We start from the raw sequence: 63,969 nt of genomic DNA on the forward strand, positions 1-63,969 counted from the left end.
ATCAGTAACTGATCTATATCCTGCTACAGCCTTCTTCACCGTCCCCGTCTCCACCAATTTTTGTGTCACCTGCAAATTAACTAACCAGCCCATCTCCATTTTCATCCAGCATAAAACAAAGTGCAGGAGGATCTCAGTGGGTTAGGCTGCATCTGTGTAGGGAAATGGACAGGCGATGCTTCAGGATGGGAATCAGTCTAAAGAACGGTCCTGACCTGGACCATTTTCTATCCATTTTGCCCCATAAATGCTGCTGGACCCACTTTCCTGCAGCACTTTGTATTTTGCTCAAGGTACCTGTATATTCAGTTCCATGTGTCTACATTTTCATCCAAGTCATTTATATATATCAGAACCATAGAACTTGCAGAGATCCGAGACACAGGGGGATCTGGCGTCCTCAACAAAGCTAGCATGCAGATGAAGTAAGCCATTAGGGAAGAATGTTACTTATTACTGAGAGAAATTAATACATGGCCTCCTAAGTGGCAGAGCAGATTTGAGGGGCTGAGTTCTACTATTCCTAACTCATGTCTATGATTGTACTTATGTTTTTCATTTATTTATTATTCGCTGGAAAGATACAGTGAACCATCTCCAAGCTGATTGGCAATTCAAAGGAAACTGGCAATGTGAGCTGTGAAGTGATGCAGAGATATGAAATTCGGTGTTTTGGCCTTTATTGCAAATGCTGCAACAGTGAAGGAGTTTGATGAGACTTTATTTAGAGCATTTAATGCAGTTTTGATTTTCATGGTAAAGAACTGGCCTGGAGGTACTGGAACTGGGTTTATTTCCAGGATGAGGAACGTTGCCTAATGAGGCAAGATTGAGCAAAGTCATTCAATGTCCCTATGAGTTTAGATCAGTAAAAATATAATATTGTGAGAGGAAATGTCAATGTCAATGCTGAGAGACCCTAACAACCTAGAAAATCTAAAACTGGAGGCATTTTCATGATCATGGGTTGGCCATTTAGGACTGAGATAAGGAAAGGTTTCACTGCTTAGAAGGTTGTACATTTTTTCACTAAGGGGTGTGGATATTCAAAACCAAGATGGGAAAAAATTGTAGATGTTAATGAAACCAGGGGCGATGTGGGCTGCACAGAGAACATGATCTACTGCAAACAAATGGTTTAGCAGGTTAGTGGGGGTAATATGGTCCACCCAGGCTTCTGTATAATCTATTGTTCTTATCATGATCTGACAGGAAGATTGAGTTTGAAAATATTTTGTGATACACCGATGATGTAAGAGGTGTTATTCAGGTGGAACAGGGGGAGTTTTGCTCTGTAGCTGCTGTTCAATATCTGTTCAAAGTGTTTAACACTGACACAGTAATGTGAAGCTCCAATTTCAATTAATGCCCCAAAAAATTAGCAGAAACATCTTCTGAAAGAACTCCTCAGGAATGTAGGCAGGTGTTAAAGACAGATATGCAGCCCGATTGTTTAACTGATATGTACAAGCTGTGCTTATAGTTTAGCTGATGTGTACAAGCTGTGGATTTATTCTTAAGCTGTGCCATGATTTGAACTCCTCGGAATGTGCTATTTGCCAAGTTTACTTCTAGATTCTAGTTTTATTTCACCTCTGCTTAATTTCTAAATAATTGAAATAGTTGCATTGAGGAATTTCTAATCATGCTGTAAATTTCATAGGCTTCAACTAACAGCATCTTCAGGTTTAGTATCACAGCACCTCTTCACAACACATATTTTGGAAGTTGCCATAGACAGGAGATTCCTAGGTAAGTACAATAGGAGACAATACCTCATCCAATAGTCCAGCCCCTCAGGAAATGAAAGCAGCAAAGCTCCTGACATTTCAATAATAGTGTCTGAACTAGACATAGGAGATAAAAAGTTTCCATGTTTGAAACCAGTTTTAGTTTCAGAGATACAGTGTGGAAACAGGCCCTCCGGCCCACCGACCATTAAACTAGCTCTAAGTTATCCCACATTCACATCCACTCCCTACACACTAAGAGCAATTTACAATTAACCAATAAACCTGCACGAATTTTGGGACGTTTTGGGATTTTGGAAGGAAAGTGGAGCACTCAGAGGAAACCCACATGGTTACGGGAGAACGTGCAAACTCCACACAGAGGGCACCTGAAGTCAGGATTGAACCCGGTTCTCTGGCACTGTGAGAAAGTAGTTTTACCAACTGTGCCACTGTGCCGCCTTCACATGCAGGCTTAGCGTTTGCATTTGGGTGCAGCCTCCTATCTGCGAGTAGAAACAATCTTCCCTGCAGTAACCTATCGCTACAACTACCCATCCCACAGATGGATGCGAGTTGGACCTTATTAACCATCTAGTGTTAATGTACTGCCAATCCTTATTGCTGACATTTAATTTCCCACCAACTTCTACACTGGTTCTATTTTCACTGCTCTGCTCCATTTTCATTTGCCGACTTTTGTTTGCCATTTGCTTTTATCCTTAGTCTGCCGGGGCTGTAAATCCTTTCCAATATTGCCGTACGGAGTTATAAATTGCAGGATGAAGGAAGTTTTAGACTCTTCCTCCGCGGTGTGTTCAGACGTCTCGCTGCTTGCACCAGAAATTGCGGATGTAATAATGGGGAATGATTTATCTGTTTATTTGAATGCACTCTCTCCGTTCAGGAAGTGTCATGCTGCAATAGAGCAGATTAGGAAACTGTGAGAAGAAAGATTGGAGCGTGGTGCACGGCTCCAGTAACTGAATGACGCCGGCGGAATCGGGGTTGGCATGAGTCACAGGGGTAAAGGTCCACTCACACCCAGAGAAGCACACACCCAGCTGACTGCAGGCTCAACAGTTGACTTCCTTTCCTTGCGTTAACATTTGACCTCCATTTGATTGTATTTCCTTCCTTTCTCCTTGGCACCCGTCGCATTAGTGTGCAATCTTGCAATCTTTTCTAATATCCTGTTTTGATCGCGACTCCTGTTTAAATCGCTTCATAAAAATCCAGACTTCAGTGGCCAGTGATTTTTAAGAGGAGTTTACTCTTTTTGCATGATCATCAACACCACTTAAAATAGGATCCTGTCCTGTTTAGCAGTAACCCCAAATACCAACACATTAAGCCTCTGTATCACTTCATTGGTTAAAATTTTACTTTCTCCCATAAAATAGGCACAATTTCTTTTTAAATCCACACATTTAACACAACTGAGTTCTCTAATAGATAAGTCATAGAAATGAGTGAATACTGTTTAAAAATATACTGAATAGATATGCAAATATAGTTACATATATTTTATATTATATCATATTATTAAATGAGTTTTTAGCCAAATGCTATTGCAGCAAAAAAATTGTAAAACATACACAAACTTTTCAATATAATGCACATTGCATTCTGGAACTGATCGTAGCAAAGTTTGGTTTATGATTTTACAAACTTCACTAAATTTTAATTCATTATTTTACATGAGTGTGTCTGCAACATTAACTATGTTAACTTAATATTATCTACAAGATGGTGATGTTGGTCTGAATAATTGAGCCAACTCAAAATCCCATTTCATTGTGCACAGTGTGTGCGTGTCTTGAGATAGTATTATTCACCTTCGCCAACATGATGACTTGCTTTTGCTTTTCTGTAAATTCAGATTGATTCTGAATGGAAATCTCTCTTGTGTCCAGCTGATTACCGCCTTCTGTCAAATGTTAAACAGGTCAGGGGCGAGGTAACATGGTTAAATAGACCAAATCCAATACAGGTGGCAGCTCTGCCATGTTAGTACACAGAAGTCAGATTAGGCCAAACGAGGTCAAGAAACAACAGCAGTACACACCTCTTTGTGCACTTTATATTATGTTAAACCATTCTGGTTAGGTCAGTTTCCATTTCATGCCAGTTTCAATTTTGACATAGATTACGAGTTCTTTGCGATGTGCACTGCATCCCATCTTCTCAGCCCCTTCCTTGCATATTGCTGCTAATATGTTGATTAAAAACCTTTTGCAAACTATTTCATGTAGCATGCATCAATGCATCAGGGAACAAAATAACTTGTTCCAGAAGCCTAGGTGATCCAGTGTATCCCAAAAGACTTCAGAGACAATGAGATACCTGCCCTACCGTGTGAGAATGGCACAGTCAGGTTTTGCACAGCAAAGTCCTAAATATCATGAATAAAGACCCGGTTAGTCTATTTTGGTCAGGTTGTAAAATTGTTAAATAGTAACCGTGACCTGCGTGGGTTTTCTCCGAGATCTTCGGTTTCCTCCCACACTCCAAAGACGTACAGGTATGTAGGTTAATTGGCTTGGTAAATGTAAAAAAAATTGTCCCTAGTGGGTGTAGGATAGTGTTAATGTATGGGGATCGCTGGGCAGCACGGAAAAGGCCTGTTTCCGGCTGTATATATATGATATGATATGATATGATAACCAGCAAGAACACAGCCTAAACACAGCCTAAACAAAAGCTTTTCACTGTATCTCGCTACACGTGACAATAATAAACAAAACTAAACCAAACTAAATTTTAAAAAGTGCTGGTGGAACTCAGCTAGTCAGGGAGCAACCCTGGAGAACATGGATAGATAACAATTCATAAGTTTATAAGTTCTAGGAGCAGATCTGGGTGTCCTAGTGCATCAGTCAATGAAAGGAAGCATGCAGGTACAGCAGGCAGTGAAGAAAGCCAATGGAATGTTGGCCTTCATAACAAGAGGAGTTGAGTATAGGAGCAAAGAGGTCCTTCTACAGTTGTACCGGGCCCTGGTGAGACCGCACCTGGAGTACTGTGTGCAGTTTTGGCCTCCAAATTTGAGGAAGGATATTCTTGCTATGGAGGGCGTGCAGCGTAGGTTCACTAGGTTAATTCCCGGAATGGCGGGACTGTCGTATGTTGAAAGGCTGGAGCGATTGGGCTTGTATACACTGGAATTTAGAAGGATGAGGGGAGATCTTATTGAAACATATAAGATAATTAGGGGATTGGACACATTAGAGGCAGGAAACATGTTCCCAATGTTGGGGGAGTCCAGAACAAGGGGCCACAGTTTAAGAATAAGGGGTAGGCCATTTAGAACGGAGATGAGGAAGAACTTTTTCAGTCAGAGAGTGGTGAAGGTGTGGAATTCTCTGCCTCAGAAGGCAGTGGAGGCCAGTTCGTTGGATGCTTTCAAGAGAGAGCTGGATAGAGCTCTTAAGGATAGCGGAGTGAGGGGGTATGGGGAGAAGGCAGGAACGGGGTACTGATTGAGAGTGATCAGCCATGATCGCATTGAATGGCGGTGCTGGCTCGAAGGGCTGAATGGCCTACTCCTGCACCTATTGTCTATTGTCTATTGTCTATTTGGCCCATCAAGTCTATGCTATTCAAACATGGCTGATCTATCATTCCCTCTCAACCCCATTCTCCTACCTTCTCACCATAAATCCTGGCACCCTTACTAATCAAGAAACTGCCCTGAAGAATTCAGATTGGGATCCTTCTTCAGACCCTGAAGAAGTGTCGAAGGAAGGGTCAGGACCCGAAACATCACTTAACCATGTTCTCCAGGCTGCTGAGTTACTCCAGCACTATGACTTTTTTTTTGTAAACCATCTGCAGTTCCTTGTATCTAAACTGCAGAAATTGCTCATCTCAGGTAGCTGGAGCACCAGCTGCATTAAAATGGGGGCGGCAGGAACCTCAGAACTACATCCCGTAACAATGGAGGCACTAGCTCATTCAGTACATAGCTAATTCAATGCAGAATTGCAATGTTTGATTACTACCAATATAATTCTGGCAGATTTGTATTCTTACGCTTTTACTGGAATAAAGACTGACTGTCACTGCTCTAAGTGATGAAGCAAAACTCTCCAAATCAACCATTCAATTTAGCCCCTGTTTGCTTCTTACCCAGCATTCAATCGTGCAGAGCCAGTGCATTATCAGGACTTAAATCAAACCACCATCCCTTGGGGTGAAAGGTTAACCACTTTAAACAAACATTGCAATCCTCCGCACTGATTGCTACGATAGGTGCTCATTTTCTTTATTTTACCAAAATATTTATTTTTCTTCAACTATTAACTTTAACTAATTGTATGTGAATCGATTGCTTATTACTCAGTAATCCAGCCCTATCCTGAAAACTATATCTGATCCTGCAAGCTGCTCCCAGACACTTAATGCAAAATAAACACAGATACTATGTTTAGTGTTTAACCCATGAAAGCATTCCCATGGTACTTGTTACTGAAAGATAGGTGTATCTCTGGAAACACTATCAAATGTCGGTGCATGGTTTCATCATTGGACATCTATGTCACAGCATGAAATGTACAAAGGGTTCTGCTGTAATGGACTAAGCTGAGTCACCATCTTGACGAACACTTTTCATTTTTGTTTTATGATGTTGTCCTTCAAGAATAAAAGATAAATACAATAAAAATAAAGAGGTTCACCCTCTTATGATGACAATTTCCATTATTGTCTATAGAAGATGCATATTTGTTACTGCAGTCTTTCTGCAGCTGGAGAGATGTGGTGGTCTAATAATATTTTCATGAAAGAGTAAAAGTTGGTGCTCAAAGAAAGCAATGCAATTTAGACTGAAAGCAATGCAATTTAGACTAAAATGCTTTGAAAGTCTAGGATTTTAAGTATAAATTTATATATCCCTAATGGCATTCTAACACAATTTGAACTTACCCGCCCCTGCTAAAACAGGGTATGAAGAAGGGCCCCAAACAGAAATGTCACTTATCCATGTTCTCCAGAGATGCCACCTGACCAGCAGTCCAATCCAGCACTTTGTGCCTTGTTTTATGCAAAAACAGAGATTCCTGCAACTTAACACTCAGGTGTTGATTAGATCATTTTTACGGAGCAATCTGTGGAACCTAATTTGCCCACTTCCATTGAATGTGTGGAGTGCACTGGATGGCAGACTGGTGGCATGCTCTAGTGTGGATTGGGAGCTATAGGAGAGGCTCTCTGAGCCAGCACTGGGTGTCCCAATAGAGGAGATCCAGATGAAGGTAGATGTGCCATGGTGGAGAAGGAGTCCGCCTTATCCTCTCATCTCTCCTGTTCCTTTAGAATCGTAAAGACAACATGGAAACAGGCCCTTTGGCCCAATCGTGCATGCCAACCAAGATACATTTCTTCTGCAGCAGTTGGGGTAGTTGCCAAATACTTGATTCCACCACAAGCCTCAACTGCTCTGTTAATTTGGTGTTCTGTGTTAAACATTGGGTAAAGTCAAGCACCTCACAACCTCTAAACGCTAAAACCTAAAGCACACAGTGAGAATCTCTCTCAGGATGTATTGTGACACAAATAGTCTTCCTGCCATTATCAACGCTGCACTCCCATTTTTTTCGAAGGTAGGTTAGACATTGCTAAATTCCTTCTAAAGTGAAGAGTACCATTCCAACACCACCATTTGAAGGCAAATGTGAAGCTGATAAAGATTGTTACCTCTGAAGTAAGATTTGTTTCTTTAGCAGGAATAAATCAATGGATTAAGTAAGCCTGCTGCTATCTAGGTTGCATTCATGGTGCATTCACATTCATGTATTTCAAGATATCTAAATCAGATAAATTCTGATCTTTTATTAGCATGCTGTAGTTCCAAGTCAGTGGGTTGCAAAAAACTATTGTGACAAACTTCTTCAGATGCTCCCGTGACAACTCACGATCAGAGTTAACCAACTTCCAACATATCTGCAATGAGCTACTTGCACTCTCATCTGCAGTCTGAATATTTTTCATTCCAGTGGCGTTTCCACTGAGGTAGAAACAAATGTAAAAAAGCATCAGGAAATAGCTGGTCGGTAACTCTCCTGTTTACTGTGCTACCCCCAGATTGGAGCAGGTTATCACTAACTACTTGGCACCAGCCATTCAGACAAGAAATTAATCAATGCAGAGGAGCAAGAGATTAATTTCTCTGATGGTTCATGTTTCATAACACAGCAATTACTTTAAAAGCCTGGTGAAACATGTCTAAAATGATTTTTTTTTAAAGTTTTGCCAATTTCCAAATTAGGACCATATCAAAGCCTATATAAGGGTTGAATTGTGTAAAATTAATGCAGGAACTTAATTATTTTATATGTGTGTGTGTGTGTGTATATCCTATTAGCATGCGCCAGTTACCAGGTCTGATCCCAGCATTCCCAGGAGCTAATTGACAAGAAGGAATCTCAGCAACTGCACAAACAAGAAGAGAGGGAGGGGCGTTAATCAAACGAGAGATAAATATTAACTCTTCCAAAACTCATTCCCTTGGGTTTGCTTATTCCATCATTAAAACTGTTGCAAACTCCGTGTACATTCGTGACATAAACAACACTGTTAAGCAATCATCGATTAGTTTCACAGAGTTCAGCAATACTGATATTAAAGTCACTAATCACCTGATGTGTTTGTATTATATATCAGTCAAGTGGAGAATCAGCACACTGGCACCTCCACTGCCAGCAAAAAAAGGAATGAAAGCTGAGAACTTCCCACATGAAGTTAAAGTTACAGCAAATGTAATGCAATGTTACAATCATGGGAAGATAAATATTTTATATATTTTAATTGTTTTATTTTCTTGACTCCACGTCTCCAACAGCTAGATTGCAAATCTACTTTCCTTAATTGTCTCAGCACAATATTATGTAATATATTTTCTGAAGATAGACACAAAATGCTGGAGTAACTGTTGGAAGAGTTGCAGATTGGGAAGTCAGGGGAGAAATGTAACAGACAATAGACAATAGACAATAGGTGCAGGAGGAGGCCATTCGGCCCTTCAAGCCAGCAGCGCCATTCAATGCAATCATGGCTGATCATTCTCAATCAGTACCCCGTTCCTGCCTTCTCCCCATACCACAAGGGGGGAGGTGGAGTGGAGGGGAGGAATAGGTGGGAGTCCAGGTGGAGCATAGGGGAGGGGGGTGGGAGGAGGAAGAGAGGAAGGGTGTGAAGGAAAAGAGGTCAATTAGAGGTTACATAAAATTGGAGAATTCAACGTTCATACGCAAGGTTGTAAGCTATCCTAACAGAATATGAGGAGCTGTTCCTCCAGTTTGCGTGTGGCCTCATTCTGGAAATGGATGAGGCTCAAGACAGGAAGATTAGCGTAGGAATAGGAAGGGGAGTTAAAATCGTTAGCAACCGGGAGATCCAGTAGGCTTTATGGCGGACCGAGTGCAAATGTTGAGCAAAACGGTTGGCGAGTCTACGCTTGGCCTCGCCAGTGTACGGACGTCCACAGCAGGAGCACTGGATGCAGTAGATTAGATTAGAGGAGGTGCATGAGAATGTCTGTCTCACCCGGAAGTAATGCTGGAGTCACTGGATGGAGGCGAGGGAGGGTGGGTGACAGAGATAGTACACGAGAATGGGTTATTATTCTACCATGCTCCAGACTCATCTTTAATTCTGGACATAAACTTTGAACCCATCATTCTGTGTTCTATCCACTCATTTACCTTCACATTATTGCACAAATTGTGTTTGCACATTTTTGATGTGACTCATGCTGTGCTGTGTGTTGGGAAGAGCAGCAGGACGAACCTAGTTGTGCTGACAACAATGACACAGAAGGGAACTTGTGATAATGACACTGGACCTCACGCAACACTGATCAAACTTCAGTGACCACCGCCCATCTGTGTCGGAAGGAACTGCAGATGCTGGTTTATACCGAAGATAGTCACAAAATGCGGAATAACTCAGCCGGTCAGGCAGATTGTCAGTCTGAAGAAGGGTTCTGACCCGAAGCATCATCCATTCATTTTCTATAGAGGTGCCTTCTGACCCACTTAGTTACTCCAGCACTTTATGTCCATCCACTGACCGACTGCTCCCTGTAGTCCTAAAGTTGTATTCCTTTCTAAATGCATTTGAAATGATTCATGAATACATCTCCTCACAACCTTCTCAATGGTGACTACAGGAAACATAAATTGCAATGCATACATCCCACAAACAAATATCACCGGGTGGCGCCACCAGCAGTGGCTGCCTCGCCAACAGTCTGTCTGTCCTTTTTTGTTATTTTTTGTATGTGTTAAAAAGTATGTTTTAGTGTTCCTTGTTTGTTTTATGTGGGGGGGGGGATCTTTTTATCAATCTCTTACCTCGACAGAGATGCGATGTTTTCCGTATCGTATCTCCATCCCCACTGCGGCCTAACATCGTGGAGTTGGCGGCCTATCCTGGAGACCGACCCGGCGCTCCAAGCCGCGGGAGTCTGCGGGACTTTAACGTCGCGGAGCTTGCGATCCCTTTGCCGGGGATCGAAGCTCCAAACGCGGGGCCTGTGGACTTTAACATCGTGAAGCCCGCGGTCTCTGGTAAGAAGAGGCCGACTTGGGAGCTCCATGCTGCAGTTTCAACTGCCCTCATCGGCTGCGGAGGCTTTGATCGCCCCGACTGCGGATGGTTTGACCGCCCCGACCACGGGAGAACATAGAGGAAGAAGCTTGAACTAGCTTCCATCACAGTGAGGAATGTGGAATCCACTGTGGTGGATGTTTATGTTAACCTTTATGTGGTTGTGTGTCTTGTTGCTTTTCACTTAGTATGGCTGTATGGTAACAAATTTCACTGTGCCTTAATTGGTGTATGTGATAATAAACTGACCTTGAAACCTTGACCCAAAGTATCAACTATACCTTTTCTCCAGAGATGCTGTCTGACCCGCTGAGTTACTCCAGCTTTTTGTGTCTATCTTCAATAAATGTAAAATGTCTCAATGTTCCTATCTTACCTTCCTTCTGTTGCCACCCAGGCAAAAATAGGATGACCACACCAAGTCAACATCCCAAATACTACTTGTTCATTCAATCAAGATTAAACAAAAAGTTATGGCTAATTAGCCTTGAGTAAACCCTTGGTTCTGACTTCCCATAAGCCTTTACCTGTCGCACTATTGTTACACAGTCCTATCCCAGTGCAATTGAGCCCATTGAATCTCCAAACCCAACATCCTGGGATCAGCATTGACTAGAAACATAACTGGACCCAACTACATGATTAGTTAGAAGTAGATCAACGGCTCGGGACTCTGCAGCAAGTGTCACCAAAGCCTCTCCACCAAGGCGGCATGGTAGCGCAGCGGTATAATTGCTGCCTTGCAGTGCCAGAGACCCAGGTTCGATCCCAACTATGGGTGCTTGTCTGTATGGAGTTTGTACGTTCTCCCTGTGACTTTGGAGGTTTTCTCCGAGTGCTCCGTTTCCTCACACACTCCAAAGACGTGCAGGTTTGTAGTGTAATTGGCTTCAGTAGAATAGTAAATTTTTCACTAGTGTGTCGAATAGTGTTAGTGTGCGGGGTGATTGCAGGACAAAGAGCCTGTTTCCACATTGTATCTCTAAATGAATAAAGTCTAAAAGCTATCAGGAGTGAGTGGAGGAGAATAACCTTCATTTGGATGACCAAGGGTGCCGTCTGTACGGATTTTGTACGTTCTCCCCAGACCGCGTGAGTTTTCTCCGGGCGGTCTGGTTTCCTCCAAAATCCTAAAGACCTACTGGATGGAGGATAATTGGCTTAGGTAAAGATTGTAAATTGTCCCTGGTGTGTAGAATAGCGATAGTGTACGGGGTGATCGACGATCGCATGGGAATTCAATTACTGAATAAGGCAAGGTCAACAAAGGTAATATAAGTATCTCCTATGTAAAGCTGATAAGAGGCTGTAATAAGAACCAGCAAAGAAAATAGAAGAGCAAATGTAAGCTTTCTCTTCATATGCTAAAAGCAAATAAAAGACAAAATTGTCCATTAAACATGAAAGGTGTTTGTGTGTGCGTGCAATGCAGTTGGTGAATTGTCTAATTACAAGCACAGGTTAATGAAGTGAGAGGAGAAATGTTATAAAAGAAGGGACGTTGTTGTCAAATGTGCACTTGCTAACTTTTGAACTCACACGGGGATAAGTGCCAATAGATTGGGTACTGGTGGTTGATAAACACCAGCACTGGTGATCTCCAGCACTGTCTAGGTGACTATGGACTCATTCACAGATACTTTCCAGAGATCACAGCAATGAGAGCTGATCACAGGGGACTGGGAAATAACAAACCTAACTCCTGCCTTCAGAAGGTTACGGTAGAGCCATCTAATTTTAGACGTCTGAGTAACAATGTGAGAAACTTGTTTAAAACAATTCTTAGGGAGTGCAGCAGAGACCACCTGGCAAGTACAGATTAATGCAATGAGAGATGGAGTTGGTGACTGTTCTGGATTTTGTATTGAATCTGTCAGTCTTGTGACCAAGTGTAAGTCATTAAATATTAGTTATCGTTAAAAAATATCACTGTTTAAAGTTCCATTCGATATGATATATAGACATCTATTAATATTTCCAAGTAGAAGAAAATTAATGACTTATTGAATTAATAAAAATTAAAGTGAGAATGGGAAACCATTCACTTAGTGCTACTCTTCAGGATGTGATCATAGCTATTCATTACACTGTCACAAATGGAAACAGTTCAAAGTTGTTTGAATAAGTTGCAGACAACACCAAAATGGGTGCACAGGAGAGACAATGAACTGCAGATGCTGGTTGACAAAAAAACACACAAAATGCTGGAGTAACTCAGTGGGCCAGGCGGTTCTCTGAAGAAGGAATGGGTGACGTTTTGGGTCGAGACCCTTCTTTTCCGAAGAAGTGTCTCGACCCGAAACGTCATCCATTCCTCCATCTCTCCAGAAATGCTGCCTGTCCCACTGAGTTACTCCAGCATTTTGTGTCCATCTTCGGTTTTAACCAGCATCTGCAGTTCCTTCCTACACAGTTCTCTGGAGAACATGGATAGGTGACATGTTGGAACAGGACCCTTCTTCAGACTGGTTGTGGTGGGGGAGGTGGGGAATGGAATCTGGAAGAGAAATGGGGGGTAGATTTGCTGGGTCCAGGACAGATCTTCAGAGATTTGCTCGACCAAGTTGTTTATTCTCTCCACCCCTGACCCGTCGATGAAGACAGTTTTGTGGATCCTCGCCCTTCTTCATCTAAAGTCAACAATTAGCTCCTTGGTCTTACTGACATTGAGAGCAAGGTTGTTGTTGTGGCACCATTCAATCAGATAATCAATCTTCCTCCTTTACTCTGACTCGTCATCACCCGTAATTCAGCCAACAAACAATGGTATCGTCGGCAAATTTAAAAATGGAGATGGAACTGTGTCCTGCTACACCGTCGTGGGTGCAGAGTGAGCAGAGAACGGAGCTCAGCACACAGCCTTCAGATGCCTCTGCTGATGGACGATCGAGGAGGGAGTGTTGTTGTCAGTTACATTGTGTATTGAAGCTAATATTGGTCATTTCATCCTCATTACCACATGGCAATCAGAACAGAGAACGTGGGTCTGTGGGCAGGTTCCCATCCTGGTGCTAAACAAAAAAGTAGCGTGCATTGATGACTACTGCTAAGTGGTTCTGACAAACACGATCATGAAGTGCTTCAAGGAATTGGTCAGGACACACATCAACACCAGCCTCCAATGCAACCTTGATCCACTGCAATTTGCCTACCACCGCAGCAATGACGTGACAATGTACAGGAAGGAGATTGAGACTCAACATGGTGTCAAGATAATGACTATTTCTCAAAGTCAACAAATCGAAAGACCTGATTATTAACTTCAAGCGCAGAATGGAATGCCTGCCCCAGTCAGTTTCATTGGTGTGAAGTGAAGATGTTTGAATGCTTAAAGTTTCCAAGGTGGAAATATAACCATAAATATAAGGTATGTCGAGGTCCAACCAAATTGACGCTAAGGCCAAGAAAGCACACCTAGATGCATAACAGCTTGGTCTAGAAACTGCTCTGCCCCAGACTGCAATACATTGCAGAGTTGTGATTGTAGCCCAACTCTAACACTAACAATAGACAATAGACAATAGACAATAGGTGCAGGAGTAGGCCATTCAGCCCTTCGAGCCAGCACCGCCATTCAATGCGATCATGGCTGATCACTCTCAATCAGTACCCCGTTCCTGCCTTCTCCCCATACCCCCTCACTCCGCTATCCTTAAGAGCTCTATCCAGCTCTCTCTTGAAAGCATCCAACGAACTGGCCTCCACTGCCTTCTGAGGCAGAGAATTCCACACCTTCACCACCCTCTGACTGAAAAAGTTCTTCCTCATCTCCGTTCTAAATGGCCTACCCCTTATTCTTAAACTGTGGCCCCTTGTTCTGGACTCCCCCAACATTGGGAACATGTTATCTGCCTCTAATGTGTCCAATCCCCTAATTATCTTATATGTTTCAATAAGATCCCCCCTCATCCTTCTAAATTCCAGTGTAACCTAATTTCTCCCCATTGATTTCATCTACACTTTACTTTGCCTCAGAATGCAGCCAACATTATCAAAAACAGCTTAAAGGGATGAAAATAAATTGAAAATCAAAAAAATGCAGATGCTGGAAATCTGAAATAAAAGCAGAAATTGACAAAAATATATGAAACTCAGACATCTTTCCGATACAATATTGTATTTCAGATACAATACTGGTTGTCGGAGCTGTTAAGTGTTTCCAGTATTTTCTGTTTTTATATTGATGTAAAGTGATTGTCCAGTTTATGTTTTCTTTCTAGTTAAAACAGATCAGAACTTATTTAAGATTATAAAAGCAGAGGTAACTGATAAGCAAGGAAATAAAAGGTGATTGGGGACAGATAGGGATACAGATGTGAAGCTACGATCAAGTCGAGATACCAGGTGCTTACTCCAGATCCTAATTTTAACGTTCTTTTAATACAGTAACCTGGAAAAATAAATGTTTTATAATGATTAATCAGAGTTCGAAGATAGTCAAAATTAAAATAAATTAACATATCAGCTAAAGAGCAATCAAAATAAGTTTATTTTGCAAAAAGATGACCAGTGTGTTAAACTAACCACAGTGCACACAACTGCATGGGAAGCTTTAACTGGATAATCTCAATCTTTGAAAGAATTAACAGTTACTGAATTTGTAAATAGCATTTCACACGAATGAAAATCAAAAATTGAATGAACAAAATAATTGGATCAAAGTGAAAATCAAAAGAAATCCGCCGTGCTGAAAATCAAAAAGAAACAGGAAATGCTGGAATTACTCAGGCTGCATCAGTGGGAAGGGAAAAAAACTGCTAACGTTGTCTCTGCTTCTCCTCTCACAGATGCTGCCTGACCAGCTAAGTGTTTCAATGATTTTCAGTTTTTGTTTAAAATTGGAGCTGAGGATTTCTGCTGCCTGAAGTATGATACAATGATACTTTATTGTCACATGTACCTAGCTAGGTACAGTGAAATGTTTTTTGTTTTGTATACATCTTGGTAAAATAATATAGCAGACCTCACCTCGGCAGCACACAAGCGTCTCCACGTTTTGGCACCGATGAAGTAGCAAACGTTCACCGAACAGTCCGGGTTACTGCTTACTGCTGCACCTAACAGCAGCCCCCTAACCAACCAACCCCCCCGGGTCTCCCTTCATTCTCGGAGGCTTCGTGCCGGGTCTCCCTGCTTCGTTTATTTTCTTGGCATGAGGATGGAATTATTCATGTATTTAAAAATATCAGCACATTGCCGTGACATGGGTCTGCCTGCTAATATAACATACGTGAGTAAGGAGGTGAATACATCAAACTACCTCCTGATCCTTACTTTCTGTGAGTGTCACAGAAAGTAACTTCTAGGCTTATAACACCATTGTTATACGGGTGGGTGACTATATTTGTATTTATATTTTGTATGTAAATGGTCGGGTATATGTGTATATATATGATTGGCCTAATGTATGTATATATATCAGATGTAGTTAATATAGACATTATTGTGTAAATATGTATATTCATATGATTGTAGGGATGAGTGAGTATATATGTAGTTATATATGTATTTTAGGTATTAGTTATTATAGACAATACTTGATAAATATTGATTAGGGAATGGGGGTAGGATTAAATAAGTTCACACTTCTTCCTACTCCTTTTCGCACATGTTAAGTAATGGATGAAATTCTTTGTATTTCTTCTGTTTTTTTTGTTTATTTTGTTTTTTTAATTGATGTCTTTTAACATGTTCGAAATAAAATAAAATAAAATAAAATAAAAATGTTTTAAATTGTTCCGATGCCTGAATTGGCAATCATTTTTTTCTAATTGCAGCTTTCTGGAAGTTGCCCAATGACTGGTGTGATTTAGCGCGATTTATTAAGGTAGATTTATGACTCATAATCTAAGTATTAGGCTACAAATAATTTGAAATAGGTTTCAAAGTAAAAACACAGGAACCAGAAACAATCAGAATGATTTATTGACTTCCACTGGCATTGAAAATGCTCGCAGCTGCGTACAAGGTTGCCTATGTTTCTCGCATACCATAATCATTTTACGCAAAGATAACAGATACGCACTCGATAGTACAATTCTCAGAAAACCTTGACGTCTGAAATGGTTTTGCTTAAACTCAATATTAATTGGGTAAGTTTTACAAATTCCAATGTGGCAAGACACTTAGGGAGGTTGTTGCTAAATCATAGAATTCAAACTTCATTTTTGTTTGAAACTGAAATAAATGAATGTGCAGTAAGGTGTGGAGGAGGGTTGCTTACTGAGCAATCTGTACCAGAGAGAGACAGGACAAACTTCACAGGGAAACTGACTTTGAAAACCTCTCTCCTTCCAAACCCTGGCAAGGAGAGAAACATAAACAAAAGACACAGTGATAACGATAGGGAGAAAATACTGCATAATAGTGAAGAAAAAAAAAGACAAGGCGAATGTCACAAAGACACACATACAGAAACAGCAACGCTTCTTTAAAAATAAACCACATTTGATTTTAATTTTTTTCAGTTCAATGAAACTTCTGATTTTGGTAAAGGGATACATTTAAAGGCACCTAAAAGTAAACATTCCCCTCACAGTCCCCATTTGTAGCACTAGAACGTCATATATGAGTATAGGAAGTTTTGTAACAAGTTTTGACAACACTTGTACTCAATTTTAAATGCTTTGAGTGCTTTATCTACTTTACTGTATCCTGAAATCAAGAAGTCAATTCAACTTACACTTCACAGGAAATATGAAGAACAAGCATGAAATAGAGACGCTGATGCTCATAATTGGTAAACATTATGACAAGTTACCGCAAGCAACACTACATAAAGATCATTTAGGTCTAATAACAATAACTACATTTGAAAGGCATTTGGACAGATGCATGGATAGGAAAGGTTTAGAGGGATATGAACTAAACAGGGGCAAATGGGACTAGCTTAGATGGGGCATTTTGGTCGGCATGGACAAGTGGGCCAAAGGGGTTCTTTCCGTGCTGTATGACTCTAATTGATATAAGGAAAGTTCAGCATTCTCCAACTGAACTATTTTCTACATTACCTGGTTATTTCCAGTATGCTCTATGTATGGCAATCATATTTAAAGGAGAATGATGAAGAATATTAAAAATCTGGGTAAAATTGCCACTTGTGTAGGCTAAACGTGGTACTAAATATCTCACAAAAGATATGTACGTGTCTAGCTTATAGTCAAATTTCACAGACTGACCCTTCAGGTAAGCCAATGCTGCAAAATGGAAAGTTGTTCATCAAACAAACTTTCTATTACAAAATTATTCCTGCTTTAATTACATTCCAATTATACATGATTGGCTGTAAAACCCATTGGCTTGACATGAGATAATGAAAGATACTATAAGCATTCTTCCTTCCATCTCTCTTTCATTCCTTTTTCCTTTCTTTCCTCCCTTCCTTCTTCCCATTCTTCCATCCTTCCCTTCCACCTTTATTCCATTCTTTGCTTCCCCTCCTTCAACTTCGCTGTCCCCTCCCTTCCCTCTCCCTTTCTTCCTTCAGGCATTCTTTTGTGGTGGTCACTGTGTGGATTAACGAAGCACTTAATTCCAGGAACAATCAATGAATAAAATAGAAATAGCTGTTAAAATACAGCAGCCCTTACATCGTTCAGATTATCTAACAAGAATGGCTCCGATCAAGGGAGCACATAAGTGGAAATTTTTCTGTTCAAAACATCTAAACAACACTTGTTAAAAATCACGAGACAGTCATGTGTTTATTCCGCATTGGCACCGGATATGAATCAGAACAAAAAAAAGTCTTACTTGTTGCAGCATTCCAAGTACATGAGATACAACAACAATAATTATCCAATAAATTATCAGTTAGAATAAGTAAATTAGACCATCATGATCAAAAGCCAAAGCACATTGAGCAACAATAGCAGTGCAAAGTCCGTGGTGGTTCAGTACGGTTGAGGTAGTTGAGGTAGAGTTGAGGATCGGGTTGTGAAAAGTGGTCTATGAACATCATAGTTGATGGGAAGAAGCTGTTCTTGAACCCAGAGGTAACGGTTAACAGGCTCCTTTGCCTTCTTTATGATTGTCGTAGTGAGCATCTCCATGGATCATAGATAAACTTTGGCTATTTATCTATGGTCAGACCATGGTATTTTAATGAGAAAATGTTTTATCCATTGAGTGTTCTTGACCTCTTGGCATTTCAGTTCCTAAGATCAGCAAGGAACATCCAAAACAACTGGTAATGTGTACAGAAGTCAAGGATTCCATATTTCCATCAAAACACAGAACCTATCCATGTTACAATGGTTCACCATGTCACTCCCATTGTGTGAGCCAGTTGGAATTGTAAATATCAAGTCAATATTATCAATGTCAATAAGGCTATTCATGGTGTGAAAGTTTCAACCCTTCTTGAGTTTTATTTAAATATGGAAGCTATTTATTTGCTAAACTATTCTGCAATTCAGTATAACTTGTTTCATTGAACATAGAACAATACAGCACAGGAAAAAAGTCCTTTGACCCATGATGTCTGTGTTGTCCAAGATGCCATCTGCCTGCACATATCCCATCCTACCACTAATCCCATGGCCCCCTAGCAGAAGCGTCCACATCGCAGGGCAGGAAACTGGAAGTGTCCTGGGCTAATTCTGCTACCACCATCGTCTACTGTGCAAGTGAGGCTCCCACTGGTAGTCGCCGGAAGCTTGCACCCTTTTCAGGACAGACGATGATAGTGATGCAACATCGGAATGATGGACACAAAAGAAGAAGACTAGTCCCATCTGTCTGTCTGCACATGATCCATACCTCTCCATTCCCAGCATATTTATGTACATGTCTAGATTTCCCTTAAACATGGTTAATTTTGTATTTATAGGTCCCACTCCTCCATGTACTACTCTTCTTCCTCAGTTAAAGCCTACAATTACAAAAACAGATTACAGAGGATGTAATTGTTTTCTTTGGAGAAGAGAAAACTGAGAGGAGCTTTTATGGAACTATATACAATAATGATGGTTTCCTGCTTCACTTTGCTGGATTTGGTATTGATTTTGATTTTGGTTTATTATTGTCACATGTATCAAGCTACAGGGAAAACCCTTTTGTTTTGTGTTCTACACAGACAGATCATACCATACATGAATCCAACAGCTAGTGTGAAAGAGAAAATAAACACAATGCAGAGTATAATGTTTAGTAGTTTATTCTATTTATTTATCTGTTCCATTTATTATCTATATTATCTTTTGCAAAATGAAGAGTGTCACTGGGATATTAGTCACCAGTATTTATCTGCTAAACAAATTTCCAAAATTTACAATGTGTGATAAATGATATCATAATTGGTTTCATTTTTAAACATCATGGTGTTAGCTAAATGATAACTCAATCATTCACTTTTAATCTTGCATTGAAAAATTACAAAAATCTTGTGTTGTCCTCACCAATGTTATATTAAGGGTGTGCTATACTAACGTTGTAGCAACGATGAAGCATTTAAATGTCTGTACAGGTAAATGTAGACAAAATCACCACACAACTCCAAAGTACTTGAGGGAGTTGTCTCTGTGCGCTGGCCAAAATGTATCCCTTTTCCAAATGCCTTAAAAAGATCATTACTACATTGCTGTTTGCATGATCTTACAGAATACAAATTGTAACAAGTACTGCATCTCAAAAGTACCCCAGCAAAATAGTGTAGATGTTGGTAACATGAAATAAACATTCATTGTTGGAAATCTCAGCAGATCAGGCCATGGAGACTAAAACAGAGCCACCATTTCAAGTTGATAAACTTGGACATATTTATCTGAAATTCACCTAGTTGCTGTTTAGGGACATGTTAATTCATTAAAAAAAACTATAGATTCACATCTTTACTCACAAATAAATTTTAAACCAGTTTTTCATACAATCAAATACTAATGTTTCAAAATGTAGTCTTTAGATCTTATTTTTCAGATTGCTTCCACAAACATGAGTGATCCATTACAAATCTTACGAAATAACATTTATTTCCTGTGTCTTTTTGTCCATTTTCAATTTTCTCTCCTCTTGTATTTAAGAGGGTAGGGGTGGTGTTTGTTCTTACCTTGCTCTGTGCAGGTTTCTCAGTTGGTAAAAGGCTCGTCTCTTAAACTGTGAGCTGTAGATTCTTGTCACATCCCAGAAACTTAATCACAAAAATTTGCACTGTCCCGTGGAGACTTAATGAGGCAGTGTGGTGCTCTTTGGCATCCGACCTTTTAGTTAAAATGTTAAACTGAGGCCTTGTCTGCTACCTCAGGTGAATTTAGCGGATCCTACGGCACTATTTTGAAAACAACAGGAGACTAATCCCTTTGCCCTGACCAACATGTATCCCTCAGTGAACGTCAGGTCACTGACATGAATATCACATTGCTCAGCGAATATCACATTGCTGATTGAGAAAATTGACTTGTTCAATTCCTACATAACTGTAACCAAACTTCAAAAGTAATTCATCAACTGTGAAGCACTTTGAGACTTCTAGGAGTCAAATAAATGCAACATTTATTTTGGTTTATGATGATTCTCCATTGTGGATGGGATGGTAAATGTTGCTGCTACAGTGGTAATGTTGAAAGCAAGCCCCGTCGTGCTCTTCAGAATAGCTGGAAGGACAGTTGGGATGCATTCAAAACAGCCCATGTGTTGGATGGACATGGATCCAACACATGGATTATCCATCATAATCTAAGAAAATTGAGGCAAATCACAGGTTTACCATATAGGAGGCCGTGAATATTCGCCCAATGGGTATATTCAGGACTGAGACAGATTTCTTAAGGGATTCATGGACTTCAAGAAATCAGGTAGCAAAGTGGACAAAGTGTCAGATCAATTATGTTTATATTGGATGGAGGAGCAGGTGCTGTGGTCCATCTGGTCCACAGTACATCTCTTTCTTAAATAACCTGTTAGCATGCATGGGTATTCAACCTGGAAACTTGCTGATCTGTGCTTGCAGTATATCTGACTAAACTCATTGACTTATCAGGAGAACTGGTCTTTCACACTCAGATATATTTAGAAGGTAGAACTACTGTCTCCCAGTGTGCCAGGTTGAAAGGCTCTACTGCCTTTTCTTTGCTTCTACTTTTTTTTGTTCCAATGTTAGAACTGAAGTCAGTTTGGCTAACAAATATCAATCTGTTAATATGTAGATGCACTTGGGTTATTTATTGCTATGAAGATTGTATAGTTTAGTTTAGTTTAGTTTAGTTTAGTTTAGTTTAGTTTAGTTTAGTTTAGTTTAGCTCAAAAACTTTGGGTCTTTCGTCCACCGAGTTTACACCGGTATCACCTTTTCGTACTAATTCTATGTTATTATTCTTTCGCATCTATTCCATGCACAATAGGGGCAATTAACAGAAGCCAATTAACCTACAATCCCCCATGTGTTTGGGTTATGGGAGGAAACCTGAGGACCTGGAGAAAACCCACATGGTCACTGAGATAACATGCAAACTCCACTTTGACATTTCCCGAGGTTAGGATTAAATCTGAGTCTCTGGCACTGTGAGGCAGCAGCTGTGTCACTGAACCACCCTTCACACTTGTAATTATCACTGTTGCACTTTGTTTTAATTACAGATATTATTTGAAACTTATTTTATACACATTTTTCTCTTGGGCTCATGTACAGTTTGTTACAACTTTGTAGCAATTCAGCATTTACTCAGCAACTGATTCACTAATAGAATAATATACTTTATTTAAATCTAGGCTGCAGGTTAATTAGTTATTTCATTAATTAGATTAATCCATTTTAGATGCGGTGTAAATTCTCTTAGTGCCTTTTCCACTGACAAGAATGTTCTATAAATTGAAATTACAACAGGTTCTTAGATTTCAATCTGGAAGTACTCTGAAAATGTTATCATTTGCACTCAGTATGTTGATATCCAGTTACCCTTTATGCTATTTTAAAAGAGACATTATCCAGTTAAAATATAATTTAATACCCCTTACAAAATAGCAAAGATTATTCAATTCTTAAATATTTCACATTTCCCAAAGATATTATTACAATAATGTTGTTTTATTTTTAATTGCAGTAAACTATATAATAACAATTCAGATAGTACATTGTTTAAAAACTGTAGATTGAATTTATCTTGTAGTCCAGTTGATATCCACAAACTCTTGTTGCCTGTTACTCTGTCTAAACCTTGATAAAAGATGATAACCTTCCTACTTAGTTGGCCATTTTGCAAATCTCTATCAGGTATTAGTTGCATAAAGAAACTGCCCGTACAATGTATTTGAAACCTAAAAGAAGGGCCCTCAATAAACAACATTTTGCTAAATCTTTGCAGCCTGTGATTTATAATGGGACCAAGCAATGTATATTTTCTCATTACAAATCTCACAGTGCAATCCTCAAATCATTACAGCGCAAAACAAAGACCAGCCCATTAACCGAATGCCAGCTTCTTGCAGAACAATACTGATAGTCCCAGTCTTCTGTTATTTGCCCAGAACCCTGGAAGAAATTTCCCTTAAGTAATTATTAATCCACTTTATGAAACCCTGGTTGCTTCTATTTCCAACACACCTATGGACAGGAAGGTCCAGATCATATCCATCCTCTGAATAAAAGTAAATTCCTACATCAATCTTGTGTCTATTTTTCCCATCACTTTGTATGCTAAATGATTATTAGCAGGTTTAAGTAAACTATTGATTCTCTTGTCACATCTTGTAGATTTTCAGCCATGTGCTAAAAATACATCGTTGTAACATAAAACACCCACCACTCAGAGTCACTTCGTTGAAAGTGGAGTCTTTAGGTTTATTTTTCTTGATTGACAAAAGTTGAACTTTAACTCACCCCATGATATTAATATGGGTAAATGAAATTGTACAAGGGCAAAGCTGCTGAATATACAATAAATGATGTCAAATTGTTTTGCATTAAACTTTGTAAAGAGATATGCCCTCCGAATACTATTTTGCTGATAAAATCTATTTTCAGATTGTGATTATTTCATTTTACTTGCATTTCAAAAAAAACCTTTTAATTGGTTTTTCTTGCTTTCAAAATTATTAATCCTAACTATGATATAATTTTAAATATCATGCCGATAAGCTGGCTTTGAAATAAAAACAAGTAACTTCCATTGAGGTCATAAGGTCATAAGTAATAGGAGTAGAATTAGGCCGTTCAGCCCATCAAGTCTATTCCACCATTCAATCATGGCTGATCTATCTCTCCCTTGTCACCCCATTCTCCTGCCTTCTCCTCATAACCCTTGAATGTACTAATCAAGAATCTATTTCAGTTTCTATTAAGAATCTATTAAACACCAGCTTATTTTCCCTTTAGTTTTGTGCATTCCATATTGTCCATCATTGACATTTCTGCATTCTATTTTGTCACAGTTTGATGATTGTTAGGTAGCAGGCTCTAAATCGAGGGCTCTAAACTTGAGTGCAGCATAAATACCATTGGGGACTGTTGGACTGAAAAGATTTGTTGTAAGCTCCTCTTAGTAACTCTATGATCCCTTCAGTTATATTTATATACCCATGTTAAAAGGGAATCATAATCAATTCTATTATCCTCCCGGGTTATCTTTGAATTGTGTTAGAAAATGAGAAGCATCGGGGTATTCAGTAATTATATTCTGAAGAAAACATCTTTCCACATTTTATTTTCCAGTTTGTCCGTGATTGAGAAACTATCTGGACATAGGAACTAATCAGCGTATTTTGTGTTGCATTGCAGAATATACCACCACAGTACAGCTGTCAACAGACCTTGACCAGCTTTGAGATATATCTACACCAGATTTAGTCTGGACATCATTAAATGAGGCACCGTGAGACACCTCATATTGAAGATACTCTTAAAATACAAGACGTTTAAATTGACTACTGATTATAGAAATGACAAGCAATAAGAAATTCCAAAATGGGTTAAAAATCTTCTCTTCCTGCAACATTTACCTTGCTATTTAGGCTCTTTGCCCAATATTTATACTTTCTGGAACTTTGAGCCATCTTAAAGCTAAAATTATCACCTTGTCAACAGAAAAAGATCCTTCCATTCTAAGATGGTCATGGGGGAGATCGAGAGAGACTCCTCGGATATTCTTAATGGGTACAACTTTGTCTTTCATTGTCTTTTCCAAAACAAATGGGCTATTCAATTGATTTGATTTTGCAACTATAATAGCTACCAATGTCATTCGATAATGTTTTATATACTATGTCAAAAAATAATATTATATGACATTCTACTAATTGAAATGTTATACTTTCTAACCATTTCCTAATTAATAATATTAACAAAAAAATAAGTCTTTGCAATAGTATCCTTGCAGGTCACAATTTTCTATTGTGTATCACCTTGAGTTTTATTAGGAGAGTCTTGTACAAAGGAAAACAAAAGTTTCTGTTGCTCAAACATATTTTGAATGGCAAGATAAATTGTGCTAACAAATCTTTCACGAACAGCATTGAGGTTGATGCTGATAATTAATGAAGTGAGTGTGAAAAGAGGTTCATCTAACAGCGGAGAATAAATGAAATGAGTGTAAAACAGCCTTCACACCGATCTCCTAACAGGTTTTTTTATCGCACTTGGAAGGGGAGTGGTGTCCTGCTTTATGTGTCTCTTGAAATCAATGCCAAAACCAACAATTTTAACATTAAGAGGGTCAAAATTTGCCCTTTGACTAACTTCCAGTGGTAGAAAGGGGTGGAACTCCTGTTCCTTCAATGTGTAAACGTCTTCAGTGATTAGATTAAGAGATGAAAAGAAGGCTTTTAGTTGGTTAGGAATGGTGTTAAACCCCACAGTAAACACATGTTCTTTCTGCGCAGTTAAACTAAGGGATTCATCAAGATAAAAATGAAATACAAATGTAATGAGATTAATACTTTTAAAGACCAAAACTGTGTTTATTAATGTTCAGGCATGTATATTTCTCATGGGGCTCTTGTCCTGTATCAGTTGCACGCTTTCAATAATGTCTACCTCAACAATGTTATACCTGGACCTGATTAAACTCCATAACAGGAAGAGTCCAGGCATCATATTCAAAGGCCATTGGGCAGAAAGGCAAGATGGACTGTTGCAGGAGTGTATTTTGGCACAACGGGTGAATGCTATCCATGTACAATTCATGTGAAGCAGAGACCTGTATTCTCAATTTCGTTTAATATCCGCAATATCAAGTAATTTAAAGAACTAAAGGATTTTGGTGAAGTGTAAGAACCAAGTAGATACGACCTGAAACGTCATCCATTCCTTCGTTCCTGAGATGCTGCCTGGCCTGCTGAGTTACTCCAGCATTTTGTGAGTAGGTAGATAGGTAAGATTGCCTTAATCAATGGCTTGGAATGGTATTGGGTAGATCATTTTTATTATAAGGACATTCTTATATATATATATATATGTGTGTGTGTGTGTGTGTGTGTGTGTACATATATATATATATATATATATGTGTGTGTGTGTGTGTGTGTGTGTGTACATATATATATATATATGTGTGTGTGTGTACATATATGTGTGTGTGTGTGTGTGTACAGATATATATATATATGTGTGTGTGTGTGTGTGTGTGTGTGTGTGTGTGTACAGATATATAAACATAGCACAAAAAGTAAGGAAATTTGTGTTTGGTAGATTATTTCTTTGTTGTAACAATGCTTCTTGGCAATAAATCTTATACCGTTGGAAAGCCTGTTTATTTCCCTTTTAAATGGTGCCACATTTGTAAGGAACATGCGTTTGTGGGATGAGCAGCAGAGCTGAGTATATGGGTTGCGTCCATGAAAAATTTGCCAAATCTTCTCTACCAATGCCAAACAGCTTATTCTGCTGTTGCTATTGACTCTTGTTTTGAGCTTCTGGTACCCCCATCTGTGAGCATGGGCCCTGCTACAGTGGTCAGTAGGTGTCTGCTCCAAGAATCGGCATGCCACGTTTGACTGATCTGGATAGGGCCCGTGCGATAGGGCAACTTCAAGCTGGTGTTCCGCAAAACCAAGTTGCGGCATTATTTGGAGTGAGCCCTAGTACCATCTCCAAAGTGAAGACCAAGTTCCATATAACGGGGGATGTCAGAGACAGGCCGCGAAGTGGGCGTCCCAAGAAGACGACACCCGAAGAAGACCGTTTCCTCACCCTGTCAGCACTTAGGAACCGTAGGCTGTCTTCTACAGATTTGCAGTCAAGGTTTGCAGGACGATATGGCCGACGGCTCTCTGCCCAGACAATTCGGAACAGACTGCACGCAGCCGATCTCCGGTCTCATGGGGCTGCCAGGAGGCCTGCCATGACTGCCTTTCACTATCAGGCCGGTTTGCGCTGGTGTCGGCAACACGTGCACTGGAACCTGAACATATGGAGGAACGTTATGATCAGCGATGAGTCCAGATTCTGCCTACGGCAGTTGGATCATAGGGTCAAAGTGTGGAGAAGACGCGGAGAATGCTATGCTGATTGCTGCACCGATAGAGTAACATCTTTTGGTGGAGGCAGTGTGATGGTGTGGGGCGGCATCTCCCTCACTGGAAAAACGAGGCTTGTCATCATTGGAGGCAATCTCAATGCAGAGAGATATCGAGATGAGATTCTGCAACCAGTGGCAATCCCATATCTCCACAGTCTGGGACCGAACGCTATCCTCCAAGATGACAATGCTCGCCCCCACAGAGCAGGGTTTCTCAGAGACTACCTCCAGAATTTGGGAGTGGAGAGGATGGAATGGCCTGCCAGCAGTCCTGACCTCAACCCCATTGAACACTTGTGGGATCAGCTTGGGCGTGCTGTTCGTGCCAGAGTGACCAACACAACCACATTGGCTGACTTGCGACAAATGCTGGTTGAAGAATGGGATGCCATCCCACAACAGTGTGTGACCAGGCTGGTGACCAGCATGAGGAGGAGGTGCCAGGCTGTTGTGGCTGTGTATGGTTCTTCCACACACTACTGAGGCTCCTGTTTATTAAATGAATAAATTGTTAAATTGCCAATATGTCTTGTTTCTTCAGACTTCAATCATCCAATCCACCAAACAACACCGAACAAGAGTCAATGGCAGAATAAGCTGTTTGGCATTGGCAGAGAAGATTTGGCAGATTTTTCATGGGCGCAACTCACATACTCAGCTCTGCTGCTCATCCCACAAATGCATTTTCCTTACAAATATGGCACCATTTAAAAGGGAAATAAACAGGCTTTCCAACGGTATAAGATTTATTGCCAAGAAGCATTGTTACAACAAAGAAATAATCTACCAAACACAAATTTCCTTACTTTTTGTGCTATGTTTATATATGTGTGTGTGTACCTATATATATATATATGTGTGTGTGTGTGTGTGTGTGTGTGTACATATCAATATCAATAGTCAATAGTCGTTTATTTGTCACATACACATAAATGTGTAGTGAAATGAAAAATTACCCGCAGTTCAACAATAAGACCAATAAGAATAATCAATAAAAATGCAATAACACACAATCATAAACTAACACCTATATATATGTGTGTGTGTGTGTGTGTGTGTGTGTACAGATATATATATATGTGTGTGTGTGTGTGTACGTGTGTGTGTGTGTGTGTGTGTGTGTGTGTGTGTGTGTGTGCATATACACTGAACTTTATTCTCGTTTATTATATTGTTTATAGAGTACTATGTTTGCATATTCTGCTGTACTGCAGCAAGTAAGAATTCCATTGTTCGGTCTGGGACATATGACAATAACTCACTCTTGACTCTTATCCTACAAACGTCGGTTATCCTCTGCGGACGCTTGAACGGGTTTCCTTATTTGCAAAGGTTGGCGGGTGAGGGGGCTAATTTCTCCAAACCGTTCACTGACATCCCAGTGTCCCAATAGACCTTATGTCCAAAATTGCACAAAATTAAAAATACTGGGAGGATTTATCGTGAGTTCTGCGCCTGGTTTATTCCAAACCGGGATGCATTTAAAACACCACTTTGGAATATATCAGATGAACGATGGTCAATAGTCTATAAGCCGCTGGACCGCATCTTCTCGATTGTCTGGCTTTGTAAGATATTGTTCACTCGGTATCAAGGAAAGTTGAAAATTGTTGCGATATCTGAGAATCCCTTTTATTCGCTTAACATTTTCATGGAAGGAGATTGCAGATCAAGTTGTATCAATCCGCCGCGTTATACAGTAGTTGAAGAACAGTCTCGACCCGAAACGTCACCTATTCCCTTTCTCCAGAGATGCTGCCTGACCCGCTGCTTTACTCCAGCGCGTTGTGTCTATCTTACACTGTGATTGACGGCTTAATATTTTCAGCATCCTGCCAGCCTGGCACATGTCTGTGTTGAATACTCCTTTCATGCACTATAAGCCGAGGTAGAGCCCTGAACATCATGTCCCCAGCTCCCAGAAACGCCAAGTTTGCGCCGTCTAGTTGCATCTGTCCTGGACGCTCCAGTCGACCTGTTATTTTTCAGTCTCCAATTACCCCCCACTCTCCACCTCCCCCCCCCCCCCCCCTTCCCACCCACCACCTCTGCCTCTCAGTCTGAAGAAGAGGTCCGACCCGAAACATCACCGATTTCTTTTCTCCACAGATGCTGCCTGACCCGCTGAGTTACTCCAGCACTGTGTCCATCTTCGGTATAAACCAGCACCTGCAGTTCCTTCCTACACATTACGCCGTGTTTGGCCACTGAGTGTGTTATTGTCCTTTGCTATGAGTGCCCCTAGCAAGAATATTCCCTCAACGAAATTTTATCAAATCTCCTTTACAGGTTTCCTTGCATGGGCAAATATTTCTGAAGCCTACATTTTCCTGCGCGTCCATTTCCTTAATCCAGTTTTAATCACGTTGGATAAAAATAACAGAAGACGGATAATAGAAGGAATGGCAGTCATGAGTCCAGCCTTAGCTTAGTTTCGTTTAGTTTATTGTCACGTGTACCGAGGTACAGTGAAAACTTTTTGCTGCGTAGCAAATAGATGAAATTGTTGTGAGCAGTGAATTTAATAAAGAACAAATTACAGCCCAATTTGGGCACTACTTTCTTGAAATCACGATTTCGCTTGGAGGTTGTTTATTCACAAAATGCTGGAGTAACTCAGCAGGTCAGGCAGCATCTCAGGAGAGAAGGAATGGGTGACGTTTCGGGTCGAGACCCTTCTTCAGACTTGGAGGTTGTCTGGTTTTGTTTGCAGTGGTTAATAACAAGTAATAACATTCGCCAGCCTGTCCGTTACACCGGGCGCTTCCAGCGTCGGCTTCACCCGGGCAACTTGGGGCTAGACGGTCGCTGTCGCACCTGCAATGCCGGACACTGTGTGTGGCTGGTTGAAAACTCTGGTAAACTCAGAGCAGAAGAGAGCCCGCCCCGGAAAGTTGAATGCGGGAGGGGATTGGAAAGCCGGATTGACAGCGAGATGCGTTCATTGGGAGATGGGAGGTCCCATTGAAATCTCCCATGGTTTGATTTCCATTTCCTTTCCATTTTTCCTTCGATCTTTGACCAGCTGATGAACTCTGCCTCTCGCTCTCACTCGCACCCTCCCTCTATCAGTAGTTCTGTCAGTTCCCCCCCCCCTCCTCTCCCTCGGCGGATGTCAGTGGTCGGTATCTACTCTCCGGCTTCGGGACGGACTGGGAGCCGCCGCGAGTTGGCATCAGTTGAGATCGCCAGGACTTTCCACTAAAGGACATCTATTTTGAGTTGGTGGGGGGTGAGCGCTGAGTGCCGGGCCCCGTCTGTCCCGGGACCTTCAGACGGGTGGCACCGCTGAAGCCTCTCTCTCTCTCTCTCTCTGTGTGCGGGACTGCCCTCGGCTTGTCCCGGGACCCTCTCCCGGAGATGTACCAGGGTCTGGCCAATTCCCCGCCCTACACGGCGCACCCTGACCCGGTCGGGAGTTTCCTCCACTCGGCCAGTTCTGCCGTCTATGTCCCGAGCTCCAGGATGAGCAGCGGGCTGTCTGGCTTCTCTTACCTGCAAAGCGGGTCGCCCCAGCAGGCCAGCCCGGTGTCCGCTCACCCATCCTGGGCACAGGCGCAGGCTCATGCGGCGGGCAGCGAGCCTTCTTGCAGCCGCAACCCCGCTTCCTTCTCTTCCATCCCGCCGATCTCCAGCGGTTCTCCCGTCTTCAGTAGCCCTCTCTCCATCTCGTCGGCAGCCGCAGCCGCCGCCGCCGCCGCCGTGCGGGACCAGGTCAGTATCAGCTGGACCCTCAGCGGCTCTTTCCCCAACCACTACCCGCAATACCTGAGCTCGGAGGCGGCCGGCGCCTGGAACCCGTCTCCCATGGACAATCCTGCCTTCAGTCTGATCCCGCATCGCAGGCATGGCGAAGGTAGGACCATGACTTAGTGCTTTGGGGAATGTGGGGTCATTTACGACAATTACAAATATAGAGGCAGGGAGGTGTTTGTTCGCGTCCTAAAATAACCGTACACCAATTTCCACTTGATCTGTTCGCCAGCGGATCACCGATGCCTACAACTCTCCCCCAAAAAACTGCTTTACATTTAACATAGGTAGATTTAGACAGGAGTGAGAATCAAGAAACGTATTTCTAATCATTAAAATATCTGAATGTTGACATTTTAATTTGTGTTATGTCCAGTCTACAATCTGCAAACGTGAAGCCTGTTGTCACAATTGGAGAGTTGACTCGGTCTGTCTGTTTGTTGTACATTGCCAGTGGAACAGTGTAAACTGTACAAGTTGGACTCAAATCGTTAATTCAAACAACTTTAAAGAAATTGTACAAGTGACCGTGATTGTTTCTCAATTTAATTAACGAAAATGTATTCAGTACAAACTCTAGCATTCTATCCATATTTTTTTGGGAAACAAATGCGACACATTCTAATGGTACAAACTATGTGACGAATTAATGTTATAAATATTTCTCCAGGCGTCAGTAAATCTGCGTTGATTACAAATTGTGCTCCAACAGATTAAATGCAGTGAATTCTATTAACTGGAATAGACCAGTTGGTTTTTTTCTAATACTATTGTAACAGCATTGATAGTAAGAGGCGCAGGCGAGGCCTTGAAAATATTCTATGCCTGTATTTAAGCAGGGCGTGCGTTGGAACCAGCGATTCTATTAGTTTAATCGAGAGACAGTGGGACTCTATTTTTTAATAAATTCGCCGTCATGTAATTTAAAGAAAAATCCCACAGTATATAAACGCAAAATATCGGGTCTATACTATGTTTATTCGGCCGCATTTGCAAAGCAGATCAGATCACAGCGAGAAAATTCAAAAGAGGACTAAAGCCCCTTTTTAACGCACTTGTGATGTTACATTCATCCGTTTGTAGCCCACACCTTATTTTGTGGAGCGTTCTGGAGCGCTCTGCTGTTGTCACCATCCTAGCTCCCAACCTCAGTCTTTGGAGGTGAAATTGATCAAACTGTTACACTCAAAGGGTAACTGATCAATCTGCAACGGGTCGTGATTGGGGATTGAGCGCATTGACGTTCCTGATGATCCAGTGGCTGGATTCATAGTTAAAATCTCGTTGTTGGCGTTGTTGGGAATTAAATATCAATTGAGTGAATCTGTTGTTCCTCAAGTGTAGAACATGCCGAGAAACAGACCAGGTATTAACGAGAAGTTCACAAGTTAATTACTTGAATTATTCATCTTGATGCTATCTTAATGGACGATAAAGTATTTGTTTTCTTAAAGAACCAATGCTACATATTCCAGGTAAAAGTAGTACACTTCCTCCACAATTCCTTCCTGATTTTGTTGATTAGCGCTTTCAGGGTCGATTTCAAAGCCTGGCCGCAAATGTTTATTTTCGTTGAATTTGCGTCGAAGTTTTCACATTTCTCGCGTCGTGCCTGTATATAGGCTTCAATGTAGCCCATTGTGGCGGCTCTGCCCTGTTTCACGGGGAGATGTCAACGTGTTTTTACACACTCTGCCCAATAACCCAACGACCAGAACCTACAGAGTGGGTGGAAGTGCGGGTTCGTTGGGAATGGGCTAGCGTTCAACCTATTGGGGTTAATTAGACTTCTGCAGGTTTAAAATACACTTCACCAAACCTTATTGTAGCTTGCAAACTTTCCTGATATCTTCCTTGCCTCGTTCTCTAGAAAAAGAGTAATGGTATACCTGTAGATATGAACTTTCTTACACTGAACTGGGATTTTCATCTGCCACCTTGTGGGCCATAGATTATTTATAATACATAGGAACGAGGGAGCCTATATGCAATCTTACACATAAGATGTAACCTTGTTTTTAAGTGTTAGACGAACAAGGACAACCTACACTATCCAGATACCGTGAAATTACTGGAGGCAGTTTACAAATAGCCGTCTGCGGCGAGCCCAACATTTCAGTCAAGGTTCTGCTCAGGCTTTGCAGGCCGGCCTGGAGCGGAGCCGCTGCTTAGTTGAAGGGGAGTAGATTTCCTTTGTTGGAACAGAATTATTCGGCTATGTGTGGGAGAGTTACAGGAAAAGGTGTTTGGCAGGAGTGGGACATGTTTAGTATCAGGAAGGGAATCATGGAAAGTTCTGTTTTTTTTAAACTGAACTTGAAAGCTTTCGTTTGTTGAACTATAAAATCTCCTGAATGTCATTTAAAAAGAGCACAGGGCCCTTAGTTAGCTTAGTTTATTGTCACGTGTACCGAGGTAGAGTAAAAAGCTTGTTATTGTTCGTAATAACGTATAATCATAATCTTATGTATAATCATAATCTTATGTATAGCAATAATAATAATAATAATAATAATAATAATAATAATAATAATAATAATAATAATAATAATAATAATAATAATAATAATAATAATAATAATAATAATAATAATAATAATAACAATAATAATAATAGTAATAATAATAATAATCTTAGGTGATGCTTTCGGTATTTGAAGGGCAAGTTACGAGTGTTAAAACGCCGACATAAGAGATTACAGATGCTGGAATCGTGAGCGAAAAAAAAAAACTGCTGGAGGAACTCTGCATCTGTGGATGGTAACTGGCAGGTGGCCCTTCGGTCCGTCTGAAGAAGGATCCGGGCACGACATATCGTCAGTACAAATGCCGCCTGGCCCGCTGAGTTCCTCCAGCAGTTTGTTTTTCTTTTGCTCGCTATTCAGTGCGTCGGCCAACACAAAAACAATAATTGAAATGCATGTTCTAAGGTCCTTTTAAAATGTTCCTATCTAACAGTCACAGCTGCTATGCTTTGAGTTAAATAGAATTTTCAAAAAATTAGTTTGCTTGGTTTTGTAAAGAAAGTTTCCGCATTGTAACTGTAAGAATGAAATGGTGGCTCGCAAATTGGGCTTGAGATCCTTTGTCGAATGGTCAACACTGACGGCTTGGTGCTAAATATTCTCTTTGTAAAATGTCCTGTCTACAATGCGACTCTAGTCTAGATTTGCCTTAAAATGCAAACACAAGATTGCAGGAATCAACAATGTTTGATTTCATTTGTAGTCGAGGTTTTTACAGATAATAAGCCACAGCAGGTTGCTGGCGGGCAGTTGTGCCTTCATACGGGCAATTGTTTTGTTCATAGGTTCAAAATCTCACAAGTCACAAATGGGTCCCAGGCCCTTAGCAAAATCACCCAGGATCGAACAGGCTATATCTGATCCCACAGTACCATTCCCAAAATAACGCCGCAAGAACCTCCGTCTAGTTCGAATTGGCGATTCCTTTGCACTTTGCAAAGGAACGGCGAATCTCATTTGTAAAATAAATGTGACGTGTTCTTTTTCCCCAAGAAACGTCAAGGTTGATCCCCGCACCCCTCCCCACCCCGAATTCTTCCAGAGTATTTAGGGTTGAAGGGCTGGTGAAACGAGTGTTGTTGTGAAGGCAATGGACAGGGTCACCTGAAAATGAATGAAACGAACGTAGAAATAATGGCAATCAGCACTTTGACATGGAGGGGGGGGGGGGGGGGGGTTGAGGGGGGGAATGGGGGGGGGGGATATTGTGAAGGGACAGATCATTGCAGATTTAAGGAATTATCAAAACCCGCCAGCCTCAAAATTCAGATGATTCTGATACTATGCGATGCCTTGGGTTTAGGATTTGGTCACTGTCTGGAAGAGACAGATCGCTTGTTGGTGCTGACATCCTTCAGCCGTCGGCGCCACTCGCCATAGGGGAGGGGACCCCTCCTCATTGCACAGAGATCACTGATTTGTTTTTGTACCATGTTGTGGAACATTGGGTTGTACGCGGAACGTACCGCAATGTCCTAGAACGGTCGACAACCTTCACCCGCCTCGTTATTTTTACACACTTTGGGAGGAGCGGCGGACGGGGAGGGGAGGGGAGGCGAGCTCGCTCAATTGCGAAATGGAACAAGTTGCGTGGTTTCGCCTGTTTGTTTTTTGTTTTTTTGCACCAGTCACCTCCATCCATTTCATTAACTTTCTAGGCTCTTTGCAATTAATTAGCTTCCTTTCCCCTTCAGCAGCTCGGAAGAGGAGATTTAGCTTTGGAAATACACTGCAGACTGGATGGAAGGGAGCAGAGAGGACCGGGGGATGAAGGGTGCCACTCCAACAGTGCGACTGTCTCGGCCAGATATTAACTGACTCCCTGTCTAATCAGCTAACATGGCGATATGGAATAGGGAGGGAAGGAAAGATTCAGCCAATTCGATTACAGAGTTGGAGGCTACTGCAAAATACACAGATAATAGACATCGATCGGAATTGGCAATTCTCTTTGTGGGCGAGAGAGAGTCTGAATCATTCTGGTTTGTAGGTTGATTGGCTTTTGTGAATTGTCTCTGGTATGCAGGATAGAACTAGTCTACGGGTGATCGCTGGTCGGCGCCGACTCGGTGGGTGGAAGGACCTGTTGCCACGCTGTATCTCTAAAATTAGAAACTAAAAGTAAATCTAGTTAACCAACGTAACAAGGAGAGTTAGTAATTAAATCCCGTGATCACGATTTGTAAAATACAGTGTGTCTGGTGACTGGGATTAGGACGAGTGCGACAGTCTAGCGGCTTCCAAACCTCACAGTCGAAGCGCCCCCTGATTAATGGTGGGGGGGGGGGGGGGGGGGGGGGGGGAAACGACCACATACTAAGTTGACACTTGACGTCTTTCCTCATCATGGGAAAAGTGTTCCATTTTTATTATTATTTGTACTTCTTTGGGGAATAAAAGTCATTGTTTGTTTTCTGCTGAATTTCGATAAGACCTCTCGGTCATTTTTAACATCCACCGCTAGCAATTCTTCTAAAAATAGAAAATGTGAAGGCATTTGAGAAGTCAAACAGCATCTATGGAATGAGAAACTGTTCACGATTCTGGTCCGCGATGCTTTAACGGAATTGATTTTCGCCTACAAAGGTTGAGCAGGCTGGGAGCCATCGGCCTGAACATTTATGTGAAGTTATAGAGCTTGAGGCTTGGTTCGGGTCAGAAGATAACACGGCGCCCGAAGGGAGTGGAGGCGAATTAATATTCCTGCCCCATCACCCGCCTCTGCCTGAACTCAACCTCGATGGCAGAGGTTTAGGCAAAAAAGTGCATTTGCCAAAGCGGTCAACTCGTTTCAATCAAATCACCTGTAGTGTGAGCAAAGCAGACGCTAGCGAGAGTAGTTGAGATGCCCTACCGGAGGGAAAGATTATCGGCCCTCCTTCCCCGGGAGATTCACTTCCTCTAGTCTAATGGTCTGGGTAGAGACATCTTCTTTTAAACCCAAATTCAATGCCACGGAGCGCACAGCTACACGAACGATCGCGTGGATATGGATAGTGTGGCCACGTTTATAGTGAGGGTAGAATTGAATATTATAGACCGTAACGAAAATGGTCTTGCCATCAAACAATGAATAGCGGCGGGGATTGGGTTAGCCGGTTCTGAACAGTAAAGTCGATGACACCACCGCAAGTTTGGGAACAGATTTTGCCCGCTCGGGACATAAAACACTACTCTTAGTAAAAAAAATCCTCGGGAAAAAAAGTTAAATTGTTAAAGCGAGAAAGGAGCGACGGGGAATGTTTTTTGAAGTAGATGAGACAGAGGAGATTACAACGGGGACCAAGAGCGGTGGAGGAGAGAAAGACTCGGTGTCTGTTTTACATGAACTTTAGACTGGAAATCCCGATCACGCTTCCTCTTGTCCTTTCCGTAATCCACATCACGAATGTAGCCCACAAGCTCGCAGCTGCCGAGATATGGAAGTCAATCCGAGGAGAGTTGATTGAAAGCCCGAATAATGTGCCGCGGCACATAAGCTGTTGAGAAAGCTGCAGAATTTCAGACGTAATTAAGATTTCTTTTCCGATAGTCTGGAATTACATGGTGACTCCGCCGAAAGCACAGACGCGCTGAATATGGGGGCCGCTTTAAAAAGTACACATCTTGCCTTTCAAAGAACGATTCATGAGACCTGGGTCTTTCTCTCAAAGAACCGGCGTAACTAAATATTCTTTGATCGGATCTTTGAGCAAAAACAAACGTTTTCTTTCCAATCAAATACTCCTTATAAATGTGCGTCACTTCATCCACAAGCAGTCCCGACGAAAAGACCCCGGCAACCCAAGCGGAATTTAAAAAAAGACATCCGCTGGACATCGGCTTGCCTTGCCCAGGTCCACTGGATCACCTCCCATTCCGCGAAAATAACGCGCACATTTTAAAGTCAACAGCCGATCACTGTTGTATTTGGGCCTGAAGAAGGGACTCGACCCGAAGCGTCACCCCCCCCCCCCCCCCCCCCCCAGACATCTCTCCAGAGATGCTGCCTGTCCCGCTGAGTTACTCCTGCATTGTCTGTCTATATTTTGTATTAAACTCCCGCCCTTCTGCCCAAATACTTCTGCCGTTCACCAACTTCCTCGTCTCTGGTGTGTGAACCGCAGTAATGTTGGGCCGGCAAGCCTATCTTCCTTAATTATATGTAATTTAATAGCTCTATCTCCTCAAATCTAACTCATCTAACGTGATTATTTTTACAGCTTCTCAAACTGAATATTAAATATCGCAGACACCGGCTGCTCTGTTTCATTCCAAACAACAAAAACCCACTTTGTTTTGTTCAGGCCTTTGGAAGCAGTTTGACTAACGTTACACAATAAATAAAACACGACAAGTGTCAGAGACGGGTGTTCCACGGGGGCTAAAATCACATTTCACCAAATTTCACCATCCCAGTGTTCCTTGCACCAAATTTCTGATGCCGATTTTTCACTCTCTGTATTTTTCCCGTCGTTTATGAAACACGATGGCAGCTAGATGAGAAATCTACATTACTTTCTGTAGGACGAAGGCGATTTGTATCCATTTTGTGTACGACAGAATAACATTGGATATCCAGAGTTATCCCGCCATACACAAAATGTGACTGTTCACTCTCCCAACTACAGCAGAATTGCTAACTCCGCTTTCAATATATTTCACAGTTTGCGAAATTACCAGGGGGGATCAAAATATCTGCGAAAGAGCACTCGGTTATATTGTGGGTGCTGGGCACAGTTTAGCTAATTGATAGAAAGAAAAAAGCTGAAGTAACTCAGCAGGTCAGGCAGCATCTCTGGAGAAAAGAAATAGGTGACGTTTCGGGTCAATACCCGTCTTCAACCCCGTTGAGTTGACATTAGTTGCGTGAACACAATAAATCATTGACGGCGATGAAGTCACTTCAATGAGAGCGTGGAATGGTTTTATGCAGCTCGGCTAGAATTACGTTAATCGGCTTCAGGAAACCCATTGTCAGATTGGGTCAGAGCCATGGTGAGACAGTGCGAGGGGTGGGGGTGGAGGGGGGAGTGGGGCGATACACGGTGATCAAATAAGTAAAGGTTACTTGACGTCCGAACAGCCACCGGATCAACTCTTCGATCAAACTATTGATTAGGTCCGACTGACACTTGAACCACAATGACAGAGTGCCGACGCTTGTAATTATGGTCAGAGAAATTTCTCTCACGAACTAACGTTGAATTGGCCGCAGATTAGGACCCCATCCGCTAGTCCCCATCTCTAAACCCCCATGATTCCAAATCCAAAACTATTTCACGCATATTTTTGTAACAAAATGACATCTTTAGATAGGCGAGACCGTTATACCTTCTAGTTGTTATTTATGGAAGTTACACTGAAGTTCTGTGTGGATTAGATTTCATTAATCATTCCACTTCACCCGACCGCTGTTGACTTGCAGCCAGTATACAATTGAATGGACCCTCCAGTTTTTGCATTTCACCTGTGACTGTCTAGAACATGTGGTGATGGAAGAGGGGGGCAGGGGGCGAATTTGAGCTTGAGCTGACGGGTAAATTGCAGAGTTTTTGAAAGCGTCGGTCTGGGTTTGAAAGCAGAGTTTAGGCCCGACGTGAAATGATTTCTTGTTGTCCTCAGCTGTGAGGTGAGACTGATTACGAACAGTTTTCACTCATTTTCAGCTAAAGGTTGGTGGAGCCCATAAGGCTGCGGACATTCAAAACAGGAATAGTAAGGTGGAACAGTATTGGAGCAGAACAAAGGGGTTGGTGCCGCGGCCCAATTACCTCATGTCACGTTATACCTAAAGTGACCGTTATTGATAACTCACGAGAGGCGCTCAAAATAACTGACCAGTTCCAAACCGTGCCATTTATCTTCAGACTGATGTAGACAGGCGCTTGGGTAGCTTACACCCCAGTGATATGAACATTGACTTCTCTAACTTCAAATAGCCCTTGCTTTCCCACTCTCCCCACCCCCCTCCCTCTTCCCAGTTCTCCCACCAGTCTTACTGTCTCCGACTACATTCTATCTCTGTCCCGCCCACTCCCCTGGCATCAGCCCTAAGAAGGGTTTTGACTCGAAACGTCACCCATTCCTTCTCTCCAGGTACGATGCCTATGCCGCTGAATTACTCCAGCATTTTGTGTCTACCAAGCTGAGTAAGATTATCTGCGGAAGGTTCGGTTCCTCTGGCTTCGGAGATATTTTAGAAACCGGCCCAACTTCTAAAAGTGACAATGGAAGCGATAGGGGGGGGTCACGCTACACTAACTGCACTGAATGTGAATCGAGTCCAACGTGCAGTTCTGAAACTGTGAGCTGCAACGCAATAGCGTGATTCATACATTCCTTTCCAATTGAGTCTAGTCGCTTTAAGGGAATCCCGCCTTCAGCCTTTGTCCACAAAACACAGGTACAGACCCTACAAGCTACTAAATCCTGGACACAATAAAGATCTTCAAATTCATAACATGTAATCATATGTTGACGATATGAAGGGGCGGCAAATCTTCCAGGGACATTGTTTGAGCCGGCAAATCTTACAGGGAAATTGTTTATGCGTTTAAATTCAAGTTATGTTTCGTTATGTTCTCCGAAAGACTGCAAAGTTTTCAAGGTCATCAGACCATAAATTTACTGCAAATATTATACCGAGTCTTCCTATGTTTTGTTTTCTGAAAAGATCTTGTGGAGGACGAAGCCACTGTCGCCAGTTCTCTATTCTCTCCATTTCCTGGCTCCTCTCTGAAACTGAACCAGACCGTTCACTATCTTAATCTCCTGTTTGAGCGCGTTGAGCTTCTGGTGGAGACACAATAGATGACAGAGGCTGTAATCTTGAGCAAAAAAACAACCTGTTGAAGGAACTCAGCGAGACCCGAAACGTCGTCCGTCCATTGCCTGCCCAGCTGAATTCCTGCAGCAGTTTGTTATTTTTTCCTTGAATGTCTGATTCTTACCTCCCCCACTGCTAAAGACGCCAATATGAACATCTGTGGTATTACAGCCTAACCCCTCCCACCGCCACTCCCGCGCCTGAATATTCCAACACAATCGGAGGGCCTTTCTTGTTCTACTCTGTGTAACCTTGAAGGCATCGACAACTTCGTTGCTCGATCACTAACAGCGATCAAAAACCTACCGGCCACATCACCCACTCTCAAAAGCTACACCACATTTCGAAAATAGACAATAGACAATAGGTGCAGGAGGAGGCCATTCGGCCCTTCGAGCCAGCACCACCATTCAATGTGATCATGGCTGATCATTCCCAATCAGTACCCCATTCCTGCCTTCTCCCCATACCCCCTGACTCCTCTATCCTTAAGAGCTCTAACTAGCTCTCTCTTGAATGCATTCAGAGAATTGGTCTCCACTGCCTTCTGAGGCAGTGAATTCCACAGATTTACAACTCTCTGACTGAAAAAGTTTTTCCTCATCTCCGTTCTAAATGGCCTACCCCTTATTCTGAAACTGTGGCCCTTGGGTCTGGACTCCCCCAACATTGGGAACAACTACTCTTTTTTTTCAGGTACCTTCATTAACTCGACCTTTCCTAATTCTGCAATCTCCTCTGGCTTTATAACCCTCTGATATATTTGTTCCTCTTGTTCTAGTGGCTCCACCAATTGTCTGCTTTCAGTAACCAAGGACGTAACGTCAAAGTTGGGCCGGTTTTAAAAATATCCCCGAAGTCAAAGGACCTGAAACTCCCGCAAAGGAATAGCCTCCCATGCTGCCTCACCTGTCTACGTTAAGACGCATCATACATAATCAATAGTTAACCAAACCATTGACTATTGTTTTTAGCAGCACATGTGTCCCTGGGCGTCAGTTTATTTCTCTGAAAACTTTCCTACAAAGATCATTGGAATGTGTTTTTTTTAACTCTCGATGTTTACACCATGGCCCAAAGTTTCAGCTCACCTCACCTCCGGAACACGTTTAAAACTCAGACTGACATCACCCTCCATTCCAGCCAGCCCTGTCAGGCCGCTCCGGGATCATTGCTGGCTGATTAGAAACATAGAAAATAGGTGCAGGAGTAGGCCATTCGGCCCTTCGAGCCTGCACCGCCATTCAATATGATCATGGCTGATAATCCAACTCAGTATCCCGTACCTGCCTCCTCTCCATACCCCCTGATCCCTTTAGCCACAAGGGCCACATCTAACTCCCTCTTAAATATAGCCAATGAACTGGCCTCAACTACCTTCTGTGGCAGAGAATTCCACAGATTCACCACTCTCTGTGTGAAAAAAAACTTTCTCATCTCGGTCCTAAAAGACTTCCCCCTTATCCTTAAACTGTGACCCCTTGTTCTGGACTTCCCCAACATCGGGAACAATCTTCCTGCATCTAGCCTGTCCAACCCCTTAAGAATTTTGTAAGTTTCTATAAGATCTCCCCTCAATCTTCTGAATTCCAGCGAAGCATTCTAAAGCAAAGTTCACTCGGGGTTTTCGGCCTTTTACAAAGATCATTTACCCCCAGCAACGGGAACTGCGGGCTGGCATTCCTGTAACATCTTTAGTGACAGCCCCTTTGCTGAATGCAAGACTAGTTCCTCGCCACCATTTTCCCATCAGTAACTTGTACGCCGACAATGCACCAACAGTTATAGTTCTCATTAGAAAGGAGAACGAGAAGTAGTGATGGACTATTCGCCCCCCCCCCCCCCCCCCCCCCCCGGCTGCACCATTTAGTGATATCTTTGATCTCAGCGCCATTTCTAGCACTCGTTCCATGTCTAAAATCCACCGATGCTTGATGCGGTTCTGGACAACCTGCATCCACATTCCAATACCGCTGGTGTAGAGCGATAGATAGACTGTGGTACTTGTCATTTTATAGCATTGTTTATATTTCTTCTATCAGTGTGCGTGGCAATCACTTGGAATCTTCTTTCTACCTAGAACTACTTGATGATGTCCTTGAAGGCCGGGAGTGCGTGAATTGCGGTGCTATGTCAACCCCACTGTGGCGGAGAGATGGAACTGGTCATTATCTGTGCAATGCCTGTGGACTGTATAACAGAATTAACGGGATTAATCGGCCCCTAATCAAACCTCTCAAACGACTGGTAAGATACAAGGAGAAGCGTGCAGCAGAGCGGATTGAGGGCGTTAGGTTAATGCGCTGTTGAAAGAAACAAAGCGATTTATTTTATTTATACAATCAGAAACATGTTGCCTGAGCAATAATCTCAAAGCCGACTCTGCCGCCAATGAATGGCTCCCGCACCTCCATCAAGGTGATCAACGTTCAGCATGAGGAGTTCTTCACGATGACTAGGGAGTTTGTTTTCAATGTTTGTACTCACTTTGTGTTAGTCATGATAGAAAGCTTTAGGGGAAATCTAGAATATTTTTCTTGTTTTTAAACGAGTAAACATAACGTGCAAGACAGTTAATATTATTAATTATTAATAATTTTATTAATAATGACATGTTAATATTAATACTCCTCACTAATTCAGCCTTGCCTATTTTATTTTGTGACTAGTTTTACTGCTTTGATAACCTTCGCAATTACTGGTTTTAAGACATCCTGGTTATGTTTTTTAAAGGGAATTCTTTATTATGTACAATTCCTTAACATAACAGCGCCTGGTAAAGTTGCTGCCTCACATTGCCGGAGACCCGGGTTTGATCCTGACCTCCGGTGCTGTCTATGTGGAGTTTGAACGTTCTCCCTGTGGCCGAGGGTGTCCTCCGGGATGATCCGGTGTCCTCCTACATCCCAAAGACTTACTGGTTTGTGGGTTAAGTTGCCTCTGTAAATTACCGCAAGGTGTCGGGAATGGATGCGGGAGTGATATAACATGGAAGTACATGTTAACGTGTAAACGAGCGACCAATGGTCGGCGTGGACGCGGCCGGCCGAAGAGCACGGTTCCATGTTGGTATTTCTAAAACTAAAAACTAACAAAATTGAGCTTTGGAAATCGCAGCTTATGCGGCTATTGTCTGTTAGCAGGGGGATAAAACAATGTGGTAAAAGAACATTTCATCTCTGACCTGTGTATACTCCATGTATTTTTATACCCGTGCCCTGGGAGAGTGGGTACGGAGAGGATGTTTCCAAGAGTGGAGAGTCTAGGACCTGAGGTCATAACTTCAGAATTAAACGACGTCCCATCAGGCAGGAGATGAGGAGGAATTCCTTTAGTCAGAGCGCGGTGAATTCAATAGCTATGGAGGCCAAGTAAATTGATATTTTAAAGGCAGAAAGAGATAGAGTTTTGATTAGTACGGGTGTCAGGGGTTATGGCAAGGAGGCAGGACAACGGGGTTAAGAGGGAAAGGTAAATCAGCTATGATTGAATGGCGGAATGGACTTGATGGGCCAAATGGCCTAATTCTGCCTCTATCGGTTATGAACATGAAGTTCCTTCTGCGGACACGTTCCCTGAGCTGGTATTGCAAGAACTACTGTAGCCGATTGGAATCGAAGCATTGTCCATTCTCCGTGCTCTCCTCATATCATCCTTAGCTGAGACAAGGTGAGATTCGTTGCCTTGAATTGATAAGAGTTTTCTAAAATAATTTGAGCTTGAAATGGTTACATGCAGGAATACAACACATTCCAAGGGAAGGCAATATGGACTCGCCAGCATGGCTATCCATCCGGATTGAGTTCACAGCTGATCTGTAACCTTACTTCGAATGTCCCGTGTTATGCTCATTCCTTCTATCAATCCCAGATGCAACACTCACAGTTGATTTTGCATCAATGGCTGTTTCAGGGAGAGAGTTCCGAGTCTGTGGAGGGAATCTTCCCCTGGTTCATCGAAACAAATAGATGGAGCAGGAGTAGGCCATCCGGCCCCTTGAGCCTCCCACAACAAGACGTCCGGTTATCTTTTGTCGCCACAAAATGCTGGAGTAACTCAGCAGGTCAGGCAGCATCTCGGGAGAGAAGGAATGGGCGACGTTTCGGGTCGAGACCCTTCTTCAGACTGACCTGCTGAGTTAACTCCAGCATTTTGTGAATAAATACCTTCGATTTGTACCAGCATCTGCAGTTATTTTCTTATATCTTCTATCTCCACGTCATTTCCCTGCCGTGCCAGCATACATACCCCTTCTTCACTTCAAACCCCCAAATCTACCGAGGACGAGAAAGGGCGGACAAAGGGAGAGAGGATCGGTGTGGATCGGCAGAAATGGGAAACGTGTACAGTGGGAGAAGTTAAATGAAATTGAGAGAAAAATAAAATCACTGTTCGTGCCATTGGGTTGTAGGCTACCGTAGAGTGCTTTTTTTAAATTTTTCTACTTCCAAGTTTTCCATTCCCTGCCACTCCCGCACCTCGTTAACTTGACCCGTGGGTGACACGCGAAACTGCAGATGCTGGAATCCTGAGCAAGAATACAAGGCAGCATATGCGCAGGGAGTAGGCAGATAACGCTTCGGGTCGGTACACGTCCTCACACTGCTGGAGTGGGGGGGGGGGGGGGGGGGGGCTGGATAAGAAAGGTAGAGGTGGGGCAAAGCCTCCAGAATGATACGTACATATAGGTGAGGAGGGTGTGATTGACAAATTAGTGGAGTGAGCCATAAAGGCTGGAGGTGAAAAGGAGAAAAGGGGTATCAAATAAAAAAGGATGGGGAGTGAGTGGTAGGGCCCGAGGAAGCGATAGGGCAGATAGACACAAAATGCTGGAGTAACTCAACGGGACAGGCAATATCTCTGGAGAGAATGAATGTGTGTCGTTGGATCCACCATGTGGTAAAATAAAATTTCCCTCTGATATGTGTACTTCATATATTTTTATACCGTGGCCTGGATAGAGTGAATATGGAGAGGATGTTTCCACGGCTGGAGAGTCTAGGACCAGAGGTCATGGCTTCAGAATTAAACGACATCCCATCAGGCAGGAGACGAGGAAGAATTCCTTTAGTCAGAGCGCGGTGAATGCGTGGAATTCATTAACACAGGAGGCTATGGAGCCCAAGTAAATTGATATTTTAAGGCATAGATAGATTTTTGATTAGTACGGGTGTCGGGAGTTATGGCGAGAAGAGGGAAAATGGGGTTAGAGTGAAATTTAGAAGACTGGAATTTAGAAGACTGAGGGGGGATCTTATAGAAACATATAAAAGTCTTAAGGGGTTGGAGAGGCTAGATGCGGGAAGATTGTTCCCGATGTTGGGGGAGTCCAGAACCAGGGGTCACAGCTTAAGGATAAGGGGGAAGTCTTTTAGGACCGAGATGAGAAAGCATTTCTTCACACAGAGAGTGGTGAGTCTGTGGAATTCTCTGCCACAGAAGGTAGTTGAGGCCAGTTCATTGGCTATATTTAAGAGGGAGTTAGATGTGGCCCTTTTTACTAAAGGGATCAGGGGGTATGGAGAGAAGGCAGGTACAGGCTACTGAGCTGGATGATCAGCCATGATCGTATTGAATGGCGGTGCAGGCTCGAAGGGCCGAATGGCCTACTCCTGCACCTATTTTCTATGTTTCTAAAGGTAGATCAGCTATGGTTGGCCGAATGGCGGAATGAACTTGATGGGCCCAATGGCCTAATTCTGCTTCTATCAGTTATGAACTTATGAAGTTCCTTCTGCGGACCCATTCCCTGGTCTCGACCCGAAACTTCACCCATTCATTCTTTCCAGAAATGTTGCCTGTCCCGTTGAGGTAGTTACTCCGGCATTTTTTGCCTATCTTCGGTTTAAACCAGCATCAGCAGTTCCTTCCTGCACATCCCTCTTGGGCAGTATACTGCTCAGATTCCGTTTGGGTGGCTTACAACCTAACGGTATGAACATTGAATTCTCCAATGCAAGCAATACCCCCTCCCTCTCTTTCGCCAACCGATTCCCACACACATCTCCCACCCGCCCAGTCACCCCGCTCCCTTCCCACCCTCCGTACGCTCATCCCCATCCCCAGTCGCATATATCTCTTTTATTCATCATCACCCCCTCCCCATCCCCTTTCACCCGTATCCCTCCCTCCGACTTCACATTTCACTTCTCTTTATTTGTCTGACCCCCTGCTGTCGTTTGATCCAGACCCGCAAAGCTTGATTTCTTCCAGCAGTTTATCATTTTGCTGCAAACATTTTCCTCCAATGTTAGCTATCGTTTGCAAATCTTCCCGTGGACTCTGCAACTGAGTGAAATTATGCAACCTGCGGTCATCCCATCCAACATTGCGGACAATGGAAATTTACCAACAGAAGACGTTGGAGCAACTGTGCTACTCATATCACTGGCTTTTTATTCTCCTGGCATTTCATGTCCCAAGAGGCCATTTAGCTTCGCGGCCATGTTCTGACATTTATGGTTAATCTATATCTTAACTTCAGCTTCGGCCCATGGTCCCCAACGCACATCTATCTTCACATTCTACCCCAATTACATTTAAAACGTTTAACCATACTAAATGTGTTTCTTACCTTGAGACTATTCGCATTCTCCAAAGATCGAATATTCAATATAACGTTAAACTAGAAAATGTATTTGTATATGTTCTGCACAAGCTTCCCCTTAAACAGCATTAGCAACTAGTTTATTTATTCTCATTTTTAATACCGCAATGGCACATGTTGTAGTTAGCAACCATTAAACAGGCCACATCAAGACAATTCGATGCTTGGTTTTTAATATAAATCCAAAACGTTCCCAATAGAAAACGTAGAATACAATAGTTTGTATACTGATATTGCCTAGTTGTAAAATAATAATTATCTTCACGGTTATTGTGACAGGCAAATATAAACCTTCATTCGATAATTATAACGTAACTAATTCACAAAGAGTGGTTGTTGCCATTCAGAAAGCAGGTTCGTGCAGCATTATCTGTTTCAAGGCCCTGTAGATCAAAACAGAGGGTTGGCTGTGTGGTGTTTGCACGTTCTCACTGTGGGGTTCCCCCGGGTACCCCGGTTTCCTCCACATCCCAAAGATGGGGGGGGGGGGGGGGGGGTTGTAAGTTAATTGGCCTCTGTAAATTGCCCCTAGTGGATGAGAAGGTGGGATAACATAAAACTCGTGTGAACGCGTGATCGATGGTCCGCGTGGACTCGGTGCGCCGAAGGGCCTGTTTCCACGCTGCATCGATCCATCGATTCAATCGTTGAATCCAGTAATAGTGACGTGGAACTGTCCGACCTCTCTCTGTTTGAGAGCGCTACAACAGGTTCATACTGGGTTTCCACGAAGCTATTTTTGTAGAAGAAGCGCTGTTTTATTGTGGACCGTATCTATATTAATCTTTTGTGGATCTGTGGAATTCTCTGCCACAGAAGGTAGTTGAGGCCAGTTCATTGGCTATATTTAAGAGGGAGTTAGATGTGGCCCTTGTGGCTAAAGGGATCAGGGGGTATGGAGAGAAGGCAGGTACGGGATACTGAGTTGGATGATCAGCCATGATCATATTGAATGGCGGTGCAGGCTCGAAGGGCCGAATGGCCTACTCCTGCACCTATTTTCCATGTTTGCGTAGTTTGTGTGATAATTATTCTTATTTACGCTGCCCTACATATCTGCAGCGCTCATTATTAAATACTCGTGAGAAGATAATTACTCTCACGGTATCCTCTTTATCGGAATTTAAGCTTGCACTGACTGCAAAGGGGGAGGGGGGGGGGGGGGGGGGGGAGGAAGGGGGGGGGGGAGGGGGAGGGGGGCTACAAACACCGAAGACTGTTTACTGCAGTTAATAGATGCAAATAGTAAAGCGAAGGTTTCGCGGAGTTACTGAAGGGAATTCGGTTTGATCCTCAGCTTCACCCGAGATAATTAAATTGAACTTAGATATACATTGGGCCCATGATGCACACTTCGTTGTAAATTAATAGTACCATCAAAGCAATTAATATTGTGATCAGGTTCACCAGAGACGTGTATTTTAAACAAGTAACTGTTAATGTTTCAGGCCCCTCAATCCATCCATTAATCAGCAAAACGATAAGGGCGGCAGGAATTTCATTCACATGTTGAAATGTTTTTTTTAGCCTCTGGTTTATCAACCGGGTAGCTGTTACGATAATAGTGTCTGTAAAATGTAATCTGGGGGCTTACTTGGACCATTCCCGACCCAATGTGTGCTCAGTGTGAGATGTCTGTTTGTTAATGTGGTACCAGTGGTACAATATACACATGTCCGTTACCCCGCTCATAAGATGAAGATTAGAACGACATCCCAATGTTTGTTTTATTGTTACTTTCTCAGCGCTCGCTGGCAGAATGGGATCCGGAGCCCAGATCAAATATGTGCTCAGAAATAATCCTTGGCCAGTCCTTCTAAACGGAAAACAAGCTATTTGGTCAATTATTGATGAATTGTCAGTCCAGCTTGAAGATAGCGTTGCCACCTGTCCACACTTAGACAGGTTAATCCGCGCTTTGAATGCACGTTCCTGACATTTGAAATATGTAAATCAGGCAGAGGGAGACTTTCCACTTTGACCCTTCTCTTTGCGACGTGAAAGCATTTTATTTATTAACGCCGTGATTATCAGACAGCGCTAGGAATGGTCCTGACCTCGGTCTACCTTTTCAAACCGAGACGGCAATTCCCCCGAAGAGAGATGTTGGCTTCCTGCGCCGACTATCCTGACATTGTTGTGGGTGGAACGACACAGTGATGATCCGCTCACGCAAGGGGGGGGGGGGGGGGGGGGGGGTAGGGGGAGGAAAGCGGAGGGAAAGTAGAAGCAAGCCGGGTCTGGTACCGCAGTTCGCCGAGGATATCCAATCTGTTGGGGAACTGTACAGATGAGGTGAAAGGCAAGCAAAGGCAAAAGGCAGTCCCTCTCCTCCCCGGTGGAATATGGAACTCCTTGATGTTTAATGTGAAAATAAACAGGTGAGAAACAGGAATAGATGCAAATGTGTTTCAATGACTGAGCTTACACATTCCTCGCCAGTAGGACCAGACCTTTCCCCATCCTTTTCCAAGAATAAGCGCTCCTTCGCCAAAGAGAACACAGCTGTGTTCTTTCACATCTTTGCCTCGCGTGTCTTGCCCAGACAGCTGGCAAATTCGGAACTGCAAATATAAAAGAATCACTTGGCAACCGGAACGACACCCCAACAGGTTTCTGCTTCTGAATTCACGCGTCGGTCAATTATATTAGCCAGTCATCTGCAGTAACTCATTAATATTATTGTTGTCTCAGACCACCTTGGGATAACAGAGCTGCCCCGACAGCCCGCGATATAACAGTGCACGCCCATTGCGAGGTCAACTATTCAAAGGTGCATAACTAACAAAGGCCACTGTGCATTATTAAAGTCTAACAGCTAGTCTTAATAGCCTTTACTTATTAAGCAACAGTCAATATTAAAGTATGTTGTCTTGACTGTCAGATAGGCTAAATGATTTACGGATGAGACCAAAGGTCCAATTTGTCATTGTTCTGTCAATAAGTTGGATACAATTAAAATGATTCTTGAACTAAGGCAATCTATGGTGCTAAAGGTTACTGGAAAACAGGGAGCCATTGGGAAATGTGTTTTTAGATTCCTAGAAAGTCTTGCGCAATAGTAAATTCCAAGTTTCCAATGTGGAGGTTGATAATAAATGACCATCGTCATCTGGGAAAGTGGCTGTTCGTGGGCAGTAACGCCGTCTTTTCTCTGCTAGTCTGCATCTCGGAGAGAGGGACTCTCTTGCTCCAACTGTCACACCAGTACCACCACCCTGTGGCGGCGCAATGCGGAGGGAGAACCCGTGTGCAACGCGTGCGGGCTCTACATGAAACTCCACGGGGTGAGTAGACTGAAAGGCGGAGCGCCGTCCGCAAGCGCGTCTCGCTCAAGAACCCCCGGTGCATCCCAAACACACGTAATAAACTCACCGCTGACACACTCCACCTTTTTGTGTCAATCTTCGGTTTAAACCAGCAGCTGCAGTTCCTTCCTGCACATACACCCAGGTTACATCTGCTTCTCCTGTAAATGTTAATTTAATTTGGATTTCGGCTGGGAACAGAACTTAAGGTATTTAAAATTCTGCGTAATTTGTAACTGAAATGATGGGATTTAAATGAGGCTTTTGCCGCACGAACCAGCATTTTTCTTCCTGTCCTTGTCCCCCAAATGGAGCTTCTATTGTTAATTACTGTTTGGTTTACAACTCTGTGTTTAATGGAAAGACGGAACCAATACAAATATGAAATGTTCTGTTTGCTCAGTAATGTGTCAGTTCTAAGGTCGAGTACGTGGATATCGATACGAAATACACATACACCTGAAAATTATTGTCATAGGAACTGTCATAGAGCGGCACACTGGCGCAGCCGCTGCCTCGGCACCAGGGATCCGGGTTCGATCCTGACCGTGGGTTCTGTCTGTGTGGAGTTTGCACGTTATCCTTGTGACCGCGTGGGTTTCCTCCGGGTGCTCCGGTTTTACTCCCACATACCAAAGACTTGCGGGTTTGTAGGTTAATTGGCCTATGTAAATTGACCTAGTGTGCAGGGATTGGATGAGAACGTGGGATAACATAGAACAGGTATGAACGGGTGATCGGGGTAGACTCCACGGGCCGAAGGATCTGTGTGCATGCTGCATCTTTCAATCAATCAAAAAATCGACCAAAAGGATACGAAGTGCTGGAGTAACTCAGCGGGCCAGGCAGCATCTCCAGAGAACATGTTCCTTCTCAAAGAACATAGAAAACATAGAAAAATAGGTGCAGTAGTAGGTCATTCGGCCCTTCGAGCCAGCACCGCCATTCAATATGATCATGGCTCTCTCTTGAAAACATCCAGTGAATTGGCCACCACTGCCTTCTGTGTCAGAGAATTCCACAGATTCACAACTCTCTGGGTGAAGATGTTTTTCCTCATCTCAGTCCTAAATGGCCTACCTGTTATTCTTAAAGTGACCCCTGGTTCTGGACTCCCCAACACCGGGAACATTTTTCCTGCATCTAGCCTGTCCAATCCTCTAAGAATTATAGATGTTTCTATAATATCACCACTCATCCTTCTAAATTCCAGTGAATACAAGCCCAGTCGACCCATTCTTTCATCATATGTCAGTTCCGCCATCCTGGGAATTAACCTGGTAAACCTACGCTGCACTCTCTCAATTGCAAGAATGTTCTTCCTCAAATTAGGAGACCACAATTGCACACAATATTCCCGGTGCAGTCTCACCTGGGCCCGGTACAACTGCAGTAAGACCTCCTTGCCCTAAACTCAAAACCTCTTGCAATTAAGGCCAACATTCCATTAGCTTTCTTCACTGCCTGTTTTACCTGCATGCTTACTTGCAGTGACTGATGTGCAAGCACACCCAGATCTCGTTGCACCTCCCCTTTTCCTAATCTGACACCATTCAGATAATAATCTGCCTTCCTGTTCTTGCCACCAAATTGGATAACCCCACATCATATGTACCACATTGTACTGCATCTGCCATGCTTCTGCACACTCACCCAAACTATCCACGTCTCCCTACAGTCTCATAGCATCCTCATCGCTGCTCACACTGCCCCCCACGCTTTGTGTCGTCGGCAATCTTGGAGATGTCACATTTAATTCCCTCGTCTAAATCGTTAATATATTTTGAAAAATAACTGGGGTCCTAGCACTGAGCCTTGCGGCATCCCACTTGTCACTGCCTGCCATTCTGAAAAGGACCCGTTAATTCCTACTCTTTGCTTCCTGTCTGCCAGCCAGTTCTCTATCCATGTCAATACCTACCTCCAAACCATGTGCTCGAATTTTGCACACGAATCTCTTGTGTGGGACCTTGTCAAAGGCTTTTTGAATGTTCAGATACACCACATCCATTGGCTCTCCCTTATCCATTCTACTTATTACATCCTCAAAAAAATACAGTTGATTAGTCAAGCATGATTTTCCCCTCATAAATCCATGCTGACTTGAACCGATCCTGTCACTGCTTTCCAAATCAACTCAAGCATCTTCCCCACTACCGATGTAAGACTAACTGGTCTATAATTCCTCGTTTTTTTCTCTCCCTCCTTTCTTAAAAAGTGGTGTTACCTGAGATGCTGCCTGCTCGCTGAGTTACTCCAGCAGTATCTGTCCCTTTGTGTAAATCAGTATCCGCAGTTCATTTGTTTCTAAAAATGTGACCAGTCTAATTATCAGGCCGGAGTCGGCAAGTCGTGGGCTGAAATTCCACAACTTCAACAGGCTGGAAGCCCAGCGAGCGACTTTGCGTGAGATGTGAAACACAGTTCCCTCGGGTCGGCATAAAGGACCCCAAGGCACTATTTCGAAAAAATAAAGAGCAGAAGCTTTATCCTCGGCGTCTTGGCCATAGTTTATCCCTCACTCAACATCCACAACAACAAATTATCCCATCGCCAGAGCGCGATACGCAAAAATCACCTGCCTCCTTTTCTAAAACTGAAACCGCCCTTGAAAATGAAAAAAAAAAGTATCATTGGTTGTAAGGCACAACACCTGCAAGCTTCATTTTTTGTTTTGTTAAAGATCTCGTTCTGATCTGAAAAGAAAGAAATATTAGTGTTGACTCCACTTGACGAAGCCTGTGACTCCTGAGACTGGGGCCCCACGCACACATCATGTGCGACAGCACTCTCATTTCTTAAATAAATACGTGGTCCTATTTTAGTTCAGAATGTTATCCCACATACCATCTCCTAATTTAAAGATAATCGGGAGGCGAAGCGAGTGAGCAATGGGCTGATTTAAATGCCAACATTTTGTTTCTAAATGAATCCAGGGTATTAGTTGCAAGGCACCGTTTGACACATGAATAAAGTTACACTGTGATGCCTGATATGATTTTCGAGTTCAAATCACATCTACGGCGTCCTGCTTGATATTTCAAAAGTAATACTACAGAGAACAGTGGGGATGGAGTAGAGAGCAGTTAAAGCACAAACCGAGGCCATTCTGCCCACCATCCCCATGCTCTCCACCCCCCCCTTATATTTATACAATTCTTTGCTTGGCCATTTCACTAAATCTTCGCGTTGCTTGCTAGATACCGCGACCTTTAGCAATGAAGAAAGAAGGGATCCAGACACGGAAGCGGAAACCAAAGAATGTGAACAAAGACGCATCTTCCGCTGGTAAGCGACTGGTAACTTTCATCAGACAATCCTGCAGTACTTATTTGCCAGTATAGTCCAAGCATTGGGAAGGGGCAGTGGAATAATAACAGTGAAATAAGTGCACCATGAAGCTTGAGAATGCTGAAGCACTTTCAAGTGAAAATACCTTTATAAATCCTTATTACTTGTAAACATTTCCAGCCAATCTACAACAACGCAGGACACTTCCAGTTTAAATTCCATTTGGAATATTTTGGAGAACCAAGAACTCAAGAACCACGGGAGTAACCCAGCGGGTCTGGCAGCATCTCTGGCGAACATGGATGGTGACGTTTGGGATCGAGACCCTTCTTCAGACTGACTGACGCACCTGACCATGTTCTCCAGAGATGCTGCCTGACACGCTGAGTTACTCCAACACTTTGTGTCTTTTTGTGTACTAACCAGCATCTGCAGTTCTTCATTTCTCCACCAACGCAGGTCCTGCGAACAAATGCAAAATTCACATCGCTTTATAAATGATAGGAAATTTTAAAAAAATAATGAAGATACAGTTTATGGGAAATGCAAGTGCTGGCACAGGTTGTGTAATTATGTTAAAGGACATCGACATCCGAAGGACTATTGGTTGAAAGTAGGTTAGTACTGCTCAACGTAGCTCAGCTCAGTTGGTTCAAGTCAAGTCAAATTTATCAAGTCAAATTTATTTGTCACATACACATACTCGATGTGCAGTGAAATGAAAGTGGCAATGCCTGCGGGTTGTGCACAAAAAGAATTACAGTTACAGCATATAAATAAAGTTAATAAGTTACTAAACATAGCACAAAAAGTGTCGACAAAAATTTAGTCTCTGGGGTTATAAAAGTTGACAGTCCTGATGGCCTGTGGGAAGAAGCTCCGTCTCATCCTCTCCGTTTTCACAGCGTGACAGCGGAGGCGTTTGCCTGATCGTAGCATTTGGAACAGTCCGTTACTGGGGTGGCAGGGGTCCCTCATGATCTTGCTTGCTCTGGATCTGCACCTCCTGATGTATAGGTCCTGCAGGGGGACGAGTGTAGTTCCCATTGTGCGTTCTGCCGAACGCACTACTCTCTGCAGGGCTATCCTGTCCTGGGCAGAGCTGTTCCCAAACCAGACTGTAATGTTGCCGGACAGGATGCTCTCTACAGCCCCAGAGTAGAAGCAATGAAGGATCCTCAGCGACACTCTGAATTTCCTCAGTTGTCTAAGGTGGTAAAGGCGCTGCTTAGCCTTACCCACCAGTGCGGCAATGTGCGTTGCCCACGTCAGATCCTCTGCGATGCGGACTCCCAAGTATTTGAAACTGCTCACCCTATCCACAATAGACCCATTTATCTCGAGTGGCGTGTACGTCCTTGGATGTTTAGCCCTTCTGAAGTCCACAATCAGCTCCTTTGTTTTAGTGACATTCAAGAGGAGGCTATTGTCCTGACACCAGAGTGCCAGATCAGCCACCTCCTCCTGGTAGGCCTTCTCATCGTTGTTGGAGATCCGGCCCACCACCACAGTGTCATCAGCAAACTTGATGATGGAGTTTGAGCTGAACCTGGCCCCACAGTCATGTGTGTACAGGGAGTACAGTAGGGGGCTAAGGACGCAGCCCTGGGGGGATCCTATGTTCAGGGTGAGGGAGTTAGATGTGTGTTCCCCCATCCTGACCACTTCAGACCGGCCAATCGACACCATTCAGTCTATATAAGAAAATAACTGCAGATGCTGGTACAAATCGAAGGTATTTATTCACAAAATGCTGAAGTAACTCAGCAGGTCAGGCAGCATCTCAGGAGAGAAGGAATGGGCGACGTTTCGGGTCGAGACCCTTCTTCAGACACTATTCAGTCTGGGAGACGCCGCCGAGAAGATCGGTCAGAAGAAGGGTCTCGACCCGAAACGTCATCCATTCCTTCTCAATAGAGATGCTGCCTGTCCCACTGAGTTACTCCTGCATTTTGTGTCTATCTTCTGACTGAAGTACTGTTGAATTGGCATTGGCTCACACTTTTTGTCATTGAAGTTCGGCGGAGTGTTGCTGGAGGATGAGCGCCTGGAAGGTTTGGTGGACAGCTGTGGGCGAGGGGGGGAATAGTGGGTGCCGGGCAGGGTGGAATTGGTGGGCTTACAGTTGGCGAGGGACAAGATTGCAGTCGAGGGAAGAGGAGGTGGGGAATATAGGTGGGGGAAGCATAGGTTACCTGTCACGGTGGTATATCGGGAGTATCGCTGATTGCGGTGCATTAGTGATTGGAAGAGGCTTGGTGGTTGAGGGATGGTACGGGGTTCTGTGGTCAGAGGAGTGGCCAGTGTTGAAACTCGGTCCAATGGGCCAGGGCGAGAATGGCGGGTGAGCTCCAACATGATACTCATTACCCCTCTTAACTTACATGCATCGATTTCCCGTCAGCTTAGACTTTGCTCAAGCACTCAAAGGTTTTCCTGGAGTTTTGAGCATTTGGGGGGTGGCGAGGTGACGCAGCAGTAAAGTTGCTGCCTTCCAGCGCCAGAGTCCCGGGTTCGATCCTGACTACGGGTGCTGTCTGTACGGAGCATTCTCCCTCTATGACCGCGTGGTTTTTCTCCGGGGGCTCCGGTTTACTCGCACAGCTCAAAGAAGTACAGGTTTAGGGCTGAAGATGTCCTGGTTGGGTTGCTCCTGGGCCTGACCATCCACGAGTCACGGCTCCAGGCGGATGAGGGCTCTGCCGGAGCCGGCTGCCTGCCCCTTTTCCCGGGGTTAGGTCCGCGCCCGGGTGGTGATAGAGAGGGGCTACGAGCTGCCCAACGCGGGGGTGGAATGTGTCCTCAATAAGGATGGGAAAACAGTGATTTAATATTTAAGAGTATTTGTTTATTTTGTATTATGGTGGTGGGCTTGTTTGTATTTTTTGTGTATATTTCTCTAAATAGTTGTTTACAATTATGTTTGGGAAAAAATGACTACATATTTGTAGGTTAATGTTACATTATATGTTTCATGTCGTGTAGATAAGAATGTTGTATGCGTCCTGTCTCGCTGTGTGTATCCACACTCCAAAGACGTGCAGATTTGTAGGTTAATGTGACATTATATGTTTGATGTCGTGTAGGTAAGACAGTGTTGTGTGCGTGGTGTTCCACACTCCAAAGACGTACAGATCTGTAGGTTAATTGGCTTCGGTAAAAAATTGTAAATTGTTCTTAGTGTGTAGGAAAGTGTTAGTGTACACGGACTGGTGGACACGGACTTAGTGGCATGAAGGTCCTGCTTCCGTGCTGTAAATCTAAAGTGTAAATTAAATGTAACGTCATTCCTTCTGCCCATGTTTACTGCAGTGGCAAGCGTGCATGCTGACGGGCGTCTGTGCATTGGCGCTTCAATGCAGAGAGGTCCTGAACGAAACTAACAGCCCGAGCCACCTGCATGAAGTCCCACCGTCTTCAATTATGTTTCATTGTGCGGTGGAAGCGGTCACACGCGCCACCATATGTGATGCTGCTACCAGCTCCGAATGTCGTTTTAATTGACACCAACCCGATGTCTCTGTTTTTGTCCTTCAGCGCCCTTTTCCAGTTTGCCATCCACCCCTATTAGCACTTCTGCCGGTGCATTGGAACTCATCACACCAAAGACGGAGCCAGGCCTGTACTCATCCGCGTGCAGAGTTCAGAGAGTTAGCACCCAGGTAAGTCCGGGAAGCGGGGGTGACTTTCAATGGGTCAATGGTACTTTATTGCCACCTTTACCTAAATACAGTGACATTCTTTTTTTTTGTTGCATACAGTTCAGTGACAATCCTACCATACGTTCATAAGTTGATAAGTTATAGGAGCAGAATTAGGCCATCCGGCCCATCAATTCTACTCCGCCATTCAGTCATGGCTGATCAATTTTTTTCCCTGTCAACCCCATTCTCCTGCTTTCCCATAACCCCTGACACCCTTATTAATTAAGAATCTGTCAATCTCCGCCTTAAGAATATCCATTGACTTGGCTTCCATAGCCATCTGTGGCAATGAATTCCACAGGTTCACCACCTTCTGACTAAAGAAGTAATGCTACGTTTGGCACAGTCATATTAAGTATAAGATTATAAGATGGTAGGCCACACTGAGTCCATACAGCAGTCACCTTGGGTTCTGAGAAAGGTGACTCCGATGTTTCCTTTTGAAGTGTAAAGAAACAAAGTGCTGCCAGAGATGAATAGGTACAAATTCTAGTTGTGCTGTACTAATTGCCCCCTGTGACTTAGTACCACCATACCTCTGTCCCAACATCTTGGACTGGGTTGATGTTGGTATTGCAGGGATCCACCTCCTCTATGGTCAGAGTTTCCATCTGTCTGGGACAGGAGGCAGTATCTGGTGCACATGAATGGGACCCCAGAGCTTGGTGGGGTCAACAGACAATCAACCGGACAGGATGGTAAATCTGAGCATGAGAAGGATTTAGATAGCACGTAGGTCCGGTAATCTTCTCGGAACTTAAAGGAATCTTTCCTGGTCCTCCTCAATTGCAAGAAATGCAGTCAAAGGTAATCACTTCTCTGTGCCAAACTTCTTGCTAGCTTTTTTCTTTCAGGCTGCAAGCTTACACTAAATTTCTTTGTGCTAAATGGTAATATCATATATCATATCATATATATACAGCCGGAAACAGGCCTTTTCGGCCCTCCAAGTCCGTGCCGTCCAGCAATCCCCGCACATTAACACTATCCTACACCCACTAGGGACAATTTTTACATTTACCCAGCCAATTAACCTACATACCTGTACGTCTTTGGAGTGTGGGAGGAAACCGAAGATCTCGGAGAAAACCCACGCAGGTCACGGGGAGAACGTACAAACTCCTTACAGTGCAGCACCCGTAGTCAGGATCGAACCTGAGTCTCCGGCGCTGCATTCGCTGTAAAGCAGCAACTCTACCGCTGCGCTATATGATATTACCATTTAGCTACCTATTTAACCATTCCAACATTACAATACTAACGTAAGTGGCACACCCAATATTGCTAATGTTCCATGTCAACGTGTCCTCTGCTCTTTATTTCCAGGACACTTTAGGGACAGGTGGCAACAGTCTTCGCTTCAGCATTCCAACTTTGAAACTGACAAACTCAAATGAACCAAGCACCAGTAGAGAATCCAAGGGAGGCAAATCCTATCCCTTCGGAAGTATGGAGATGGTCTGACTCCAAACAGACTGCCACCACAATCTTCACAAAGCTAGTTTCATTAATGGAGTTTGCAACTAAGATACATTTTATCTGAATGAAAACTGGAAATGACGAAGAAGATACAAGAATGCCAAGAAGAGAAATCAAATGGAATGCTGGGTCATATCATCTTATAATTTAAAAGAGTGAGTGTTGCAGAAATGATGGCTTATTGCCAAGGTTTAACACCACCTAAATTCTCTGTAGGTGACCTTGGTGTATTCTGATCCAACATTGTTTGTAATTAAGTGCCTTATTTTGGACCACCATTTGCTGTATGTCTCTAACTTTCCACTTGAAATGGATATATTTGGAGTGTGCTACCTGGACCGTTGCACATGTGGAATAGTTTCAACAGACTTTGCCTCTGGTAAAAATACATTTGCATTTCATCGAGGAATTATTTTTTTCTTAGTGTAAGTAGTTCTTGTTCTATTATGGATGGTTCAAGCTAATAATAAAATACAACTTAATAAATTCAGATTGTCTCTTGGCTATGGGTGTCATGCCTGCAATGTGTTGGTTGTTTTAATTGAAGTTGGTTAAGTTGCAACCTCTTTGGACTTATACCCACAACAATCTGTGTATTTATCACAGAAAGAAAAGTTAATGATACCTTTGTGTCTGGGCTTTCAGGATTGTTTACTTGTTTGTATGAATACACATGAACACAGGTCAGGCTCACAGTATGGTGAATGGGTGTAAGGTTTTTATAAGAAGAAATATTTTCAGAAGGAACACTTCACTCTTTTGTAGTCAATTGGAGGCATTCGTCTTTTTATTTATAAGGGGTACTGTGCAGACAGTAGCTAATTTCTGGTTTTGTGGGAACGAATAATATAATTTGAGAAGAGCAATAGTAAGGTGCTAAATAAGGTAAGCCACAAAATGCTGGAGTAACTCAGCAGGTCAAGCAGTTTCCCTAGAGAACATAGATGGATGACGTTTCGGGTCAGGACTCTTCTAAAGATTGAATTGTCAGTCTGTTCATGAGCTGAAGAAGGGTCCCGATCCTAAACATCACCTATATATGTTTGCCAGAGATGCTGCCTGACCCATTGAGTTACTCCAGCACTTTGTGCCTATTTTTAAAACCAGCATCTGCAGTTCCTTGTTTCTGCTAACTAATTTAAGGCCAGATGACCAAATATACCCATGGAATCAACAGTATGCACAATAAAGGACTCTTTCAAGGAAGCTGGATGACAAGAAGCATCGTCAGATGCACTACAGTAAGTGTCACACACCAATGGTATCTTTACAATAACATAGTCCTGTGGCGGATCAGGCCACTCCTCGGGTCAGCCCCCTCGTTACGTGACGGACAGGTGAAAGGGGTTAAAAGCCAGACCAAGGGAAGGCGTGGATCATTCCCTTGGAGAACTACGCTGTGGGCACCAGCTCACAGCCTAATAAAGAATCTAACAAAACACTGCCTGGCGTCTTGCCTTTTCTCTGGCCTCCGCCAGGCCACTACATTGGTGACCTCGACGGACATCACAAGTAGTGATGTCGAACAATGGGCAACCCGGTCCTGCCGCCCTCGCGCAACCCGTTCCTGCCGCCCTCGGCCCTGCCGACCTCGAGGCCGTCTCCCTCAAACAATGTCTTTATTATTGATGGATAGAATGAAGGTCATTTTGCAGATACACGGCATGGTGAAGAAACGTGCTCCAAGATCTCAATGGACACTACTTTACTATATTCATAAATTACGCGCTGCATGTGAATATAAAGCACATTCACATATAGAGAATTACAGACTGCACCTGATTTCTATGGAACCATACTATCTCAGATGCATCCCATTTCTCAGGAAGCCAATATGTGGTACAGTTGCTTCCATTCTTGCACCTTTCATTCCATAGATGGCAGGGAGAGACAGAAGGGGCTGGAGGAATGGACTCTTGGGAATTGTATTATTTTAATGTCTCTCCTGGAATAATGAGTTAGACTTTTCTCCAACTTAAGCTTCAGGTACCTTTAAAAAAGCAAATGTTGCATCAGTATTTACACATGGTGAGTCATGCAATGAACAAATTGACGACATTGTCCTTTACATATGGCTAAATGGTTTGCTTCAAAAGCCTGGAATTTATGATAACATAAAGTCAATACAGCAGCAATTCTCAACATGTATGCCTTGGAAGCCATTGTCCAATTTATTCTACTTCTCCAGAACTATATTTCATAGCATCTCACCGACAGGCCTAACATTCACAGATAGTTAAGGGTGTGAACTAACCAGAACTTGTCTATTCAAGGATGTCAATTTTTAATGATGTGTAGTTTTAATTACAACAAGCAATATATCTGGCACTAATTATATACTTCTATCATTGTGGTGTTTCATACCTGGAACAACAATGGGCGTATTTTCTCTTCCACTCATCTTTTCTATTAAACTCATCTTATTTCACATTTACATACCTTATTTACATTTTTCCTAATTAAGGGGATTCTGCTGTAATTGTAAAAAAATGTCTGGGTTGGGATTAAGTCAGAGAATAAAATGAAAAGTATGTGGTTTAGAAGCACCTAGTTCAACAAGTAGATTCCCCACCCCAAAATTCGTCTGTGCAAATCACCAAATACTTCTTCCCGTTGTGGCCATCCACTATTCCGAATCATTACTGCAAATCACAGATCAAAAGCTTACAGAAAGCCTGGGACAAGTGGAATGGTCAGGCAAGTGCAGTCATTTGTGACTGGCAGCAAATTCTGGACATTGAACGATACTTAATATAAGCTCTTTTTGATTATAATGTAGCAAATTTTATCCAATGCTAAAGATCACCTGAAGGATAAAACGGACAACAGCAATGCTTACGGTAACATAACACCAGGCAAAGCAAAGGATTTTGAGTTTGATATGTGCAATATCCTGCCATGTGCCTGAATTCTTGAAGCAAAGCGCAGTCATCCCCACATCAACGTCGTTTACAGACCTCAATTCTAACACCATTCCTTCCCTAACTCTTTATATTTTGTTTTATTTTCAAAATAGAACCTGAGGTGATCACAATGTTTCTGGATACAGAAAAATCAACTGCACTCCATTGGGAAATGACCTGTAAGTGTGGCTACCTGTCACTGGGGAGGCTCTGGCGGGGGAGCACACACCTGATTCACCTGCTTCGGGGCACATGGATAGGAAGGAACTGCAGATGCTGGTTTAAACCAAAGATAGACACAAAAAGCTGGAGTAACTCAGCGGGACAGGCAGCATCTCTGGAGAGAAGAAATGGGTGACGTTTCGGGTCGAGACCCTTCTTCAGGCACATGGATGATGGGCACCGACTTAGAGAGGGTTAAATGCCTTTGGATGAGCCACAGTCAGCAATTGTGGGACCTAATAGGGAAAACTAACTAGGAATAATTAAGTCCTTTTGCAGAATTCCCTGCCCCAGCAGGTGGTGGAAGCTGAATTATTGGACATATTTAAAATGGTGTTGGAAAAACGTTCAATAGATCAAGGAAAAGAGGGGTATGGTGAAATGGTGCAGAAGAGGAGTTGAGACCAACATAGATCAGCCATAGTTATATTTAATGGCGGGGTAGGCTTAAGGATATTGATGGCTACAGCTGCTCCTATTTTGTGTTGCGTTCTCTTCAAACTGAAGATTCAAACGTGTTTAAGAGGAAAATTCTACGTTGAGAAAGTAAACCATGACGAATGATGCAAAACAAAATAGATTTATATATTTATATCATTATGCTCATATAATTAATGAAGCATATTTAAACAAAGTTAATTGAACCCATCAACCAGCAGTTAATGTGCAAAAGTTGTATCTTCCCAAACACAATAGTTTGCTGATGGTGAAAAGATACTGGCTCTACTGTCTTTTGTTGGTAGTTATGGTCCGCCACTGGTAAACACATTTGGACTTTGCATCTTCTGTTCATAAGGTTTCAGGGGCTTCCCAACTTAGGGGGATTTAATGGACATCGTGATCACTCATGGAATGCCATTGCCAGACTTTGTTCTGTGTAAATGGAGTCACTAGTGGTTCCCACAACGTCAGTTGGTATATTTGTGCTTGTGATTGAAGCTATAGCAGTGCTGATACAATAATATCAGGACAGTGAGGGTATTGATGCAGCAGGAACAGAACACAGGATTTCCCTTGTCAGAGATTAGGTCACTGTGGAACCAGTAAGAGTCCTGTAAAGGGCTGTTGCAAGAGTGTATTAAGTCACTGCATATTTACAGTGTTGACTTCATCATCATCATATATATACAGCCGGAAACAGGCCTTTTCGGCCCACCAAGTCCGTGCCGCCCAGTGATCCCCGTACATTAACACTATCCTACACCCACTAGGGACAATTTTTACATTTACCCAGCCAATTAACCAACATACCTGTACGTCTTTGGAGTGTGGGAGGAAACCGAAGATCTCGGAGAAAACCCACGCAGGTCACGGGGAGAACGTACAAACTCCTTACAGTGCAGCACCCGTAGTCAGGATCGAACCTTTACGGAACTTTATTGTGGTTTCTGTACCTCTGCAAAAGGATTGTATAAACTGTTATCCATCCCAGTTCTTGGCCAGCTTTTCATCAGAAGGTAGTCAGTTTAGCTAAGTAATCCTTATAAGACATTAATAATAGTAGAACAATGTCTGATTTTGTTAAGAGTACAAATGAATCAGACGTTAGCATCTCGGTTGCAGTCTGAAAGCAACAAGTAAGTTCAACTCTGCAAATTTAGTTCATTAAACAATTACAAGTATATGATATTCATAAGTTACACATTTTGTTCTTATAACACCCTTATTCTATGGACATGTTGTGTATTAAGTGTACTTGATAAAACGGTTTGAGTATTATCAAGAAGATGTTTATTAAAAATTGGGTAATAGTCTTTAGAGGAGCTAATAGCACAATATTCATTATAGGAGCCAATAGCAACAATAAACCTCAAAATGCACCAACAAAGGGATGTCACATTTTGTCAAAGTAACCACTGATATTGTAAAGACCTAACATACTGTTTAATTTACTGTTAGTATAGGGTACATTTCCAGTGTTTGAATTGCAAATGTGTTCTTACCGACTAAACATTTGCATATTTATTACAATAGACAATAGACAATAGACAATAGGTGCAGGAGTAGGCCATTCAGCCCTTCGAGCCAGCACCGCCATTCAATGCGATCATGGCTGATCACTCTCAATCAGTACCCCGTTCCTGCCTTCTCCCCATACCCCCTCACTCCGCTATCCTTAAGAGCTCTATCCAGCTCTCTCTTGAAAGCATCCAACGAACTGGCCTCCACTGCCTTCTGAGGCAGAGAATTCCACACCTTCACCACTCTCTGACTGAAAAAGTTCTTCCTCATCTCCGTTCTAAATGGCCTACCCCTTATTCTTAAACTGTGGCCCCTTGTTCTGGACTCCCCCAACATTGGGAACATGTTTCCTGCCTCTAATGTGTCCAATCCCCTAATTATCTTATATGTTTCAATAAGATCCCCCCTCATCCTTCTAAATTCCAGTGTATACAAGCCTAATTGCTCCAGCCTTTCAACATACGACAGTCCCGCCATTCCGGGAATTAACCTAGTGAACCTACGCTGCACGCCCTCAATAGCAAGAATATCCTTCCTCAAATTTGGAGACCATTTAGATTAAAAATGAACTACTTTCCTTCCTTTCTTGACAATTAGTTTGAATATATATATAATCAATTTC

General features: G+C 42.7%; 1 protein-coding gene across 1 annotated transcript; it reads left to right on the forward strand.

Moving 5' to 3' along the window:
- The first annotated feature begins 29,863 nt into the window (after positions 1-29,863).
- Positions 29,864-58,663, forward strand: LOC144606695 (transcription factor GATA-4-like). Its single transcript, XM_078423002.1, has 6 exons — positions 29,864-30,641; positions 41,952-42,118; positions 49,640-49,765; positions 52,987-53,074; positions 56,615-56,739; positions 58,108-58,663. Exons 1-6 carry the CDS (start codon positions 30,146-30,148, stop codon positions 58,243-58,245), a joined length of 1,140 nt encoding a protein of 379 aa, XP_078279128.1. The 5' UTR covers positions 29,864-30,145; the 3' UTR covers positions 58,246-58,663.
- Positions 58,664-63,969: the final 5,306 nt, after the last annotated feature.

Source organism: Rhinoraja longicauda, chromosome 27, assembly GCF_053455715.1.
Source record: "Rhinoraja longicauda isolate Sanriku21f chromosome 27, sRhiLon1.1, whole genome shotgun sequence".
In the NCBI taxonomy this organism is placed as follows: domain Eukaryota; kingdom Metazoa; phylum Chordata; class Chondrichthyes; order Rajiformes; family Arhynchobatidae; genus Rhinoraja; species Rhinoraja longicauda.

Bases quoted from the DNA above. Each gene is read 5' to 3' on its own strand.
- LOC144606695 (XM_078423002.1), top strand. From the start codon at position 30,146: ATGTACCAGGGTCTGGCCAATTCCCCGCCCTACACGGCGCACCCTGAC. The intron at 42,119-49,639 runs GTAAGATACAAG...TTTCTCTGCTAG, and splicing joins TCAAACCTCTCAAACGACTG to TCTGCATCTCGGAGAGAGGG. The intron at 56,740-58,107 runs GTAAGTCCGGGA...CTTTATTTCCAG, and splicing joins TTCAGAGAGTTAGCACCCAG to GACACTTTAGGGACAGGTGG.